General features: G+C 52.0%; 1 protein-coding gene across 1 annotated transcript; it reads left to right on the top strand.

Annotated features, from left to right (window-relative positions):
* The first annotated feature begins 11,676 nt into the window (after positions 1 to 11,676).
* LOC123752558 (mucin-22-like) lies at positions 11,677 to 63,033 on the top strand. Its single transcript, XM_069336805.1, has 2 exons — positions 11,677 to 11,842; positions 61,949 to 63,033. The coding sequence occupies exons 1-2, from the start codon at positions 11,677 to 11,679 to the stop codon at positions 63,031 to 63,033; spliced, it is 1,251 nt and encodes a 416-aa protein (XP_069192906.1).
* The last annotated feature ends 9,056 nt before the right edge of the window (positions 63,034 to 72,089 follow it).

Below are 72,089 nucleotides of genomic sequence, written 5' to 3'. Positions count from 1 at the left end.
CGCATGTCCATCAATATATCCCTCTTGCTCCAGTCTTCACTTAGGTGTGCTTAGGATAGTCTGTAGCTTATTATTTTTGTTAGTAATAGCTATTTAGCTATTATTAGTAGGTCTACGTTTATTTCTTTTATTACAGTATTTTTTTGAACATTTGTATAGGCAGTTATTATAGTATATTACAGTATTCCATATAGGGATGGGATATTTCCTTTTCATGCGGAATCAACATGATGAACGTAAACAATGGTCATTAGTGACTTTTATTGATGGAAATGCCTCTTTGAAGCTTTTGCACGGTGGTGGGTGTAGAGGGAGAGAGCATGCGGGCGCCGACTGCCCGCTCCAGCCACACTAAACAAATTTAATTATAACACGAGCAGTCAAGGTGGAGTGCCTGTTGACGTGAAGAGCTTGACCCAAGCCACGGTGAGACCTAACCAGCCTTGCAGGAACAAACCACTGTTTACCCCTAGCCATGCTACATAGATCTTAACCACACTGGCCCTTATCCACAGTGAAGCATTATCACCGTACATCCTATCTAAACTGACCAAAGTGAACCCAAGCTACCGTGGACCCTACCCAGGGGGCCTGACGGGTAAGCGGATAGCGCTCGGGATTCGTAACCCTGAAGTTCCGGATTCGATCTCGAGCGGAGGCGGAAACAAATGGGCAGTTTCTTTTACTCTGATGCCCCTGTTTACCTAGCAGTAAATAAGTACCTGGGAGTTAGACAGCTGCTACGGGCTGCTTCCTGGGGATGTGTAACAAAATGGAAGCCTGGTCGAGAACCGGGCCGTGGGGACGCTAAGCCCTGAAATCATCTCAAGATAACCGTGGACCCTAGCCATGGTGACTCTTAGCTACTGTAGAAGAAAATGTATATATGCTGGTTAGCATTGTAAATGTGTGGCCACTTCTGTGGTAGAAAATAATAATAATAATAATAATAATAATAATAATAATAATAATAATAATAATTATAATAATAATAATAATAATAATAAAAAAAAAAACCTAGCCACAGAGAACCATATAGATAGTTACATCGGTATTCCCCAGCATACCAACGGGGAATATACGAGGAAATGAGGGACATCATCGAGGATGCTATTGGAAATAGAATTCAGAGAGGACATGCATGAAATCATGGATTTCAACAACAAGAAATGCAGAAAAACTTATTGTCACAACAATAATGGGGGTTTAGCTCTTAAGTACTCTTTATTCCTTGGCCTATACATAGATAAGAGACTCCACTTCAGCACCCACATACAACACATAACCAAGAAAGTCTAAAAAATCGTTGGTATACTTTCCAAAATCAGATATTATGTTTCCTAACTCTGCTCTCCTCTCATTATATTATGCGCTAATCTATCCCTATCTTACATACAGTATCTATGCATGAGGTTCAACCACTGCAAACTACCTCAAGCTCATCATCATCCAGTAAAAATCTGCTATCAGAACAATAACAAACTCTGTTTTCAGAGAGCACTCAGCCCCCCTGTTTAAGTCCCTAAACATGCTAAACAAACTCACTCCACACTTTCTCTTCTGCCATATACAAAACCCTGTTCTTAAATGCAAATCCTGATCTGAAACTCTTCCTTGACAGATGTAATCGAACCCATAATCACCACATCAGAAATAAATCTCTCTTTAATATCCCCAGAGTTAAACTAAATCTGTTTAACACTATGCAAATAAAGGAACCTAGTCTATGGAACTCAACTCCCTAACGAATTGAAAAACTGTCCAACCTACGCCTTATTCAAAAATAAAAACAAAAAGTACCTAATTTCATCCTCATACTTCCTATGTTGTGTCATACTTAAGAACTCTTCAGCTTCCACTTTTACTCCTGGGATGTCTACTTCTCCTTGCAGTCAACATCCAACCACAATACAGTATTCTACTGGATCTTTTGGCTGCAAAATCAGTCTATCGAAAGAAGGCACCAAGCCCGTTACAACTATAGCATAGCACGTCTGAGTCAATATTCAAAAGTTCCTAGGTATCATTCAAGATACTAGTATTAGAGAAAAAGACAAGATCAATGATGTCAATGGAATCCCATTCACCGAGGAACATAGGACTTGAAGGAATAGTAAAGTAAATCTCCGATTAGCCTGATAATCAAGACATTCTACGAGGTGAGTAACTGTTAGTTGATCAATCAAAGTTCTACAGTAAGGTTCACTTCCTTTGCTGTGAAGTTATATTATATACTCTAGATTCATTACCGATTTACTGTTTTAAAACAATTGTGTCAGTGTTTGATGTGTCTTGAGCCAATTAAAAAAAAAAAGCTTTTAAATTTAATCTAAGTTCAATGATAAAGTTATCTTGCTTGCAACCCATGTTCAAAACACAGCAAAAACGCATTCTATGCAGTTGACATTCCCAATTTATGAATGGATTGTTTTTTATGCGTGTCACCTAATGACAAAGTATTCTTTTCTCAGAAAGAGCTTGCCTTGCCTTCCAATGTTCAAAGCTCTTCTCTATGATTCATCCTTCTGAAATCCAATTACACAGTGAAAGGGTTAGTGGTTGTTTGTAGACTAATAATAATAATAATTCATTTTATCGGGGACAGGCAGCTTGTGTACATATATACACTTTAGGCTTATATCGCAATCCCCCCCCCCCCCAAGGCTGAATTACTGACCTTTCCTAGGATGCAACCCCACAACAGTTGATTAACTCCTGAGTACCTATTTACTGCTAGGTAAGTAAGTACTCTGACAACCATTTGTCTTGCCTGGGATTTGAACCTAGGACCCCCAATTGAGTTGAGAGAGAACCCAACTGTACTACCATGCGTATCAAGAGAAGTTGTACATTTTTATTTAAATAACGGTGAAAAAATACTGAACCAGTATTTGAATTGACCCATAGATTGTAGAGCTCACTTGTGGCAGTGGAATAATAAGGAAATTACATTACTATTTATTGTATTTATTGATTTTTTTAAATACTAAGTTATGCATTTTGCTCTTCAGGTTGTACAATTGACCAAATTTACTATGCAAGCCTTTCTAGTTAAGGCATTCAAAACAGTTTTCTCTGTTACTACTGCCAGATATATCAGCTTGTGGGTATGATACCCAGTACATGGTAATGTACTGTGTATTAAAACCATAGTGATGAACTAGATAACATTTTGTTAACCACAATAGTATAACAAAATTAATTAAAAGCATATATTTAACATACAAAAATCTTTCTTGATTTGTAGGAAATACTGTACCGAGTGACTTTGAATTGTTTCATTGTTGAAAATGTTCTATCAGTTTATTTTATATCATTTCCATGTCAACTCATTACACTGCTTTGTTAGAGTAAAAATCTCACCCTTTTGCTATTTAAATACAGTAGTGCATACTCAAAACATATTTCTCAATATAATTTACAATTCGTACAAGTTTTGTAATTTACATAAAATATTAGTTTTCTGAAAAACGGATCAACACACACACACAGATCAGTACTTAAGTACAGTAAAGTATCTGGATTATCATTCACATAAAAGGGTGTAAACACATTGTCACCAAAATGCTCATTTTCACAATTGTGCAATATGACTCATCATATTAATACCAACAGAGATGTTGTATTAACAACCGAAGCAAGTTATCTTACTAAACAGTTACGATAATGCAATGACCATTTTCGTGTAATTCAAGAAATAAAAAAAATTATTTAAACAAAATAAAAGGCACTATGAATTTTGTGCACATTCCAAAGCTTTGGAACCTAATTCCTCAATGATCACAGTAAATTCCAATATTTGTTATATATGGTTATATAAAAAAAAATCATAAAAATAAAGGTAACCTTATTAAAGGACGAGTCAAAAATACAGTATTTAAATAATGAGTGATACAAGAATTATGTGCATGCTAATGTATATTTACTAACAGATAAAGGTTATGAACTGCATTCATTCATGAACTGGTGTAACAAAAAGTACACACTAATTAGGTAGGTAGAATTATTATTATTAGTATTACGTGTATCATACACACACATATACACACACACTTCAATGGTGCCTAATCACTGGTATGCTAGAGCTGTCTAAGGGTCAAGCATATGTTCTAGTCATTAGTAAAAATAAAAAATATATGTTCAGAAATACTGTACACTATATTTTACATTGTGTGTATGTTAAGTAATATCATAAGAGTACATGAGATTTATTCATGTTATAAGTACCTATGTAAAATATAGATTTTAGTATTAGGTGGTCTAGTGAACAAAAATATTTATGGGCTCTCAAAAAAGCAGGAAATCACTGAACACTGGAACATCTTATTTTTGTCTAGGGATCACAGACTCCCTACACTACCAGAATCTGATTTTAACCCCAAACTTCAAATGTTGAATACAGTGGTTCATGTAGAGAATAGTTAATGCAAAACTTGCAGATGCTCTTCTGACTAAAGTAATTATCACATTTAAGTACATTATATACCAAGATAGTATTACTGTACAACAATTCTGAAACCTTTTAACTATATGTTAACTTTGTTACCTCAATTCAATGTTTCTATTTATTCATAATGAAATTTCTGAATGAGTGGCAACAAGAGTGAAGTTCTCTCTTAGCAAAATGTTTAAACTCCCATTTAGTTCAACAAGAATGACCTTTTTTTTTTGTCTTTAGTGCAAAACATTCAATAAAAGAACCAAAAAATTAGGTAATAATCAAAAGCAATTGTGAATTGCTTTTCAAAATGATCATGGTCAATTTCTATACAAGCAATATATAAATAACATGTCTTAAGTTTATAATACTTCCAGAAATCTTATGTTTCTACAAGCAAGTTACCCTGGCATAATCACAAAATGTTCTGTACTCTATTGTGCAGAAAGGTACAATTCAGTGTTTCATCATAATTTTAAAATAAATTCAGTGAATGCAACACAAAAATCAATGTGGGAGAATTCAAAATTATTGGTTTTATATATATGAAAATGGGTGTTAAAATTAGTGTAGGCCAAATAATGAATGCACCAGCCTTAAACATAAAAACCACCACAATTTTTTTGTTTTAACTCTACTACACCACCAGCTAGTAGTGTGGTAGGTTTTGTATTTGTGGGTATGCCTGGTGGTGAGGTATGTTGGGTGTTTGTGGGTATACCTGAAGAATAAATAAGTGCAGAAAATAAAAGCTACATTACCGATACACCCAAAATCTAGCTTTTGAACAACACTAAGCTGCTGATTATACATACATACATTAACACGAGTTAATGTATGACCTGCTAATACAAGCAACAGATTTCAACCATATCAATTATTACATTACAATTACTTTAATATCAATTAAAAAATATTAAATTACAGAGCAGTTTATTAATCACTTCTTTATTTTATTTTTGTTGGCATCACTCGTACTTATTTCTCATTATTAAAGTTCCAGATATAAAAGGTTCTGAAAATTCTAAATTATTTGTATGTTGATTTTTTGTATTCCATATGCCTACATTACTTTCCATTTTTATGAGTGTCTAAAGAGCTAAGTATTAATTTAATGTGCGAGTCTTACCTGTTATCACATTATTGCTGGATTGAAATCATCATAATTACTAGTATAACCAACATCAATTAAACAATTACCAAAAGGGTAATTAGTATGGTTCCTACACCTTGTTTGTAGTCACACTACATGTACTGCAATCCCAATATGTATCCCCTAGTGGTGCACTGGTGGTGCACTGGTGGTGCACTGGTGGTGCACTAGTGGTGCACTGGTGGTGCACTAGTGGTGCACTGCAACACTACTGTGTGGTCCTCTACACTTCACTCGTAAATATTTACCTTCCAATGAAATTCACTTCCATATACAGCATCTGATCTTGCATCATTTTTCCTACTTGACCCTTTAATTTGCATTCCTTTTTCAGTTTTACTGCTCGTGTGTCGAGATTATCCTAACCCTCCACTCACACTATGGTCAAATGAAAACTGGGCAAGTGTTATTAGCATGTTAGTGTGTCAAATGCTTACTGTAGTGTTTTTTTTTTACTCTAGTCATTGTTATAGCTATAACAATTACCAGAGTAAATACATAAGAGGATACTACAGTACATGTAATCACCTCTGAACATCAAGTAACACAATGCTAAAACGTATGCAGTATTACTAACAGGTAGATAGATGTAAGGTCATCCAAAGTATTTATTTTGGCAATGCTGGACTGTAGCTTCAATTTTGTTAATAAAATCAACAATTCTTTACCATACCTAAGCTGACATTTACTCTCCCAAGGAATGTTGTATGATACTGTAATCTGAATTGGAGACTTATGCCTTGTGTGTTTTATCAAGTTCAAATATCATTGTTTAGGTATAGTAACTGTACACAATACAATATTTAAATTCTCTGATATTAATACATACTGTGTATTAATTTAATCCAAAAATTATTACTTTACAGAGCAGTTTATTGATCACTGCTTTATTTTATTTTTGTTGGAATCAATGATTATGCTTGAGCATTCATTCACTTATGTAGTTTAGTCCATGATACAGTACCAGCTTATACAAACCGATTTCTTGAAACATTTCTGCATTCTACAGGAAACTCATAAGAATTAGAACACACAATAATTTACATTTAACAAAAACATTATTAGTTCAGATGGTTTTATTTGAAACAGTTTAATACAAATAACACACAGCAAGCACACAAATGAAAACTGATGAATGTACTGTATACGTATTGGCTATGCATTATGTCGTGCATGGATAATAAATACAGAAAAATCCTAAAAGGAGTGACAAGGACATGACATTGAGTAATACAAAGAGAGAGAAAAGAAGCCAGTGAAAAAAGTTTGTGTACATGGGAGTGGGATATGGGTAAAGTGTTAACGTCACCTAGATTGAGAATTATGTGAACAAAATGATGTGGAGTGTAGGCACATGCGTACACACACCCACATACATACAAAATTATGACAGGACTCAAAAAAACTGACAAGGAGGAATTTTTTAAATGTGCGACATCTAGAGCAAGAGGTAACAGATCGAATGAAGAACACAAAGATGCCGGAGATAATCCCGAATATTTTCCTTTTGTGAGCAGACTTGTGGACAGTTAAAACAAGTTAGGTTCTGGTGGGTTTCAAAACCATCAGCAGTTTCAAAGTGTAATATTACAATGATTACAGGAAGATGGGACACCATGAGCGTAGCACTTATCCTGTAACTACACTTATGTAATTACTTCAACTCCCCCTCCACCATACATTCCTGCACAATGTATTTATATAGGGATATCACACCAAAAGCTCTGTACGAGATATGCAGAATAAGAAAAGCTTGATATAAATTGAACCAAACTAATGGCGAGCTCTTTGCCTTGGGTTATCCAGCATAATGGGATTGGCCATAGAAAAAGGAGGCACTTCATAATTTGTAACAAATGCATGTACTGTATGCAAGAAACCTATGAATTATATATAAAACCAAAAGCTTTGCAAATTATAAAATAGTATAAATGATGCGCAATGAAATTTTTTTTATGAAGATTAATACGTTTGAATGAAAATGGTGTATACTGAAATAACATTTCAAGATAAATATTAAAACTTAGAATATGAGAAGTGACAATTTTATAAATACATAAAGATTAGAAAGGAAAAAAAAAAGCAAAGGAATCAGCATGTTGAGAGGGGTCACTGGAAGTAGAGAGGTTTTAAATAACTTTAAAATGTGTGGTACTGTTCAAGTCAGAGAATAATTAGTGCACTTTTAACACGATCAACATAACTGTGTAATGTTTTGCCCATTTTCAAACAAATTTTATAACAGATTTTATTGATGGAATGTAAAATGTTAAGAAAAAGAAGGCCAAAGTATGTGCTGCTGCTGCTCCAGTTAATGAAGGAAAGGAATACAGTACAAGGATAACAATGTCCTGGGTTTATTATATTATTAGACAACTCGGTATAAACTGCTTGTTTATTCATCATGTTATACAGAATGAATGATATAATGGATAAGCTTTGTCTTATATTTTTAATATCATAGCCTTCTTTTACTATATTATTTCCCTTTTTTCTGCGACAGTGGGAAATGGATAATGATGAATGAATGAACAAACTTAATGGAGGAAGTTACAGAAGAAACTACTGTATACAGCAACTGAAAATTTATAAAGAAACAGCTCTGTGGAAAATATATTTATTATGCCCCAAGCAAAATTATATATATATATACTGTTTAATATAATATACTATATTATTTTTGCACAGTGAAAGTAAAACAGTAAAGGGTAAAAAATAATAAAGTTTTTAAATGAAAAACTTAAAAAAAAAGAAAAAAAGTCTGGATTACACAAGGTAATTTGATACAGTATCTGGGAAGATAATGAAAGTGAAAACATTACTACGGATGTCAATAAAAAGTGCCAGTGAGTATGCTCATTCCAACTTTCACCCAGGGAAGCTTGACAGACATGGAGCAAGACATATTAACTTAAGAAATGCTTGTGGCATGAGTAAATGAGGTAGAATAAGTGATATGGCAGAATATGGGTGACAATGCGAGTTAGAATGTTTCAACAGGTCTACCTAAAAGCATTTCTACAAAGGTCACCCATCAGAGACTAATTATCAGGAAGAGCCAAGTGCAAGATGTAGACAGATAAAGGCAGCGAATTGAAGGTGAGGAATATTTACCCGAGGATTATTATTTCTAGTGACCTTCATGGGAAAAGGGAGCTGGTAGTTTGTGAAAAGTTCTCTCGTTATTCCTGAGGATTTTTCTTGGTTGAATCTTGAACTGGAGTACTGGTCTTGGCATTTGACAGGAAGACAATTCTATGGTTTTTTTTTTCCCTTTGGTTGAAAAGCCATCTCCTTTTGGCTGTACATTACTACATTGTGGCTTGAGGCAACACAGGGAATGCTATAAACACACAGCATCTCTAACAGTTCACCAGTTACATACTGCACCAAGCCAAGTGGCCAAAGGAATATTGTGAAATTTTAAATATAGGGTAATATCTGAGAAGGGACATGCTGAAGGTAATTTAATAAGACATTAACTGAATTAGGAAAATTGTATAGTTTTGTTAAACTGGTGATTATCTCATTTTTTATATTTACAGTAATAACAAGAAAATATTGTTGGGACTGCTGAAGAAACATTTAAGATATTACAAGGAATTATTATGAAATTAGCAGATGAATATGATCTAAATTTATTGAGTAAGAATGAAGTTCAGCAAATTTTTTGTAGAAAATGTTTAATTCATCTCTAATAGAAGGCATTGCATGTATACTGTAGGCGTGATACTGTACAAAACAATGTGAGAAATTAATTTTTAACAACTGCATATGGAATGAATAGAGTAAATATGTGAACCAAGTGTAGACACAACATAAGGAAGATATATGTAGTGCAAAATGATTTCAAAATAGCATGGAAACAAATGAATGACAAATGTATACTTAATATAAATCAACACAAGCGGGAAATAAACTGACAAGATGGAAAGGCATCATAGGGAGGTAAATGGTAGAGGAGTGTGATGTAAATATACAGAATACTGTGCAAGGTTCAGAATGCTGTCTTACAAGTGATTGTCCATGCCACTCTGTAATGGATACAGAAAAAGTCTAAATTTACTGAAAAATTTGCACTCCAACAGTTTAAATCTTCTCTACAGTTAAAAAAAAAAATCTTGAATGATGGATGATTATTGAGAAAACTATCATGACGGTATGAAATAAAAGTCTGTCTTGCAAATTTTAGTCAATCGTCCAACAATTTCTTACTTTCAAGAATACTATAACTGTCTTCTGCTTCTGGTATTGCTTCTAATTCACTTTCTGAAATGAGCCTCTTTCTACTCGATGCCTCATCCTCAAATTTATCTTCCGATATAGTTTCTAATGGGCCTTCAATTATTGTTTCTAGTGCATCCTTAGCTACTGATTGTTCTGAAATATCAGCATCTCCAGATGCTTGTTCAGTTTTGCAGTGTACTAAATACTTTTTCTGGACTGCCACTTTCTGGACTTGCTTCTTCGACAAATATGTTCAGATCTCCACTGAATGGCTTATAAAATGTAGAATTATCTGTCTCAGCAGGTGGAGAAGTCACAGACTGAGAGCTTGTAGCTTGTTTGAAGCATTCAGAGTGGCAAGACTCTGAGCATTTCTCCAATGGGTTACCGGAGACTTGGGACTTGGGGACACTGGTTCACTAGCACTAGCTCCGTCCTGTTTTTGTGACCTGGTGCTACTTTGACGCTCATAATCTACACGTGAAAGGTGCTCCGGGTGAGACGTTCCCGTGGCTAAGGCTTCACTGCTGCTACAACAAAATAATGTAATTAGCATTTTTCTTTACTAATAGAGCACAAATAATAATATCTTCAATATAAAAGTAAATTTTATAATATAAAAAACAAAATGAATAATGAAGAATTAGGCTAAGGACATACTGGAACTGACATCCTTTTTAACCTTCAAAGCTTATTTAAGCATAGTTAGAATAGCTCTGGTATGTTAATATAATATTCATTTAATTAAGCATCTTTTTTAGTTCCTAATAAAATAATAAGCAATTTGCATCTCAGTTCACGAAGGTTGTTTTATATACGAGTTAGTAATAACAATATAAAATATTTTTATGCACAAATATATCTATAGATAAAAAACTATATACAGCTATTCAGTTTAAAAAAAAAATTAAGGATTAGAACAAGTGGAAAACTTAATATGCTTCAATAATAATTTGGGGGATTAAGCTTAAAGTATGAAAAAACAGCAATAGAAAAATGCAGAGTAATTTATCAACATGATATAGTATATTATTGGTACTATAATGAGTAACTTGCAAATGAAAATGGTTAAGTCACAACACAAGCCATGAGTAGTGTATAAATGTCTCCTGTTAAATGGTTAATCAAATTTTTTAGTTTGAAATGCCTCTTAAAATATCTGAAATCAGATTAAATAAGATACAAGTTAGGTACAAAAAAAGGTACTGTACACTAACCACACAATAATTAAGCACAAATGTTTCACCAATATTAAGCTCATTACAAAGCTTAAACAAAGAAATGATTCATTCAGTTGCCATGCTGTAGCAGTTTACAAAAAATAAAACAAAAGAAAAAAGCATGCAGTAAGATCATCAGTATTTCAAGTTAGCTGATCATGTGAAGAGACTTGGGGGGAATAAATTTTGACTACCTTCCAGATCATAGATTTAAACCCACCAATTAATCACATTTAGCAAATTTCATATTGCAAATACAGTACTTCTATACAAATACAGTGTGCAAAGATGAGGTTTACTTCGCATCTGAAAACTAATTCTTTGTTTTGCTCAAGTTGTACAAGTTGCTACGAATAAATTTTCCAGTTCTAACACACATACACAAAGTTCTACTTCCCTATACTATACTCGTACAATCCCACCATACTCTCACATCCATCCTCACCCATATCTGCTCCATTCCCCTCCCCAAACTAACAAACTGCTAAAGTTTGGAAGTTCATTACAGTATTCACACACACTTGAGATTTCACAAGTTAACAGCTCCAGCATTAAAGGTAGAATATTATTTTGTTTATGTTTTTACTTCATTCACCATTAATCCACTTATTATTTACTAATGCACAACCAATTAGAAGATGATCTTTGCTAGTGTTATACATGTTAGAGTAACCCATTACTCCCTGGCCAAGATGCAAACTGCTCGAAGTCAGCTTCATCTTGGCTGTAGGTGGAAAACCTACCTACAGACTTCAAAATGTGCCATTGACAGTTATCAAGAGAGCAGTGGCATTATTGCTCATGGTGGGCAGACAAGGGGCATGTGGTATGACAAGAACTAGTGAAATTTATCTGAGAATCTTACCATGTGCCCAAGGTCAATAATAATACTTAATAGCAATGCAATATGTTAGTCTGACATAATATTTCATTTCTTGTCTTAATTTATAGAGTTGGATTCAATTCCCTCGTCATGTATAATTTAAATTAATAAGAAAATCAATTGGAGCAATGAGGTGACTTGAACCAGTAATCAGGGTATTCCCAGCTATATACCTTACCCCTGTACCATGACATAGTATAAATTATCCCCCACAGGTAGTCAGGGACCACAGTTCCCACACAGGGAGCCAGGGACCACAGTTCCCTAACAGTAAGCCAGGGACCACAGTTTCCCCACAGGTAGTCAGGGACCACAGTTTCCCCACAGGTAGGCAGGGACCACAGTTCCCCCACAGGTAGGCAGGGACCACAGTTCCCCCACAGGTAGGCAGGGACCACAGTTCCCCCACAGGTAGGCAGGGACCACAGTTCCCCCACAGGGAGGCAGGGACCACACAGGGAGCCAGGGACCACAGTTCCCTCGCAGGGAGCCAGGGACCATAGTCCCTCACAGGTAGCCAGGGACCACAGTTCCCTCACAGGTAGCCAGGGACCACAGTTCCCTCACATGTAGCCAGGGACCACAGTTCCCTCACAGGTAGCCAGGGACCACAGTTCCCTCAAAGGTAGCCAGGGACCACAGTTCGCTCACAGGGAGCCAGGGACCATAGTTCCCTCACAGGTAGCCAGGGACCACAGTTCCCTCACAGGGAGCCAGGGACCACAGTTACCTCACAGGGAGCAAGAGACCACAGTTCCCACACAGAGAGCCAGGGAAAAAAATTCCCACACAGAGAGCCAGAGACCACAGTTCCCCCACAGGGAGCCAGAGACCACAGTTCCCCCACAGGGAGCCAGAGACCACAGTTCCCACACAGGGAGCCAGGGAAAACAATTCCCGCACAGAGAGCCAGAGACCACAGTTCCCACACAGGAAACCAGGGACCACACAGGGAGGCAGGGAACACAGTTCTCTCACATGGAGCCAAGGACCACAGTTCCCACACAGGGAGCCTAGGACCACAGTTCTCCCTCAGGGGGCCTGGGACTACACAGGGAGCCAGGGACCACAGTTCCCACTCCAGAATCTAGGGACCACAGTTCGCATAGAGGGAGCCAAGGGACTAAAGTTCCCACACAGGGAGGCAAGGACCACAGTTCCCACACAGGGAGACAGGAATCACAGTTACCACACAGGGAGCCAAAGACCACAGTTCCTACACAGGGAGTCAGGGACCACAGTTCCCACACAGGGAGACAGGAATCACAGTTACCACACAGGGAGCCAAAGACCACAGTTCCTACACAGGGAGTCAGGGACCACAGTTCCCTCACAGAGTACCAGAGACCACACAGGGAGCCAGAGACCACAGTTCTCCCACAGGGGGCCAGGGACCACACAGTGAGCCAGGGACCACAGTTTCAACACTGGTAGCCAGGGAACACAGTTCCCACACAGGGGGTCAGGGAAAAACAGTTCCCACACAGGGAGGCAAGGACCACAGTTCCCACACAGGGAGCCAGGGACCATAGTTCCCTCACAGGTAGCCAGGGACCACAGTTCCCTCACAGGGAGCCAGGGACAACAGTTCCCTCACAGGGAGCAAGGGACCACAGTTCCCACACAGAGAGCCAGGGAAAACAATTCCCACACAGAGAGCCAGAGACAACAGTTCCCCACAGGAAGCCAGAGACAACAGTTCCACAGGGAGCCAGAGACCACAGTTCCACCACAGGGAGGCAGGGACCACACAGGTAGCCAGGGACCACAGTTCTCCCACAGGGAGGCAGGGACCACACAGGGAGCCAGGGACCACAGTTCCCTCGCAGGGAGCCAGGGACCATAGTTCCCTCACAGGTAGCCACAACCACAGTTCCCTCACAGGTAGCCAGGGACCACAGTTCCCTCACATGTAGCCAGGGACCACAGTTCCCTCACAGGTAGCCAGGGACCACTGTTCCCTCACAGGTAGCCAGGGACCACAGTTCGCTCACAGGGAGCCAGGGACCATAGTTCCCTCACAGGTAGCCAGGGACCACAGTTCCCTCACAGGGAGCCAGGGACCACAGTTACCTCACAGGGAGCAAGAGACCACAGTTCCCACACAGAGAGCCAGGGAAAACAATTCCCACACAGAGAGCCAGAGACCACAGTTCCCCCACAGGGAGCCAGAGACCACAGTTCCCACACAGGGAGCCAGGGAAAACAATTCCCGCACAGAGAGCCAGAGACCACAGTTCCCACACAGGAAACCAGGGACCACACAGGGAGCCAGGGAACACAGTTCTCGCACATGAAGCCGGAGACCCCAGTTCCCACACAGGCAGCCAGGGACCAAACAGGGAGGCAGGGAACACAGTTCTCTCACATGGAGCCAAGGACCACAGTTCCCACACAGGGAGCCTAGGACCACAGTTCTACCTCAGGGGGCCTGGGACTACACAGGGAGCCAGGGACCACAGTTCCCACTCCAGAATCTAGGGACCACAGTTCGCATAGAGGGAGCCAAGGGACTAAAGTTCCCACACAGGGAGGCAAGGACCACAGTTCCCACACAGGGAGACAGGAATCACAGTTACCACACAGGGAGCCAAAGACCACAGTTCCTACACAGGGAGTCAGGGACCACAGTTCCCTCACAGAGTACCAGAGACCACACAGGGAGCCAGAGACCACAGTTCTCCCACAGGGGGCCAGGGACCACACAGTGAGCCAGGGACCACAGTTTCAACACTGGTAGCCAGGGAACACCGTTCCCACACAGGGGGTCAGGGAAAAACAGTTCCCACACAGGGAGGCAAGGACCACAGTTCCCACACAGGGAGCCAGGGACCATAGTTCCCTCACAGGTAGCCAGGGACCACAGTTCCCTCACAGGGAGCCAGGGACAACAGTTCCCTCACAGGGAGCAAGGGACCACAGTTCCCACACAGAGAGCCAGGGAAAACAATTCCCACACAGAGAGCCAGAGACAACAGTTCCCCACAGGAAGCCAGAGACAACAGTTCCACAGGGAGCCAGAGACCACAGTTCCCCCACAGGGAGGCAGGGACCACACAGGTAGCCAGGGACCACAGTTCCCCCACAGGGAGGCAGGGACCACACAGGGAGCCAGGGACCACAGTTCCCTCGCAGGGAGCCAGGGACCATAGTTCCCTCACAGGTAGCCACAACCACAGTTCCCTCACAGGTAGCCAGGGACCACAGTTCCCTCACATGTAGCCAGGGACCACAGTTCCCTCACAGGTAGCCAGGGACCACTGTTCCCTCACAGGTAGCCAGGGACCACAGTTCGCTCACAGGGAGCCAGGGACCATAGTTCCCTCACAGGTAGCCAGGGACCACAGTTCCCTCACAGGGAGCCAGGGACCACAGTTACCTCACAGGGAGCAAGAGACCACAGTTCCCACACAGAGAGCCAGGGAAAACAATTCCCACACAGAGAGCCAGAGACCACAGTTCTCCCACAGGGAGCCAGAGACCACAGTTCCCACACAGGGAGCCAGGGAAAACAATTCCCGCACAGAGAGCCAGAGACCACAGTTCCCACACAGGAAACCAGGGACCACACAGGGAGCCAGGGAACACAGTTCTCGCACATGAAGCCGGAGACCCCAGTTCCCACACAGGCAGCCAGGGACCAAACAGGGAGGCAGGGAACACAGTTCTCTCACATGGAGCCAAGGACCACAGTTCCCACACAGGGAGCCTAGGACCACAGTTCTCCCTCAGGGGGCCTGGGACTACACAGGGAGCCAGGGACCACAGTTCCCACTCCAGAATCTAGGGACCACAGTTCGCATAGAGGGAGCCAAGGGACTAAAGTTCCCACACAGGGAGACAGGAATCACAGTTACCACACAGGGAGCCAAAGACCACAGTTCCTACACAGGGAGTCAGGGACCACAGTTCCCTCACAGAGTACCAGAGACCACACAGGGAGCCAGAGACCACAGTTCTCCCACAGGGGGCCAGGGACCACACAGTGAGCCAGGGACCACAGTTTCAACACTGGTAGCCAGGGAACACCGTTCCCACACAGGGGGTCAGGGAAAAACAGTTCCCACACAGGGAGGCAAGGACCACAGTTCCCACACAGGGAGCCAGGGACCATAGTTCCCTCACAGGTAGCCAGGGACCACAGTTCCCTCACAGGGAGCCAGGGACAACAGTTCCCTCACAGGGAGCAAGGGACCACAGTTCCCACACAGAGAGCCAGGGAAAACAATTCCCACACAGAGAGCCAGAGACAACAGTTCCCCACAGGAAGCCAGAGACAACAGTTCCACAGGGAGCCAGAGACCACAGTTCCCCCACAGGGAGGCAGGGACCACACAGGTAGCCAGGGACCACAGTTCCCCCACAGGGAGGCAGGGACCACACAGGGAGCCAGGGACCACAGTTCCCTAGCAGGGAGCCAGGGACCATAGTTCCCTCACAGGTAGCCACAACCACAGTTCCCTCATAGGTAGCCAGGGACCACAGTTCCCTCACATGTAGCCAGGGACCACAGTTCCCTCACAGGTAGCCAGGGACCACTGTTCCCTCACAGGTAGCCAGGGATCACAGTTCGCTCACAGGGAGCCAGGGACCATAGTTCCCTCACAGGTAGCCAGGGACCACAGTTCCCTCACAGGGAGCCAGGGACCACAGTTACCTCACAGGGAGCAAGAGACCACAGTTCCCACACAGAGAGCCAGGGAAAACAATTCCCACACAGAGAGCCAGAGACCACAGTTCCCCCACAGGGAGCCAGAGACCACAGTTCCCGCACAGGAAACCAGGGACCACACAGGGAGCTAGGGAACACAGTTCTCGCACATGAAGCCGGAGACCCCAGTTCCCACACAGGCAGCCAGGGACCACACAGGGAGGCAGGGAACACAGTTCTCTCACATGGAGCCAAGGACCACAGTTCCCACACAGGGAGCCAAGGACCACAGTTCTCCCTCAGGGGGGCCTGGGACTACACAGGGAGCCAGGGACCACAGTTCCCACACAGGGGGTCAGGGAAAAACAGTTCCCACACAGGGAGGCAAGGACCACAGTTCCCACACAGGGAGCCAGGGACCATAGTTCCCTCACAGGTAGCCAGGGACCACAGTTCTCTCACAGGGAGCCAGGGACCACAGTTCCCTCACAGGGAGCAAGGGACCACAGTTCCCACACAGAGAGCCAGGGAAAACAATTCCCACACAGAGAGCCAGAGACAACAGTTCCCCACAGGAAGCCAGAGACCACAGTTCCCCCAAAGGGAGCCAGAGACCACAGTTCCCCCACAGGGAGCCAGAGACCACAGTTCCCACACAGGGAGCCAGAGGCCACAGTTCCCACACAGGAAGCCAGAGACCACAGTTCCCACACAGGGAGCCAGGGAAAACAATTCCCACACAGAGAGCCAGAGACCACAGTTCCCACATAAGGAGCCAGAGACCACAGTTCCCCATCAGGGAGCCGGGGACCACACTTCCCTCACAGGGAGCCAGAGACCACACAGGGAGCCAGGTACCACATAGGGAACCAGGGACCACAGTTCCCACACAGGGAACCAGGGACCACAGTTCCCACACAGGAAACCAGGGACCACACAGGGAACCAGAGACCACAGTTCCCACACAAGGAGCCATTGATCACAGTTCCCCCACAGGGAGCCAGGGACAACAGTTCCTACAGAGGGAGCCAGGGACCACACAGGGAGTCAGTGATCACACAGAGCCCAGGGACCACAGTTCCCTCACAGGTAGCCAGGGACCACACAGGGAGTCATGGACCACAGTTCACACACAGTGAGCCAGGGACCACACAGGGAGCAAGGGACCACAGTTCCCACACAGGGAGCCAGGGACCACACAGGGTGCCAGGGACGACAGTTTCCTCATAGGGAGCCAGGGACCACAGTTCCCTCACAGGTAGCAAGGGACCACACAGGGAGCCAGGGACCACACAGGGAACCAGGGACCACACAGGGAGCCAGGGACCACACAAGGAGCCAGGGACCACAGTTCCCACACAGGGAGCCAGGGATCACAGTTCCCACACATGGAGCGAGGGACCACACATGGAGCCAGGGACCACAGTTCCCACACAAGGAGACAAAGACCACAGTTCCCACACAGGGAGTCAGGGACCACAGTTCCCACACAGGCAGCCAGCGACCACAGTTCTCCCACAGAGTACCAGAGACCACACAGGGAGCCATGGACCACAGTTCTCCCACAGGGGGCCAGGGACCACACAGTGAGCCAGGGACCACAGTTTCCACACTGGTAGCCAGGGAACACAGTTCCCACACATGGGGTCAGCGAAAAACAGTTCCCACACAGGGAGCCAGGGATCACAGTTCCTACACAGGGAGCCAAGGACCACAGTTCCCACATAGGGAGTCAGGGACCACATTTCCCATACACTGGTAGCCAGTGACCACAGAGAGCCAGAGAGGGACCACACACACGGAGCCAGTGACCACAGTTCCCACACAGAGAACCAGGGACTACACAGAGAGCCAGGGACCACAGTTCCCACACGGAGAGCCAGGGACCACACAGGGATCCCGGGACCACACAGGGAGCCAGGAACCACAGTTTCCTCACAGGGAGCCAGGGACCATAGTTCCCACACAGAGATCCAGGGACCACACAGGTCGCCAGGGACCTCACAGGTAACCAGGGACCACAGTTCCCCCACAGGGAGCCAGGGACCACAGTTCCCTCACATAGAGCCAGGGATCACAGTTCCCCCAAAGGGAGCCAGAGACCTCAGTTCCCTCACATAGAGCCAGGGACCACACAAGCAGCCAGGGACCACACAGGGAACCAGGACCATAGTTCACTCACAGGGAGCCAGGGACCACAGTTCCCAAACAGGGAGCCAGGGACCACACAGAGAGTCAGGGGCTACAGTTCCCACGCAGAGAACCAGGGACCACACAGGTAGCCATAGACCACAGTTCTCACACAGGGAATCAGAGGCCAGTGATCCCCCTACAGAGAGGCAAGGACCACACAGGGAACCAGGGACCACAGTTCCGACATAGAGTGCAACGGACCACACTGGAAGCCAGGGACCACACAGGGAGCCAGGGACCACAGTTCCCCCCACTTGGAACCAAGGACCTCAGTTCCCTCACATAGAGCCAGGGACCACACAGGTAGTTAGGCACCACAGTTCCCCCAGAGGGAGCCAAGGACCTCAGTTCCCTCACATAGAGCCAGGGACCGCACAAGTAGCCAGGGACCTCACAGGTAGCCAGGGACCACAGTTCTCTCACAAGGAGCCAGAGACCAAAGTTCCCAAACAAGGAGCCAAGGACCACAATTTCTACAAAGGGAGCCAGGGACCACACAGGGAGCCAGGACCATAGTTCACTCACAGAGAGCCAGGACCATAGTTCACTCACAGAGAGCCAGGACCATAGTTCTCTCACAAGGAGCCAGAGACCAAAGTTCCCAAACAAGGAGCCAAGGACCACAATTTCTACAAAGGGAGCCAGGGACCACACAGGGAGCCAGGGACCACACAGGGAGCCAGGGACCACACAGGGAGCCAGGGACCACACAGGGATCCAGGGACCACAGTTCCCATACAGGGAGCCAGGGACCACATAGGGAACCAGGGACGACACAGGGAGCCAGGGACAACACTTTTCTCACAGAGAGCCAGAGACCACAGTTCCCACACAGAGAGCCAGGGACCACACAGGGAGCCAGGGACTACAGTTCCCACACTGAGAGCCAGGGACCACACACGGAGCCAGGAACCACAGTTCCCACACAGAGAACCAGGGACCACACAGAGAGCTAGGGACCACAGTTCCCACACGTAGAGCCAGGGACCACACAGGGAGCCCGGACCACACAGGGAGCCAGGAACCACAATTTCCTCACAGGGAGCCAGGGACCACAGTTCCCACACAGAGATCCAGGGACCACACAGGAAGCCAGGGACCTCACAGGTAGCCAGGGACCACAGTTCCCCCACAGGGAGCCAGGGTCCTCAGTTCCCTCACATAGAAAAAGGGACCACACAAGGAGCCAGGGACCACACAGGGAGGCAGGACCATAGTTCACACACTGGGAGCCAGGGACCACAGTTTCCACACAGGGAGCCAATGAAAACAAGTCACAAACAGAGAGCCAGGGCCCACAGTTCCCACAAAGGGACCCAGGGCCCACAGTTCCCCCACAGGGAGCCAGGGCCCACAGTTCCCACACAGGGAGCCAGGGCCCACAGTTCCCACACAGGGAGCCAGAGGCCAGAGTTCCCACACAGGGAGCCAGAGGCCACAGTTCCCACACAGGGAGCCAGGGCCCACAGTTCCCACAAAGGGAGCCAGGGCCCACAGTTCCCACACAGGGAGCCAGAGGCCACAGTTCCCACACAGGGAGCCAGAGGCCACAGTTCCCACACAGGGAGCCAGGGCCCACAGTTCCCACACAGGGAATCAGGGACCACACAGAGAGCCATGGACCACAGTTCACACACAAGAAGCCAGGGACCACACAGGGAGGCAGGGAACACAGTTCTCTCACATGGAGCTAGGGACCACAGTTCCCACACTGGAAGCTAGGGACCACAGTTCCCACAAAGGGAGCCAGGGACCACAGTTCCCCCACAGAGAGGCAGGGACCACACAGGGAGCCAGGGACCACAGTTCCCTCGCAGGGAGCCAGGGACCATAGTTCCCTCACAGGTAGCCAGGGACCACAGTTCCCTCGCAGGGAGCCAGGGACCATAGTTCCCTCACAGGTAGCCAGGGACCACAGGTCCCTCACAGGCAGCCAGGGACCACAGTTCCCTCACAGGTAGCCTGGGACCACAGTTCGCTCACAGGGAGCCAGGGACCATAGTTCCCTCACAGGTAGCCAGGGACCACAGTTCCCTCACAGGGAGCCAGGGACCACAGTTCCCTCATAGGGAGCAAGGGACCACAGTTCCCACACAGAGAGCCAGGGAAAACAATTCCCACACAGAGAGCCAGAGACAACAGTTCTACAGGGAGCCAGAGACCACAGTTCCCCCACAGGGAGCCAGAGACCACAGTTCCCACACAGGGAGCCAGGGAAAACAATTCCCACACAGAGAGCCAGAGACCACAGTTCCCACATAAGGAGCCAGAGACCACAGTTCCCCCACAGGGAGCCGGGGACCACACTTCCCTCACAGGGAGCCAAGGATCACAGTTCCCACACAGGGAGCCAGAGACCACACAGGGAGCCAGGTACCACACAGGGAGCCAGGGACCACAGTTCCCACACAGGAAGCCAGGGACCACAGTTCCCACACAGGAAACCAGGGACCACATAGGGAACCAGAGACCACTGTTCCCACACAAGGAGCCATTGATCACAGTTCCCCCACAGGGAGCCAGGGACAACAGTTCCTACAGAGGGAGCCAGGGAGCACACAGGGAGTCAGTGACCACACAGAGCCCAGGGACCACAGTTCCCTCACAGGTAGCCAGGGACCACACAGGGAGTCATGGACCACAGTTCCCACACAGTGAGCCAGGGACCACACAGGGAGCAAGGGACCACAGTTCCCACACAGGGAGCCAGGGACCACACAGGGTGCCAGGAACCACAGTTACCACAGAGGGAGCCAAAGACCACAGTTCCCACACAGGGAGTCAGGGACCACAGTTCCCTCACAGAGTACCAGAGACCACACAGGGAGCCAGGGACCACAGTTCTCCCACAGGGGGCCAGGGACCACACAGTGAGCCAGGGACCACAGTTTCAACACTGGTAGCCAGGGAACACAGTTCCCACACAGGGGGTCAGGGAAAAAACAGTTCCCACACAGGGAGGCAAGGACCACAGTTCCCACACAGGGAGCCAGGGACCATAGTTCCCTCACAGGTAGCCAGGGACCACAGTTCCCTCACAGGGAGCCAGGGACCACAGTTCCCTCACAGGGAGCAAGGGACCACAGTTCCCACACAGAGAGCCAGAGAAAACAATTCCCACACAGAGAGCCAGAGACAACAGTTCCCCCACAGGGAGCCAGAGACAACAGTTCCGCAGGGAGCCAGAGACCACAGTTCCCCCACAGGGAGCCATAGACCAAAGTTCCCCCACAGGGAGCCAGGGACCGCAGTTCCCACACAGGGAGCCAGGGACCACAGTTCCCACACTGGGAGCCAGGGACCACAGTTCCCACACAGGGAGCCAGGGAATACAATTCTCGCACAGAGAGCCAGAGGCCACAGTTCCCACATAAGGAGCCAGGGACCACAGTTCCCACACAGGGAGCCAGGGAAAACAATTCCCACAAGGAGAGCCAGAGACCACAGTTCCCACATAAGGAACCATAGACCACAGTTCCCCCACAGGGAGCCGGGGATCACACTTCCCTCACAGGGAGCCAGGGATCACAGTTCCCACACAGGGAGCCAGAGACCACACAGAGAGCCAGGTACCACACAGGGAGCCAGGGACCACAGTTCCCACACAGGGAACCAGGGACCACAGTTCCCACACAGGAAACCAGGGACCACACAGGGAACCAGAGACCACAGTTCCCACACAAGGAGCCATTGATCACAGTTCCCCCACAGGGAGCCAGGGACAACAGTTCCTACAGAGGGAGCCAGGGACCACACAGGGAGTCAGTGACCACACAGAGCTCAGGGACCACAGTTCCCTCACAGGTAGCCAGGGACCACACAGGGAGTCAGGGACCACAGTTCCCACACAGTGAGCCAGGGACCACACAGGGAGCCAGGGACCACACAGGGTGCCAGGGACGACAGTTTCCTCATAGGGAGCCAGGGACCACAGTTCCCTCACAGGTAGCAAGGGACCACACAAGGAGCCAGGGACCACACAGGGAACCAGGGACCACACAGGGAGCCAGGGACCACACAGGGAGCCAGGGACCTCAGTTCCCACACAGGGAGCCAGGGATCACAGTTCCCACACATGGAGCGAGGGACCACACATGGAGCCAGAGACCACAGTTCCCACACAAGGAGACAAAGACCACAGTTCCCACACAGGGAGTCAGGGACCACAGTTCCCACACAGGGAGCCAGCGACCACAGTTCTCCCACAGAGTACCAGAGACCACACAGGGAGCCAGAGACCACAGTTCTCCCACAAGGGGCCAGGGACCACACAGTGAGCCAGGGACCACAGTTTCCACACTGGTAGCCAGGGAACACAGTTCCCACACAGGGGGTCAGCGAAAAACAGTTCCCACACAGGGAGGCAAGGACCACAGTTCCCACACAGGGAGCCAGGGATCACAGTTCCCACACAGGGAGCAAAGGACCACAGTTCCCACACAGGGAGTCAGGGACCACATTTCCCACACACTGGTAGCCAGTGACCACAGTTCTTCCACAGGGAGCCAGGGACTACAAAGGGAGCCAGGGACCACACAGGGAGCCAGGGACCACACATAGAGCCAAGGACCTCAGTTCCTACACAGGGAGCCAGGGACCACACAGGGAGCCAGGGACCACACAGGGATCCAGGGCCACAGTTCCCACACAGGGAGCCAGGGACCACATACGGAGCCAGGGACCACACAGGGAGCCAGGGACCACACAGAGAGCAGGGACCACAGTTCCCATACAGGGAGCAAGGGACCACAGTTCCAACACAGGTTGCCAGGGACCAGACAGAGAGCCAGGGACCACACAGAGAGCCAGGGACCATAGTTTCCACTCAGGGAACCAGGGACCACAATTCCCACACAGTGAGCCAGGGACCTCAGTTCCCACACAGGGAGCCAAAAACCACAGTTCCCACACAGGGAGTCAGGGACCACAGTTCCCACACAGGGAGTCAGGGACCACAGTTCCCACACAGGGAGCCAGGGACCACACAGTGAGCCAGGGACCACAGTTCCCACACAGGAAACCAGGGACCACACAGGGAGCCAGGGAACACAGTTCTCGCACATGAAGCCGGAGACCCCAGTTCCCACACAGGCAGCCAGGGACCAAACAGGGAGGCAGGGAACACAGTTCTCTCACATGGAGCCAAGGACCACAGTTCCCACACAGGGAGCCTAGGACCACAGTTCTCCCTCAGGGGGCCTGGGACTACACAGGGAGCCAGGGACCACAGTTCCCACTCCAGAATCTAGGGACCACAGTTCGCATAGAGGGAGCCAAGGGACTAAAGTTCCCACACAGGGAGACAGGAATCACAGTTACCACACAGGGAGCCAAAGACCACAGTTCCTACACAGGGAGTCAGGGACCACAGTTCCCTCACAGAGTACCAGAGACCACACAGGGAGCCAGAGACCACAGTTCTCCCACAGGGGGCCAGGGACCACACAGTGAGCCAGGGACCACAGTTTCAACACTGGTAGCCAGGGAACACCGTTCCCACACAGGGGGTCAGGGAAAAACAGTTCCCACACAGGGAGGCAAGGACCACAGTTCCCACACAGGGAGCCAGGGACCATAGTTCCCTCACAGGTAGCCAGGGACCACAGTTCCCTCACAGGGAGCCAGGGACAACAGTTCCCTCACAGGGAGCAAGGGACCACAGTTCCCACACAGAGAGCCAGGGAAAACAATTCCCACACAGAGAGCCAGAGACAACAGTTCCCCACAGGAAGCCAGAGACAACAGTTCCACAGGGAGCCAGAGACCACAGTTCCCCCACAGGGAGGCAGGGACCACACAGGTAGCCAGGGACCACAGTTCCCCCACAGGGAGGCAGGGACCACACAGGGAGCCAGGGACCACAGTTCCCTCGCAGGGAGCCAGGGACCATAGTTCCCTCACAGGTAGCCACAACCACAGTTCCCTCATAGGTAGCCAGGGACCACAGTTCCCTCACATGTAGCCAGGGACCACAGTTCCCTCACAGGTAGCCAGGGACCACTGTTCCCTCACAGGTAGCCAGGGATCACAGTTCGCTCACAGGGAGCCAGGGACCATAGTTCCCTCACAGGTAGCCAGGGACCACAGTTCCCTCACAGGGAGCCAGGGACCACAGTTACCTCACAGGGAGCAAGAGACCACAGTTCCCACACAGAGAGCCAGGGAAAACAATTCCCACACAGAGAGCCAGAGACCACAGTTCCCCCACAGGGAGCCAGAGACCACAGTTCCCGCACAGGAAACCAGGGACCACACAGGGAGCTAGGGAACACAGTTCTCGCACATGAAGCCGGAGACCCCAGTTCCCACACAGGCAGCCAGGGACCACACAGGGAGGCAGGGAACACAGTTCTCTCACATGGAGCCAAGGACCACAGTTCCCACACAGGGAGCCAAGGACCACAGTTCTCCCTCAGGGGGGCCTGGGACTACACAGGGAGCCAGGGACCACAGTTCCCACACAGGGGGTCAGGGAAAAACAGTTCCCACACAGGGAGGCAAGGACCACAGTTCCCACACAGGGAGCCAGGGACCATAGTTCCCTCACAGGTAGCCAGGGACCACAGTTCTCTCACAGGGAGCCAGGGACCACAGTTCCCTCACAGGGAGCAAGGGACCACAGTTCCCACACAGAGAGCCAGGGAAAACAATTCCCACACAGAGAGCCAGAGACAACAGTTCCCCACAGGAAGCCAGAGACCACAGTTCCCCCAAAGGGAGCCAGAGACCACAGTTCCCCCACAGGGAGCCAGAGACCACAGTTCCCACACAGGGAGCCAGAGGCCACAGTTCCCACACAGGGAGCCAGAGACCACAGTTCCCACACAGGGAGCCAGGGAAAACAATTCCCACACAGAGAGCCAGAGACCACAGTTCCCACATAAGGAGCCAGAGACCACAGTTCCCCATCAGGGAGCCGGGGACCACACTTCCCTCACAGGGAGCCAGAGACCACACAGGGAGCCAGGTACCACATAGGGAACCAGGGACCACAGTTCCCACACAGGGAACCAGGGACCACAGTTCCCACACAGGAAACCAGGGACCACACAGGGAACCAGAGACCACAGTTCCCACACAAGGAGCCATTGATCACAGTTCCCCCACAGGGAGCCAGGGACAACAGTTCCTACAGAGGGAGCCAGGGACCACACAGGGAGTCAGTGATCACACAGAGCCCAGGGACCACAGTTCCCTCACAGGTAGCCAGGGACCACACAGGGAGTCATGGACCACAGTTCACACACAGTGAGCCAGGGACCACACAGGGAGCAAGGGACCACAGTTCCCACACAGGGAGCCAGGGACCACACAGGGTGCCAGGGACGACAGTTTCCTCATAGGGAGCCAGGGACCACAGTTCCCTCACAGGTAGCAAGGGACCACACAGGGAGCCAGGGACCACACAGGGAACCAGGGACCACACAGGGAGCCAGGGACCACACAAGGAGCCAGGGACCACAGTTCCCACACAGGGAGCCAGGGATCACAGTTCCCACACATGGAGCGAGGGACCACACATGGAGCCAGGGACCACAGTTCCCACACAAGGAGACAAAGACCACAGTTCCCACACAGGGAGTCAGGGACCACAGTTCCCACACAGGCAGCCAGCGACCACAGTTCTCCCACAGAGTACCAGAGACCACACAGGGAGCCATGGACCACAGTTCTCCCACAGGGGGCCAGGGACCACACAGTGAGCCAGGGACCACAGTTTCCACACTGGTAGCCAGGGAACACAGTTCCCACACATGGGGTCAGCGAAAAACAGTTCCCACACAGGGAGCCAGGGATCACAGTTCCTACACAGGGAGCCAAGGACCACAGTTCCCACACAGGGAGTCAGGGACCACATTTCCCATACACTGGTAGCCAGTGACCACAGAGAGCCAGAGAGGGACCACACACACGGAGCCAGTGACCACAGTTCCCACACAGAGAACCAGGGACTACACAGAGAGCCAGGGACCACAGTTCCCACACGGAGAGCCAGGGACCACACAGGGATCCCGGGACCACACAGGGAGCCAGGAACCACAGTTTCCTCACAGGGAGCCAGGGACCATAGTTCCCACACAGAGATCCAGGGACCACACAGGTCGCCAGGGACCTCACAGGTAACCAGGGACCACAGTTCCCCCACAGGGAGCCAGGGACCACAGTTCCCTCACATAGAGCCAGGGATCACAGTTCCCCCAAAGGGAGCCAGAGACCTCAGTTCCCTCACATAGAGCCAGGGACCACACAAGCAGCCAGGGACCACACAGGGAACCAGGACCATAGTTCACTCACAGGGAGCCAGGGACCACAGTTCCCAAACAGGGAGCCAGGGACCACACAGAGAGTCAGGGGCTACAGTTCCCACGCAGAGAACCAGGGACCACACAGGTAGCCATAGACCACAGTTCTCACACAGGGAATCAGAGGCCAGTGATCCCCCTACAGAGAGGCAAGGACCACACAGGGAACCAGGGACCACAGTTCCGACATAGAGTGCAACGGACCACACTGGAAGCCAGGGACCACACAGGGAGCCAGGGACCACAGTTCCCCCCACTTGGAACCAAGGACCTCAGTTCCCTCACATAGAGCCAGGGACCACACAGGTAGTTAGGCACCACAGTTCCCCCAGAGGGAGCCAAGGACCTCAGTTCCCTCACATAGAGCCAGGGACCGCACAAGTAGCCAGGGACCTCACAGGTAGCCAGGGACCACAGTTCTCTCACAAGGAGCCAGAGACCAAAGTTCCCAAACAAGGAGCCAAGGACCACAATTTCTACAAAGGGAGCCAGGGACCACACAGGGAGCCAGGACCATAGTTCACTCACAGAGAGCCAGGACCATAGTTCACTCACAGAGAGCCAGGACCATAGTTCTCTCACAAGGAGCCAGAGACCAAAGTTCCCAAACAAGGAGCCAAGGACCACAATTTCTACAAAGGGAGCCAGGGACCACACAGGGAGCCAGGGACCACACAGGGAGCCAGGGACCACACAGGGAGCCAGGGACCACACAGGGATCCAGGGACCACAGTTCCCATACAGGGAGCCAGGGACCACATAGGGAACCAGGGACGACACAGGGAGCCAGGGACAACACTTTTCTCACAGAGAGCCAGAGACCACAGTTCCCACACAGAGAGCCAGGGACCACACAGGGAGCCAGGGACTACAGTTCCCACACTGAGAGCCAGGGACCACACACGGAGCCAGGAACCACAGTTCCCACACAGAGAACCAGGGACCACACAGAGAGCTAGGGACCACAGTTCCCACACGTAGAGCCAGGGACCACACAGGGAGCCCGGACCACACAGGGAGCCAGGAACCACAATTTCCTCACAGGGAGCCAGGGACCACAGTTCCCACACAGAGATCCAGGGACCACACAGGAAGCCAGGGACCTCACAGGTAGCCAGGGACCACAGTTCCCCCACAGGGAGCCAGGGTCCTCAGTTCCCTCACATAGAAAAAGGGACCACACAAGGAGCCAGGGACCACACAGGGAGGCAGGACCATAGTTCACACACTGGGAGCCAGGGACCACAGTTTCCACACAGGGAGCCAATGAAAACAAGTCACAAACAGAGAGCCAGGGCCCACAGTTCCCACAAAGGGACCCAGGGCCCACAGTTCCCCCACAGGGAGCCAGGGCCCACAGTTCCCACACAGGGAGCCAGGGCCCACAGTTCCCACACAGGGAGCCAGAGGCCAGAGTTCCCACACAGGGAGCCAGAGGCCACAGTTCCCACACAGGGAGCCAGGGCCCACAGTTCCCACAAAGGGAGCCAGGGCCCACAGTTCCCACACAGGGAGCCAGAGGCCACAGTTCCCACACAGGGAGCCAGAGGCCACAGTTCCCACACAGGGAGCCAGGGCCCACAGTTCCCACACAGGGAATCAGGGACCACACAGAGAGCCATGGACCACAGTTCACACACAAGAAGCCAGGGACCACACAGGGAGGCAGGGAACACAGTTCTCTCACATGGAGCTAGGGACCACAGTTCCCACACTGGAAGCTAGGGACCACAGTTCCCACAAAGGGAGCCAGGGACCACAGTTCCCCCACAGAGAGGCAGGGACCACACAGGGAGCCAGGGACCACAGTTCCCTCGCAGGGAGCCAGGGACCATAGTTCCCTCACAGGTAGCCAGGGACCACAGTTCCCTCGCAGGGAGCCAGGGACCATAGTTCCCTCACAGGTAGCCAGGGACCACAGGTCCCTCACAGGCAGCCAGGGACCACAGTTCCCTCACAGGTAGCCTGGGACCACAGTTCGCTCACAGGGAGCCAGGGACCATAGTTCCCTCACAGGTAGCCAGGGACCACAGTTCCCTCACAGGGAGCCAGGGACCACAGTTCCCTCATAGGGAGCAAGGGACCACAGTTCCCACACAGAGAGCCAGGGAAAACAATTCCCACACAGAGAGCCAGAGACAACAGTTCTACAGGGAGCCAGAGACCACAGTTCCCCCACAGGGAGCCAGAGACCACAGTTCCCACACAGGGAGCCAGGGAAAACAATTCCCACACAGAGAGCCAGAGACCACAGTTCCCACATAAGGAGCCAGAGACCACAGTTCCCCCACAGGGAGCCGGGGACCACACTTCCCTCACAGGGAGCCAAGGATCACAGTTCCCACACAGGGAGCCAGAGACCACACAGGGAGCCAGGTACCACACAGGGAGCCAGGGACCACAGTTCCCACACAGGAAGCCAGGGACCACAGTTCCCACACAGGAAACCAGGGACCACATAGGGAACCAGAGACCACTGTTCCCACACAAGGAGCCATTGATCACAGTTCCCCCACAGGGAGCCAGGGACAACAGTTCCTACAGAGGGAGCCAGGGAGCACACAGGGAGTCAGTGACCACACAGAGCCCAGGGACCACAGTTCCCTCACAGGTAGCCAGGGACCACACAGGGAGTCATGGACCACAGTTCCCACACAGTGAGCCAGGGACCACACAGGGAGCAAGGGACCACAGTTCCCACACAGGGAGCCAGGGACCACACAGGGTGCCAGGAACCACAGTTACCACAGAGGGAGCCAAAGACCACAGTTCCCACACAGGGAGTCAGGGACCACAGTTCCCTCACAGAGTACCAGAGACCACACAGGGAGCCAGGGACCACAGTTCTCCCACAGGGGGCCAGGGACCACACAGTGAGCCAGGGACCACAGTTTCAACACTGGTAGCCAGGGAACACAGTTCCCACACAGGGGGTCAGGGAAAAACAGTTCCCACACAGGGAGGCAAGGACCACAGTTCCCACACAGGGAGCCAGGGACCATAGTTCCCTCACAGGTAGCCAGGGACCACAGTTCCCTCACAGGGAGCCAGGGACCACAGTTCCCTCACAGGGAGCAAGGGACCACAGTTCCCACACAGAGAGCCAGAGAAAACAATTCCCACACAGAGAGCCAGAGACAACAGTTCCCCCACAGGGAGCCAGATACAACAGTTCCGCAGGGAGCCAGAGACCACAGTTCCCCCACAGGGAGCCATAGACCAAAGTTCCCCCACAGGGAGCCAGGGACCGCAGTTCCCACACAGGGAGCCAGGGACCACAGTTCCCACACTGGGAGCCAGGGACCACAGTTCCCACACAGGGAGCCAGGGAATACAATTCTCGCACAGAGAGCCAGAGGCCACAGTTCCCACATAAGGAGCCAGGGACCACAGTTCCCACACAGGGAGCCAGGGAAAACAATTCCCACAAGGAGAGCCAGAGACCACAGTTCCCACATAAGGAACCATAGACCACAGTTCCCCCACAGGGAGCCGGGGATCACACTTCCCTCACAGGGAGCCAGGGATCACAGTTCCCACACAGGGAGCCAGAGACCACACAGAGAGCCAGGTACCACACAGGGAGCCAGGGACCACAGTTCCCACACAGGGAACCAGGGACCACAGTTCCCACACAGGAAACCAGGGACCACACAGGGAACCAGAGACCACAGTTCCCACACAAGGAGCCATTGATCACAGTTCCCCCACAGGGAGCCAGGGACAACAGTTCCTACAGAGGGAGCCAGGGACCACACAGGGAGTCAGTGACCACACAGAGCTCAGGGACCACAGTTCCCTCACAGGTAGCCAGGGACCACACAGGGAGTCAGGGACCACAGTTCCCACACAGTGAGCCAGGGACCACACAGGGAGCCAGGGACCACACAGGGTGCCAGGGACGACAGTTTCCTCATAGGGAGCCAGGGACCACAGTTCCCTCACAGGTAGCAAGGGACCACACAAGGAGCCAGGGACCACACAGGGAACCAGGGACCACACAGGGAGCCAGGGACCACACAGGGAGCCAGGGACCTCAGTTCCCACACAGGGAGCCAGGGATCACAGTTCCCACACATGGAGCGAGGGACCACACATGGAGCCAGAGACCACAGTTCCCACACAAGGAGACAAAGACCACAGTTCCCACACAGGGAGTCAGGGACCACAGTTCCCACACAGGGAGCCAGCGACCACAGTTCTCCCACAGAGTACCAGAGACCACACAGGGAGCCAGAGACCACAGTTCTCCCACAAGGGGCCAGGGACCACACAGTGAGCCAGGGACCACAGTTTCCACACTGGTAGCCAGGGAACACAGTTCCCACACAGGGGGTCAGCGAAAAACAGTTCCCACACAGGGAGGCAAGGACCACAGTTCCCACACAGGGAGCCAGGGATCACAGTTCCCACACAGGGAGCAAAGGACCACAGTTCCCACACAGGGAGTCAGGGACCACATTTCCCACACACTGGTAGCCAGTGACCACAGTTCTTCCACAGGGAGCCAGGGACTACAAAGGGAGCCAGGGACCACACAGGGAGCCAGGGACCACACATGGAGCCAAGGACCTCAGTTCCTACACAGGGAGCCAGGGACCACACAGGGAGCCAGGGACCACACAGGGATCCAGGGCCACAGTTCCCACACAGGGAGCCAGGGACCACATACGGAGCCAGGGACCACACAGGGAGCCAGGGACCACACAGAGAGCAGGGACCACAGTTCCCATACAGGGAGCAAGGGACCACAGTTCCAACACAGGTTGCCAGGGACCAGACAGAGAGCCAGGGACCACACAGAGAGCCAGGGACCATAGTTTCCACTCAGGGAACCAGGGACCACAATTCCCACACAGTGAGCCAGGGACCTCAGTTCCCACACAGGGAGCCAAAAACCACAGTTCCCACACAGGGAGTCAGGGACCACAGTTCCCACACAGGGAGTCAGGGACCACAGTTCCCACACAGGGAGCCAGGGACCACACAGTGAGCCAGGGACCACAGTTCCCACACTGGTAGCAAGGGACCACAGTTCCCACACAGGGAGCCAGGGACAACAGTTCCCACACATGGAACCAGGGATCACAGTTCCCCCACAGGGAGATAAAGACCACAGTTCCCACACAGGGAGTCAGGGACCACAGTTCCCACACATGGAGCCAGGGACTACAGTTCCCACACAGGGAGGTAGGGACCACAGTTCCCACACAGAGAGCCAGGGACCACACAGGGAGCCAGGGACCACACTTTCCTCACAGGGAGCCAGGGACCATAGTTCCCACACAGAGAGCCAGGGACCACACACACGGAGCCAGTGACCACAGTTCCCACACAGAGAACCAGGGACTACACAGAGAGCCAGGGACCACAGTTCCCACACGGAGAGCCAGGGACCACACAGGGAGCCCGGGACCAAACAGGGAGCCAGGAACCACAGTTTCCTCACAGGGAGCCAGGGACCATAATTCCCACACAGAGATCCAGGGACCACACAGGACGCCAGGGACCTCACAGGTAGCCAGGGACTACAGTTCCCCCACAAGGAGCCAGGGACCACAGTTCCCTCAAGGAGAGCCAGGGACCACACAGGGAGCCTGGGACCACACAGGGAGCCAGGAACCACAGTTTCCTCACAGGGAGCCAGGGACCATAGTTCCCACACAGAGATCCAGGGACCACACAGGAAGCCAGGGACCTCACAGGTAGCCAGGGACTACAGTTCCCCCACAGGGAGCCAGGGACCACAGTTCCCTCACGGAGAGCCAGGGACCACACAGGGAGCCCGGGAGCACACAGGTAGCCAGGGACTACAGTTCCCTCACAGGGAGCCAGGGACCACAGTTCCCTCACATAGAGCCAGGGATCACAGTTCCCCCACAGGGAGCCAGGGACCTCAGTTCCTTCACATAGAGCCAGGGACCACACAAGCAGCCAGGGACCAAACAGGGAGCCAGGACCATAGTTCACTCACAGGGAGCCAGGGACCACAGTTCCCAAACAGGGAGCCAGGGACCACACAGAGAGTCAGGGGCTACAGTTCCCACGCAGAGAACCAGAGACCACACAGGTAGCCATAGACCACAGTTCTCACACAGGGAATCAGAGGCCAGTGATCCCCCTACAGATAGCCAAGGACCACACAGGGAACCAGGGACCACAGTTCCGACATAGAGTGCCACGGACCACACAGGAAGCCAGGAACCACACAGGGAGCCAGGGACCACAGTTCCCCCCACATGGAACCAAGGACCTCAGTTCCCTCACATAGAGCCAGGGACCACACAGGTAGCTAGGTACCACAGTTCCCCCAGAGGGAGCCAAGGACCTTAGTTCCCTCACATAGAGCCAGGGACCGCACAAGTAGCCAGGGACCACACAGGGATCCAGGACCATAGTTCACTCACAGAGAGCCAGGACCATAGTTCACTCACAGGGAGCCAGAGACCAAAGTTCCCAAACAAGGAGCCAAGGACCACAATTTCTACAAAGGGAGCCAGGGACCACACAGGGAGCCAGGGACCACACAGGAATCCAGGGACCACAGTTCCCACACAGGGAGCCAGGGACCACACAGGGAGCCAGGGACCACACTTTTCTCACAGAGAGCCAGAGACCACAGTTCCCACACAGAGAGCCAGGTACCACACAGGGAGCCAGGGACCACACAGAGAGCCAGGGACCACAGTTCCAACACAGAGAGCCAGGGACCACACAGGGAGCCAGGGACTACAGTTCCCACACAGAGAACCAGGGACCACACACAGAGCTAGGGACCACAGTTCCCACACGTAGAGCCAGGGACCACACAGGGAGCCCGGACCACACAGGGAGCCAGGAACCACAATTTCCTCAAAAGGAGCCAGGGACCATAGTTCCCACACAGTTCCAGGGACCACACAGGAAGCCAGGGACCTCATAGGTAGCTAGGGACCACAGTTCCCCCACAGGGAGCCAGGGTCCTCAGTTCCCTCACATAGAGAAAGGGACCACACAAGGAGCCAGGGACCACACAGGGAGGCAGGACCAAAGTTCCCACACAGGGAATCAGGGACCACACAGAGAGCCATGGACCACAGTTCACACACAAGAAGCCAGGGACCACACAGGGAGGCAGGGAACACAGTTCTCTCACATGGAGCCAGGGACCACAGTTCCCACACAGTGAGCCAACGACCACAGTTCTCCCTCAGGGGACCTGGGACTACACAGACAGCCAGGGACCACAGTACCCACACTGGAAGCTAGGGACCACAGTTTCCACAGATGGAGCCAGGGACCATAGTTCCCACACAGGGAGGCAAGTACTACAGTTCCCACACAGAGAGCCAGGGATCACAGCTCCCACACATGGAGCCAGGGACCACACAGGGAGCCAAGGACCACAGTTCCCACACAGGGAGCCAAATACCTCAGTTCCTACACAGGGAGTCAGGGACCACAGTTCCCACATAGGGAGCCAGGGACCACACAGGGAGCCAAGGACCACAGTTCCCACACAGGGAGCCAGGGACCACAGTTCTCACACAGGGAGCAAAGGACCACACTTCCCACACAGGGAGCCATGGACCACTGTTCTCCCACAGGAGGCCAAGGACCCCACAGTGAGGCATGGACCACAGTTCCCACACAGGTAGCCGGGAACCACAGTTCCTACACAGGGAGTCAGGGACCACAGTTCCCACACAGGGAGCCAGGGATCACAGTTCCCACACAGGGAGACAAAGACCACAGTTCCCACACAGGGAGTCAGGGACCAGAGTTCCCACACTGGGAGCCAATGACCACAGTTCTCCCACAGGGAACCAGGGACTACAAAGGGAGCCAGGGACCACACAGGGAGCCAGGGACCACACAGGGAGCCAGGGACCACAGTTCCCACACAGTGAGCCAGGGACCACACAGGGAGCCAGAGAACACGGTTCTCTCACAAGAAGCCAGGGACCACAATTTCCACAAAGGGAGCCAGGGACCACACAGGGATCCAGGGACCACAGTTCCCACACAGGGAGCCAGGGACCACATAGGGAACCAGGGACGGCACAGGGAGCCAGGGACCACACAGAGTGCCAGGGACCACAGTTAACATACAGGAAGTCAGGGACCACAGTTCACACACAGGTTGCCAGGGACCAAACACGGAGCCAGGGACCACACATTGACCCAGGGAGCAAACAGGGAGCCAAGGACCACACAGGGAATCAGGGACCATAGTTTCCACTCAGATAACCAGGGACCACAGTTCCCACACAGGGAGCCAGGGACCACAGTTCCCACACAGTGAGCCAGGGACCACACAAGGAGACAAGGACAACACTTTCCTCACAGGGAGCCAGGGATCACAGTTCCCACACAGGGAGCCAGGGACCTTACAGGCAGCCAGGGACTACAGTTCCCACACAGAGAGCCAGGAACCACTCACGAAGCCTGGGACCACAGTTCCCACACAGAGAACCAGGGACCACACAGAGCCAGGGACCACAATTCCCACACGGAGAGCCAGGGACCACACAGGGAGCCAGGGACCGCAAAGGGAGCTAGGAACCACAGTTTCCTCACAGGAAGCCAGGGACCACAGTTCCCACACAGAGATCCAGGGACCACAAAGGAAGCCAGGGACCTCACAGGTAGCCAGGGAGCAAGGGACCTCAGTTCCCTCACATAGAGTCAGGGATCACAGTTCCCCCACAGGGAACCAGGGACCTCAGTTCCCTCACATAGAGCCAGGGACCACACAAGCAGCCAGGGACCACACAGGGAGCCAGGACCATAGTTCACTCATAGGGAGCCAGGGACCACAGTTCCCAAACAGGGAGCCAGGGACCACACAGAGAGCCAGGGGCTACAGTTCCCAAACAGAGAGCCAAGGACCACACCGGGAACCAGGGACCACAGTTCCGACACAGAGAGCCAGGGACCACACAGGAAGCCAGGTACCACGCAGGGAGCCAGGGACTACAGTTCCCCCCACATGGAACCAAGGACCTCAGTTCCCTCACATAGAGCCAGGGACCACAAACGTAGCTAGGTACCACAGTTCCCCCACAGGGAGCAAGGGACCTTAGTTCCCGCACATAGAGCCAGGGACCACACAAGGAGCCATAGACCACACAGGGAGCCAGGACCATAGTTCACTCACAGGGAGCCAGGACCATAGTTCACTCACAGGGAGCCTGGACCATAGTTCACTCACAGGGAGCCAGGGACCAAAGTTCCCAAACAAGGAGCCAAGGACCACAATTCCCACAAAGGGAGCCAGGGACCACACAGGGAGCCAGGGACTACACAGAGAGCAAGGGACCACACAGGGATCCAGGAACCACAGTTCCCACACAGGGAGCCAGGGATCACATAGAAAGCCAGGGACGACACAGGGTGCCAGTGACCACACAGAGAGCCAGGGACCACAGTTCCCCCACATGGAGCCAAGGACCTCAGTTCCCTCACATAGAGCCAGGGACCACACAGGTAGCCAGGTACCCCAGTTCCCCCACACGGAGTTAGGGACCTCAATTCCCTCACATAGAGCCAGGGACCACACAAAGAGCCAGGGACCACACAAGGAGCCAGGACCATAGTTCACTCACAGGGAGCCAGGAACCAAAGTTCCCAAACAAGAAGCCAAGGACCACACAGGGAGCCAGGGGCCACAGTTCCCACACAGGGAACCAGGGACCACACAGGGAGCCATAGACCACAGTTCCCACACAGAGAGCCAGAGGCCACATTTTCCACTACAGAGAGCCAGGGGCCACAGTTCCCACACAGGGAACCAGGGGCCACACAGGGAGCCATAGACCACAGTTCCCACACAGAGAGCCAGAGGCCACATTTTCCACTACAGAGAGCCAAGGACCACAGTTCCACACAGGAAGCCAGGGACCACACAAGGAGCTAGGGAAACAGAGTTCTCTCACAGGGAGCCAGGCACCACAGTTACAATACTGGGGACCAGGGACCACACAGGGAGCCAGGGACCACACTTTCCTCACAGGGAGCCAGGGACCACAGTTCCCACACAGAGAGCCAGGGACCACACAGGGAGCCAGGGACTACAGTTCACACACAGAGAGCCAGGGACCACACACACGGAGCCAGGGACCACAGTTCCCACACAGAGAACCAGGGACCACACAGAGAGCCAGGGACCACAGTTCCCGCACGTAGAGCCAGGGACCACACAGGGAGCCCGGGACCACACAGGGAGCCAGGAACCACAATTTCCTCACAGGGAGCCAGGGACCACAGGTCCCACACAGAGATCCAGGGACCACACAGGAAGCCAGGGACCTCACAGGTAGCCAGGGACCACAGTTCCCCCCACATGGAGCCAAGGACCTCAGTTCCCTCACATAGAGCCAGGGACTACACGGGTAGCTATGTACCACAGTTCCCCCCACATGGAGCCAGGGACCTCAGTTCCCTCACATAGAGCCAGGGACCACACAAGGAGCCAGGAACATAGTTCACTCACAGGGAGCCAGGACCATAGTTCACTCACAGGGAGCCAGGGACCAAAGTTCCCAAACAAGGAGCCAAAAACCACAATTCCCACTAAGGGAGCCAGGGACCACACAGGAATCCAGGGACTACAGTTCCCACACAGAGAGCCAGGGACCACATAGGGAGCCAGGGACGACACAGGGAGCCAGGGACCACACAGAGAGCCAGGGACCACAGTTCCACCACATGGAGCCAAGGACCTCAGTTCCCTCACATAGAGCCAAGGACCACACAGGTAGCCAGGTACCCCAGTTCCCCACAGGGAGCCAGGTTCCACAGTTACAATACAGGGAGCCATGGGACCACACACGGAGCCAGGGACCACAGTTGCCACACAGGGAGCCCCTGACAACACAGGGAGCCAGGAACTACAATTTCCTCACAGGGAGCCAGGGACCACAGTTCCCACACCGAGATGCAGGGACCACACAGGAAGCCAGGGACCTCACACGTAGCCAGGGACCACAGTTCCCCCACAGGGAGCCTGGGACCTCAGTTCCCTCACATAGAGCCAGGGATCACAGTTCCCGCACAGGGAGCCAGGGATCTCAATTCCCTCACATGAAGCCAGGGACCACACAAGGAGCCAGGGACCACACAGGGAGCCAGGACCATAGTTCACTCACAGGGAGCCAGGGACCACAGTTCCAAAACAAGGATCGAAGGACCACACAGGGAGCCAAGGGCCACAGTTCCCACACAGGGAACCAGGGATCTCACAGGTAGCCAGGGACCACAGTTCCCCCCACATGGAGCCAAAGACCTCAGTTCCCTCACATAGAGCCAGGGACTACACGGGTAGCTATGTACCACAGTTCCCCCACATGGAGCCAGGGACCTCAGTTCCCTCACATAGAGCCAGGGACCACACAAGGAGCCAGGGACCCCACAAGGAGCCAGGAACATAGTTCACTCACAGGGAGCCAGGACCATAGTTCACTCACAGGGAGCCAGGGACCAAAGTTCCCAAACAAGGAGCCAAGGACCACAATTCCCACTAAGGGAGCCAGGGACCACACAGGAATCCAGGGACCACACAGGGATCCAGGGACTACAGTTCCCACACAGAAAGCCAGGGACCACATAGGGAGCCAGGGACGACACAGGGAGCCAGGGACCACACAGAGAGCCAGGGACCACAGTTCCACCACATGGAGCCAAGGACCTCAGTTCCCTCACATAGAGCCAAGGACCACACAGGTAGCCAGGTACCCCAGTTCCCCACAGGGAGCCAGGTTCCACAGTTACAATACAGGGAGCCATGGGACCACACACGGAGCCAGGTACCACAGTTCCCACACAGGGAGCCCCTGACAACACAGGGAGCCAGGGACCACACAGGGATCCAGGGACCACACAGGGATCCAGGGACCACAGTTCCCACACAGGGAGCCAGGGACCACAAAGGAAGCCAGGGACCTCACAGGTAGCCAGGGAGCAAGGGACCTCAGTTCCCTCACATAGAGTCAGGGATCACAGTTCCCCCACAGGGAACCAGGGACCTCAGTTCCCTCACATAGAGCCAGGGACCACACAAGCAGCCAGGGACCACACAGGGAGCCAGGACCATAGTTCACTCATAGGGAGCCAGGGACCACAGTTCCCAAACAGGGAGCCAGGGACCACACAGAGAGCCAGGGGCTACAGTTCCCAAACAGAGAGCCAAGGACCACACCGGGAACCAGGGACCACAGTTCCGACACAGAGAGCCAGGGACCACACAGGAAGCCAGGTACCACGCAGGGAGCCAGGGACTACAGTTCCCCCCACATGGAACCAAGGACCTCAGTTCCCTCACATAGAGCCAGGGACCACAAACGTAGCTAGGTACCACAGTTCCCCCACAGGGAGCAAGGGACCTTAGTTCCCGCACATAGAGCCAGGGACCACACAAGGAGCCATAGACCACACAGGGAGCCAGGACCATAGTTCACTCACAGGGAGCCAGGACCATAGTTCACTCACAGGGAGCCTGGACCATAGTTCACTCACAGGGAGAAAGGGACCAAAGTTCCCAAACAAGGAGCCAAGGACCACAATTCCCACAAAGGGAGCCAGGGACCACACAGGGAGCCAGGGACTACACAGGGAGCAAGGGACCACACAGGGATCCAGGAACCACAGTTCCCACACAGGGAGCCAGGGATCACATAGAAAGCCAGGGACGACACAGGGTGCCAGTGACCACACAGAGAGCCAGGGACCACAGTTCCCCCACATGGAGCCAAGGACCTCAGTTCCCTCACATAGAGCCAGGGACCACACAGGTAGCCAGGTACCCCAGTTCCCCCACACGGAGTTAGGGACCTCAATTCCCTCACATAGAGCCAGGGACCACACAAAGAGCCAGGGACCACACAAGGAGCCAGGACCATAGTTCACTCACAGGGAGCCAGGAACCAAAGTTCCCAAACAAGAAGCCAAGGACCACACAGGGAGCCAGGGGCCACAGTTCCCACACAGGGAACCAGGGACCACACAGGGAGCCATAGACCACAGTTCCCACACAGAGAGCCAGAGGCCACATTTTCCACTACAGAGAGCCAGGGGCCACAGTTCCCACACAGGGAACCAGGGGCCACACAGGGAGCCATAGACCACAGTTCCCACACAGAGAGCCAGAGGCCACATTTTCCACTACAGAGAGCCAAGGACCACAGTTCCACACAGGATGCCAGGGACCACACAAGGAGCTAGGGAAACAGAGTTCTCTCACAGGGAGCCAGGCACCACAGTTACAATACTGGGGGCCAGGGACCACACAGGGAGCCAGGGACCACACTTTCCTCACAGGGAGCCAGGGACCACAGTTCCCACACAGAGAGCCAGGGACCACACAGGGAGCCAGGGACTACAGTTCCCACACAGAGAGCCAGGGACCACACACACGGAGCCAGGGACCACAGTTCCCACACAGAGAACCAGGACCACACAGAGAGCCAGGGACCACAGTTCCCGCACGTAGAGCCAGGGACCACACAGGGAGCCCGGGACCACACAGGGAGCCAGGAACCACAATTTCCTCACAGGGAGCCAGGGACCACAGTTCCCACACAGAGATCCAGGGACCACACAGGAAGCCAGGGACCTCACAGGTAGCCAGGGACCACAGTTCCCCCCACATGGAGCCAAGGACCTCAGTTCCCTCACATAGAGCCAGGGACTACACGGGTAGCTATGTACCACAGTTCCCCCCACATGGAGCCAGGGACCTCAGTTCCCTCACATAGAGCCAGGGACCACACAAGGAGCCAGGAACATAGTTCACTCACAGGGAGCCAGGACCATAGTTCACTCACAGGGAGCCAGGGACCAAAGTTCCCAAACAAGGAGCCAAAAACCACAATTCCCACTAAGGGAGCCAGGGACCACACAGGAATCCAGGGACTACAGTTCCCACACAGAGAGCCAGGGACCACATAGGGAGCCAGGGACGACACAGGGAGCCAGGGACCACACAGAGAGCCAGGGACCACAGTTCCACCACATGGAGCCAAGGACCTCAGTTCCCTCACATGGAGCCAAGGACCACACAGGTAGCCAGGTACCCCAGTTCCCCACAGGGAGCCAGGTTCCACAGTTACAATACAGGGAGCCATGGGACCACACACGGAGCCAGGGACCACAGGTGCCCCACAGGGAGCCCCTGACAACACAGGGAGCCAGGAACTACAATTTCCTCACAGGGAGCCAGGGACCACAGTTCCCACACCGAGATGCAGGGACCACACAGGAAGGCAGGGACCTCACACGTAGCCAGGGACCACAGTTCCCCCACAGGGAGCCTGGGACCTCAGTTCCCTCACATAGAGCCAGGGACCACAGTTCCCCCCACATGGAGCCAAAGACCTCAGTTCCCTCACAAAGAGCCAGGGACCAGACAAGGAGCCAGGGACCACACAAGGAGCCAGGAACATAGTTCACTCACAGGGAGCCAGGACCATAGTTCACTCACAGGGAGCCAGGGACCAAAGTTCCCAAACAAGGAGCCAAGGACCACAATTCCCACTAAGGGAGCCAGGGACCACACAGGAATCCAGGGACCACACAGGGATCCAGGGACTACAGTTCCCACACAGAAAGCCAGGGACCACATAGGGAGCCAGGGACGACACAGGGAGCCAGGGACCACACAGAGAGCCAGGGACCACAGTTCCACCACATGGAGCCAAGGACCTCAGTTCCCTCACATAGAGCCAAGGACCACACAGGTAGCCAGGTACCCCAGTTCCCCACAGGGAGCCAGGTTCCACAGTTACAATACAGGGAGCCATGGGACCACACACGGAGCCAGGGACCACAGTTCCCACACAGGGAGCCCCTGACAACACAGGGAGCCAGGGACCACACAGGGATCCAGGGACCACACAGGGATCCAGGGACCACTGTTCCCACACAGGGAGCCAGGGATCACATAGAAAGCCAGGGATGACACAGGGAGCCAGTGACCACACAGAGAGCCAGGGACCACAGTTCCCTCACATAGAGCCTGGGACCACACAGGTAGCCAGGTACCCCAGTTCCCCCACAGGGAGTTAGGGACCTCAATTCCCTCACATTGAGCCAGGGACCACACAAAGAGCCAGGGACCACACAAGGAGCCAGGACCATAGTTCACTCACAGGGAGCCAGGAACCAAAGTTCCCAAACAAGAAGCCAAGGACCACACAGGGAGCCAGGGGACACAGTTCCCACACAGTGAACCAGGGACCACACAGGGAGCCATAGAACACAGTTTCCACACAGAGAGCCAGAGGCCACATTTTCCACTACAGAGAGCCAGGGGCCACAGTTCCCACACAGGGAACCAGGGACCACACAGGGAGCCATAGACCACAGTTCCCACACAGAGAGCCAGAGGCCACATTTTCCACTACAGAGAGCCAAGGACCACACAGGGAGCCAAGGACCACAGTTCCACACAGGAAGCCAGGGACCACACAAGGAGCTAGGGGAACAGAGTTCTCTCACAGGGAGCCAGGCACCAGTTACAATACAGGGGGCCAGGGACCACACAGGGAGCCAGGGACTACAGTTCCCACACAGAGAGCCAGGGACTACACACACGGAGCCAGGGACCACAGTTCCCACACAGAGAACCAGGGACCACACAGAGAGCCAGGGACCACAGTTCCCGCACGTAGAGCCAGGGACCACACAGGGAGCCCGGGACCACACAGGGAGCCAGGATTCACAATTTCCTCACAGGGAGCCAGGGACCACAGTTCCCACACAGAGATCCAGGGACCACACAGGAAGCCAGGGACCTCACAGGTAGCCAGGGACCACAGTTTCCCCCACATGGAGCCAGGGACTACACGGATAGCTAGGTACCACAGTTCCCCCACATGGAGCCAGGGACCTCAGTTCCCTCACATAGAGCCAGGGACCACACAAGGAGCCAGGGACCACACAAGGAGCCAGGACCATAGTTCACTCACAGGGAGCCAGGACCATAGTTCACTCACAGGGAGCCAGGACCATAGTTCACTCACAGGGAGCCAGGGACCAAAGTTCCCAAACAAGGAGCCAAGGACCACAATTCCCACTAAGGGAGCCAGGGACCACACAGGAATCCATGGACCACACAGGGATCCAGGGACTACAGTTCCCACGCAGAGAGCCAGGGACCACATAGGGAGCCAGGGACGACACAGGGAGCCAGGGACCACACAGAGAGCCAGGGACCACAGTTCCACCACATGGAGCCAAGGACCTCAGTTCCCTCACATAGAGCCAAGGACCACACAGGTAGCCAGGTACCCCAGTTCCCCACAGGGAGCCAGGTTCCACAGTTACAATACAGGGAGCCATGGGACCACACACGGAGCCAGGGACCACAGTTCCCACACAGGGAGCCCCTGACAACACAGGGAGCCAGGGACCACACAGGGATCCAGGGACCACACAGGGATCCAGGGACCACTGTTCCCACACAGGGAGCCAGGGATCACATAGAAAGCCAGGGACGACACAGGGAGCCAGTGACCACACAGAGAGCCAGGGACCACAGTTCCCTCACATAGAGCCTGGGACCACACAGGTAGCCAGGTACCCCAGTTCCCCCACAGGGAGTTAGGGACCTCAATTCCCTCACATTGAGCCAGGGACCACACAAAGAGCCAGGGACCACACAAGGAGCCAGGACCATAGTTCACTCACAGGGAGCCAGGAACCAAAGTTCCCAAACAAGAAGCCAAGGACCACACAGGGAGCCAGGGGACACAGTTCCCACACAGTGAACCAGGGACCACACAGGGAGCCATAGAACACAGTTTCCACACAGAGAGCCAGAGGCCACATTTTCCACTACAGAGAGCCAGGGGCCACAGTTCCCACACAGGGAACCAGGGACCACACAGGGAGCCATAGACCACAGTTCCCACACAGAGAGCCAGAGGCCACATTTTCCACTACAGAGAGCCAAGGACCACACAGGGAGCCAAGGACCACAGTTCCACACAGGAAGCCAGGGACCACACAAGGAGCTAGGGGAACAGAGTTCTCTCACAGGGAGCCAGGCACCAGTTACAATACAGGGGGCCAGGGACCACACAGGGAGCCAGGGACTACAGTTCCCACACAGAGAGCCAGGGACTACACACACGGAGCCAGGGACCACAGTTCCCACACAGAGAACCAGGGACCACACAGAGAGCCAGGGACCACAGTTCCCGCACGTAGAGCCAGGGACCACACAGGGAGCCCGGGACCACACAGGGAGCCAGGATTCACAATTTCCTCACAGGGAGCCAGGGACCACAGTTCCCACACAGAGATCCAGGGACCACACAGGAAGCCAGGGACCTCACAGGTAGCCAGGGACCACAGTTTCCCCCACATGGAGCCAGGGACTACACGGATAGCTAGGTACCACAGTTCCCCCACATGGAGCCAGGGACCTCAGTTCCCTCACATAGAGCCAGGGACCACACAAGGAGCCAGGGACCACACAAGGAGCCAGGACCATAGTTCACTCACAGGGAGCCAGGACCATAGTTCACTCACAGGGAGCCAGGGACCAAAGTTCCCAAACAAGGAGCCAAGGACCACAATTCCCACTAAGGGAGCCAGGGACCACACAGGAATCCATGGACCACACAGGGATCCAGGGACTACAGTTCCCACGCAGAGAGCCAGGGACCACATAGGGAGCCAGGGACGACACAGGGAGCCAGGGACCACACAGAGAGCCAGGGACCACAGTTCCACCACATGGAGCCAAGGACCTCAGTTCCCTCACATAGAGCCAAGGACCACACAGGTAGCCAGGTACCCCAGTTCCCCACAGGGAGCCAGGTTCCACAGTTACAATACAGGGAGCCATGGGACCACACACGGAGCCAGGGACCACAGTTCCCACACAGGGAGCCCCTGACAACACAGGGAGCCAGGGACCACACAGGGATCCAGGGACCACACAGGGATCCAGGGACCACTGTTCCCACACAGGGAGCCAGGGATCACATAGAAAGCCAGGGACGACACAGGGAGCCAGTGACCACACAGAGAGCCAGGGACCACAGTTCCCTCACATAGAGCCTGGGACCACACAGGTAGCCAGGTACCCCAGTTCCCCCACAGGGAGTTAGGGACCTCAATTCCCTCACATTGAGCCAGGGACCACACAAAGAGCCAGGGACCACACAAGGAGCCAGGACCATAGTTCACTCACAGGGAGCCAGGAACCAAAGTTCCCAAACAAGAAGCCAAGGACCACACAGGGAGCCAGGGGACACAGTTCCCACACAGTGAACCAGGGACCACACAGGGAGCCATAGAACACAGTTTCCACACAGAGAGCCAGAGGCCACATTTTCCACTACAGAGAGCCAGGGGCCACAGTTCCCACACAGGGAACCAGGGACCACACAGGGAGCCATAGACCACAGTTCCCACACAGAGAGCCAGAGGCCACATTTTCCACTACAGAGAGCCAAGGACCACACAGGGAGCCAAGGACCACAGTTCCACACAGGAAGCCAGGGACCACACAAGGAGCTAGGGGAACAGAGTTCTCTCACAGGGAGCCAGGCACCAGTTACAATACAGGGGGCCAGGGACCACACAGGGAGCCAGGGACTACAGTTCCCACACAGAGAGCCAGGGACTACACACACGGAGCCAGGGACCACAGTTCCCACACAGAGAACCAGGGACCACACAGAGAGCCAGGGACCACAGTTCCCGCACGTAGAGCCAGGGACCACACAGGGAGCCCGGGACCACACAGGGAGCCAGGATTCACAATTTCCTCACAGGGAGCCAGGGACCACAGTTCCCACACAGAGATCCAGGGACCACACAGGAAGCCAGGGACCTCACAGGTAGCCAGGGACCACAGTTTCCCCCACATGGAGCCAGGGACTACACGGATAGCTAGGTACCACAGTTCCCCCACATGGAGCCAGGGACCTCAGTTCCCTCACATAGAGCCAGGGACCACACAAGGAGCCAGGGACCACACAAGGAGCCAGGACCATAGTTCACTCACAGGGAGCCAGGACCATAGTTCACTCACAGGGAGCCAGGGACCAAAGTTCCCAAACAAGGAGCCAAGGACCACAATTCCCACTAAGGGAGCCAGGGACCACACAGGAATCCATGGACCACACAGGGATCCAGGGACTACAGTTCCCACGCAGAGAGCCAGGGACCACATAGGGAGCCAGGGACGACACAGGGAGCCAGGGACCACACAGAGAGCCAGGGACCACAGTTCCACCACATGGAGCCAAGGACCTCAGTTCCCTCACATAGAGCCAAGGACCACACAGGTAGCCAGGTACCCCAGTTCCCCACAGGGAGCCAGGTTCCACAGTTACAATACAGGGAGCCATGGGACCACACACGGAGCCAGGGACCACAGTTGCCACACAGGGAGCCCCTGACAACACAGGGAGCCAGGAACCACAATTTCCTCACAGGGAGCCAGGGACCACAGTTCCCACACCGAGATGCAGGGACCACACAGGAAGCCAGGGACCTCACACGTAGCCAGGGACCACAGTTCCCCCACAGGGAGCCTGGGACCTCAGTTCCCTCACATAGAGCCAGGGATCACAGTTCCCGCACAGGGAGCCAGGGATCTGAATTCCCTCACATGAAGCCAGGGACCACACAAGGAGCCAGGGACCACACAGGGAGCCAGGACCATAGTTTACTCACAGGGAGCCAGGGACCACAGTTCCCAAACAAGGATCGAAGGACCACGCAGGGAGCCAAGGGCCACAGTTCCCACACAGGGAACCAGGGATCACACACGGAGCCAGGGACCACACAGGGAGCCAGGACCATAGTTCCCCCCTACAGAGAGCGAAGGACCACACAGGGAGCCAGGGACCACAGTTCCACACAGAGAGCCAGGGACCACAGTTCCACACAGAAAGCCAAGGACCACACAGGGAGCCAGGGACTTCAGTTCCCACACAGAGAGCCAGGGATCACACACGGAGCCAGGGACCACACAGGGAGCCAGGACCATAGTTCGCTCACAAGTAGCCAGGGACCACAGTTCCCACACAGGGAGCCAGGGAGCACAGTTCCCACACATGGAGACAGGGATCAGAGTTCCATCACAGGGAGCCAGAGGCCACAGTTCCCCCCTACAGAGAGCCAAGGACCACACAGGGAGCCAGGGACCACAGTTCCACACAGAGAGCCAGGGACCACAGTTCCACACAGAAAGCCAAGGACCACACAGGGAGCCAGGGACTACAGTTCCCACACAGAGAGCCAGGGATCACACACGGAGCCAGGGACCACACACGGAGCCAGGACCATAGTTCGCTCACAAGGAGCCAGGGACCACAGTTCCCACACAGGGAGCCAGGGACCACAGTTCCCACACAGGGAGCCAGGGACCACAGTTCCCACACATGGAGTCAGGGATCAGAGTTCCCACACAGGGAGTCAGGGACCACAGTTCCCACACTGGGAGCCAGTGACCACAGTTCTCCCACAGGGAGCCAGGGACTAGAAAGGGAGCCAGGGACCACACAGGGAGCCAAGGACTACAAAGGGAGCCAGGGACCACACAGGGAGCCAGGGAACACAGTTCTCTCACAAGGAGCCAGGGACCACAGTTTCCACAAAGGGAGCCAGGGACCACACAGGGAGCCAGGGACCACACAGGGATCCAGGGACCATAGTTCCCACACAGAGGGCCAGTGACCACATAGGGAGACAGGGACCACACAGGGAGCCAAGGACCACAGTTCCCACACAGGGAGCCAGGGACCACAGTTCTTACACAGGGGGCCAAGGACCCCACAGTGAGCCAAGGACCACAGTTACCACACTGGTAGCTGGGGACCACAGTTCCCACACAGGGAGTCAGGGACCACAGTTCCCACACAGAGAGGCAAGGACCACAGTTCCCACACAGGGAGCCAGGAACCACAGTTCCTACACATGTAGCTAGGGATCACAGTTCCCACACAGGGAGCCAAGGACCACAGTTCCCACACAGGAAGTCAGGGACCAGAAATCCCACACAGGAAGCCAGTGACCACAGTTCTCCCACAGGGAGCCATTGACTACAAAGGGAGCCAAGGACCACACAGGGAGCCAGGGACCACACAGGGAGCCAGGGACCACACTTTCCTCACAGGGAGCCAGGGACCACAGTTCCCACAGAGAGCAAGGGACCACACAGGGAGCCAGGGACTACAGTTCCCACACAGAGAGCCAGGGACCACACACACGGTGCCAGGGACCACAGTTCCCACACAGAGAGTCAGGGACCACAGTTCCCACACGTAGAGCCAGGGACCACACAGGGAGCCCGGGACCACACAGGGAGCCAGGAACCACAATTTCCTCACAGGGAGCCAGGGACCACAGTTCCCACACAGAGATCCAGGGACCACACAGGAAGCCAGGGACCTCACCCGTAGCCAGGGACCACAGTTCCCCCCACATGGAGCCAGGGATCTCTGTTCCCTCACATAGAGCCAGGGACTACACAGGTAGCTAGGTACCACAGTTCCCCCACATGGAGCCAGGGACCTCAGTTCCCTCACATAGAGCCAGGGACCACACAAGGAGCCAGGGACCACACAAGGAGCCAGGACCATAGTTCACTCACAGGGAGCCAGGACCATAGTTCACTCACAGGGAGCCAGGGACCAAAGTTCCCAAACAAGGAGCTAAGGACCACAATTCCCACTAAGGGAGCCAGGGAAGACACATGGAGCCAGGGACCACACAGGGATCCAGGGACCACAGTTCCCACACAGGGAGCCAGGGACGAAATAGGGAGCAAGGAGCCACATAGAGAGCCAGGGACCACAGTTTCTATACAGGAAGTCAGGGACCACAGTTCCCACACAGGTTGCCAGGGACCACAAAGGGAGCCAGAGACCACACATTGACCCAGGGACCAAACAGGGAGCCAGTGACCACACAAGGAGCCAGGAACCATAGTTTACACTCAGGGAACCAGGGACCACAGTTCCCGCACAAGGAGCCAGGGACCACAGTTCCCACACAGGGAGCCAGGGACCACAGTTCCCACACAGGGAGCCAGGGACCAAACAGGGAGCCAGGGACAACACTTTCCTCACAGGGAGCCAGGGACCACAGTTCCCACACAGAAAGCCAGGGACAACAAAGGGAGCCAGGGACAACAGTTCCCACACAGAGAGCCAGGGACCACACACGGAGCTAGGGACCACAGTTCCCACACGGAGAGCCAGTGACCACACAGGGAGCCAGGGACCACAATTCCCACACAGAGATCCAGGGACCACACAGGACGCCAGCGACCTCACAGGTAGCCAGGGACCACAGTTTCCCCACAGGGAGCCAGGGACCTCAGTTCCCTCACATAGAACCAGGGATCACAGTTCCCCCACAGGGAGCTAAGGACCTCAGTTCCCTCACATAGAGCCAGTGACCACACAAACAGCCAGGGACCACACAGGGAGCCAGGACCATAGTTCACTCACAGGGAGCCAGGACCATAGTTCACTCACAGGGAGCCTGGACCATAGTTCACTCACAGGGAGAAAGGGACCAAAGTTTCCAAACAAGGAGCCAAGGACCACAATTCCCACAAAGGGAGCCAGGGACCACACAGGGAGCCAGGGACTACACAGGGAGCAAGGGACCACACAGGGATCCAGGAACCACAGTTCCCACACAGGGAGCCAGGGATCACATAGAAAGCCAGGGACGACACAGGGTGCCAGTGACCACACAGAGAGCCAGGGACCACAGTTCCCCCACATGGAGCCAAGGACCTCAGTTCCCTCACATAGAGCCAGGGACCACACAGGTAGCCAGGTACCCCAGTTCCCCCACACGGAGTTAGGGACCTCAATTCCCTCACATAGAGCCAGGGACCACACAAAGAGCCAGGGACCACACAAGGAGCCAGGACCATAGTTCACTCACAGGGAGCCAGGAACCAAAGTTCCCAAACAAGAAGCCAAGGACCACACAGGGAGCCAGGGGCCACAGTTCGCACACAGGGAACCAGGGACCACACAGGGAGCCATAGACCACAGTTCCCACACAGAGAGCCAGAGGCCACATTTTCCACTACAGGGAGCCAGGGGCCACAGTTCCCACACAGGGAACCAGGGGCCACACAGGGAGCCACAGACCACAGTTCCCACACAGAGAGCCAGAGGCCACATTTTCCACTACAGAGAGCCAAGGACCACACTTCCACACAGGATGCCAGGGACCACACAAGGAGCTAGGGAAACAGAGTTCTCTCACAGGGAGCCAGGCACCACAGTTACAATACTGGGGGCCAGGGACCACACAGGGAGCCAGAGACCACACTTTCCTCACAGGGAGCCAGGGACCACAGTTCCCACACAGAGAGCCAGGGACCACACAGGGAGCCAGGGACTACAGTTCCCACACAGAGAGCCAGGGACCACACACACGGAGCCAGGGACCACAGTTCCCACACAGAGAACCAGGGACCACACAGAGAGCCAGGGACCACAGTTCCCGCACGTAGAGCCAGGGACCACACAGGGAGCACGGGACCACACAGGGAGCCAGGAACCACAATTTCCTCACAGGGAGCCAGGGACCACAGTTCCCACACAGAGATCCAGGGACCACACAGGAAGCCAGGGACCTCACAGGTAGCCAGGGACCACAGTTCCCCCCACATGGAGCCAAGGACCTCAGTTCCCTCACATAGAGCCAGGGACTACACGGGTAGCTATGTACCACAGTTCCCCCCACATGGAGCCAGGGACCTCAGTTCCCTCACATAGAGCCAGGGACCACACAAGGAGCCAGGAACATAGTTCACTCACAGGGAGCCAGGACCATAGTTCACTCACAGGGAGCCAGGGACCAAAGTTCCCAAACAAGGAGCCAAAAACCACAATTCCCACTAAGGGAGCCAGGGACCACACAGGAATCCAGGGACTACAGTTCCCACACAGAGAGCCAGGGACCACATAGGGAGCCAGGGACGACACAGGGAGCCTGGGACCACACAGAGAGCCAGGGACCACAGTTCCACCACATGGAGCCAAGGACCTCAGTTCCCTCACATAGAGCCAAGGACCACACAGGTAGCCAGGTGCCCCAGTTCCCCACAGTGAGCCAGGTTCCACAGTTACAATACAGGGAGCCATGGGACCACACACGGAGCCAGGGACCACAGTTGCCCCACAGGGAGCCCCTGACAACACAGGGAGCCAGGAACTACAATTTCCTCACAGGGAGCCAGGGACCACAGTTCCCACACCGAGATGCAGGGACCACACAGGAAGGCAGGGACCTCACACGTAGCCAGGGACCACAGTTCCCCCACAGGGAGCCTGGGACCTCAGTTCCCTCACATAGAGCCAGGGATCACAGTTCCCGCACAGGGAGCCAGGGATCTCAATTCCCTCACATGAAGCCAGGGACCACACAAGGAGCCAGGGACCACACAGGGAGCCAGGACCATAGTTCACTCACAGGGAGCCAGGGACCACAGTTCCCAAACAAGGATCGAAGGACCACACAGGGAGCCAAGGGCCACAGTTCCCACACAGGGAACCAGGGACCTCACAGGTAGCCAGGGACCACAGTTCCCCCCACATGGAGCCAAAGACCTCAGTTCCCTCACATAGAGCCAGGGACCACACAAGGAACCAGGGACCACACAAGGAGCCAGGAACATAGTTCACTCACAGGGAACCAGGACCATAGTTCACTCACAGGGAGCCAGGGACCAAAGTTCCCAAACAAGGAGCCAAGGACCACAATTCCCACTAAGGGAGCCAGGGACCACACAGGAATCCAGGGACCACACAGGGATCCAGGGACTACAGTTCCCACACAGAAAGCCAGGGACCACATAGGGAGCCAGGGACGACACAGGGAGCCAGGGACCACACAGAGAGCCAGGGACCACAGTTCCACCACATGGAGCCAAGGACCTCAGTTCCCTCACATAGAGCCAAGGACCACACAGGTAGCCAGGTACTCCAGTTCCCCACAGGGAGCCAGGTTCCACAGTTACAATACAGGGAGCCATGGGACCACACACGGAGCCAGGGACCACAGTTCCCACCCAGGGAGCCTCTGACAACACAGGGAGCCAGGGACCACACAGGGATCCAGGGACCACACAGGGATCCAGGGACCACTGTTCCCACACAGGGAGCCAGGGATCACATAGAAAGCCAGGGACGACACAGGGATCCAGTGACCACACAGAGAGCCAGGGACCACAGTTCCCTCACATAGAGCCAGGGACCACACAGGTAGCCAGGTACCCCAGTTCCCCCACAGGGAGTTAGGGACCTCAATTCCCTCACATTGAGCCAGGGACCACACAAAGAGCCAGGGACCACACAAGGAGCCAGGACCATAGTTCACTCACAGGGAGCCAGGAACCAAAGTTCCCAAACAAGAAGCCAAGGACCACACAGGGAGCCAGGGAACACAGTTCCCACACAGTGAACCAGGGACCACACAGGGAGCCATAGAACACAGTTCCCACACAGAGAGCCAGAGGCCACATTTTCCACTACAGAGAGCCAAGGACCACACAGGGAGCCAAGGACCACAGTTCCACACAGGAAGCCAGGGACCACACAAGGAGCTAGGGGAACAGAGTTCTCTCACAGGGAGCCAGGCACCAGTTACAATACAGGGGGCCAGGGACCACACAGGGAGCCAGGGACTACAGTTCCCACACAGAGAGCCAGGGACTACACACACGGAGCCAGGGACCACAGTTCCCACACAGAGAACCAGGGACCACACAGAGAGCCAGGGACCACAGTTCCCGCACTTAGAGCCAGGGACCACACAGGGAGCCCGGGACCACACAGGGAGCCAGGATCCACAATTTCCTCACAGGGAGCCAGGGACCACAGTTCCCACACAGAGATCCAGGGACCACACAGGAAGCCAGGGACCTCACAGGTAGCCAGGGACCACAGTTTCCCCCACATGGAGCCAGGGACTACACGGATAGCTAGGTACCACAGTTCCCCCACATGGAACCTGCAGGGACCTCAGTTCCCTCACATAGAGCCAGGGACCACACAAGGAGCCAGGGACCACACAAGGAGCCAGGACCATAGTTCACTCACAGGGAGCCAGGACCATAGTTCACTCACAGGGAGCCAGGGACCAAAGTTCCCAAACAAGGAGCCAAGGACCACAATTCCCACTAAGGGAGCCAGGGACCACACAGGAATCCATGGACCACACAGGGATCCAGGGACTACAGTTCCCACGCAGAGAGCCAGGGACCACATAGGGAGCCAGGGACGACACAGGGAGCCAGGGACCACACAGAGAGCCAGGGACCACAGTTCCACCACATGGAGCCAAGGACCTCAGTTCCCTCACATAGAGCCAAGGACCACACAGGTAGCCAGGTACCCCAGTTCCCCACAGGGAGCCAGGTTCCACAGTTACAATACAGGGAGCCATGGGACCACACACGGAGCCAGGGACCACAGTTGCCACACAGGGAGCCCCTGACAACACAGGGAGCCAGGAACCACAATTTCCTCACAGGGAGCCAGGGACCACAGTTCCCACACCGAGATGCAGGGACCACACAGGAAGCCAGGGACCTCACACGTAGCCAGGGACCACAGTTCCCCCACAGGGAGCCTGGGACCTCAGTTCCCTCACATAGAGCCAGGGATCACAGTTCCCGCACAGGGAGCCAGGGATCTCAATTCCCTCACATGAAGCCAGGGACCACACAAGGAGCCAGGGACCACACAGGGAGCCAGGACCATAGTTTACTCACAGGGAGCCAGGGACCACAGTTCCCAAACAAGGATCGAAGGACCACGCAGGGAGCCAAGGGCCACAGTTCCCACACAGGGAACCAGGGATCACACACGGAGCCAGGGACCACACAGGGAGCCAGGACCATAGTTCCCCCCTACAGAGAGCGAAGGACCACACAGGGAGCCAGGGACCACAGTTCCACACAGAGAGCCAGGGACCACAGTTCCACACAGAAAGCCAAGGACCACACAGGGAGCCAGGGACTACAGTTCCCACACAGAGAGCCAGGGATCACACACGGAGCCAGGGACCACACAGGGAGCCAGGACCATAGTTCGCTCACAAGTAGCCAGGGACCACAGTTCCCACACAGGGAGCCAGGGAGCACAGTTCCCACACATGGAGACAGGGATCAGAGTTCCATCACAGGGAGCCAGAGGCCATAGTTCCCCCCTACAGAGAGCCAAGGACCACACAGGGAGCCAGGGACCACAGTTCCACACAGAGAGCCAGGGACCACAGTTCCACACAGAAAGCCAAGGACTACACAGGGAGCCAGGGACTACAGTTCCCACACAGAGAGCCAGGGATCACACACGGAGCCAGGGACCACACACGGAGCCAGGACCATAGTTCGCTCACAAGGAGCCAGGGACCACAGTCCCCACACAGGGAGCCAGGGACCACAGTTCCCACACATGGAGTCAGGGATCAGAGTTCCCACACAGGGAGTCAGGGACCACAGTTCCCACACTGGGAGCCAGTGACCACAGTTCTCCCACAGGGAGCCAGGGACTAGAAAGGGAGCCAGGGACCACACAGGGAGCCAGGGACTACAAAGGGAGCCAGGGACCACACAGGGAGCCAGGGAACACAGTTCTCTCACAAGGAGCCAGGGACCACAGTTTCCACAAAGGGAGCCAGGGACCACACAGGGAGCAAGGGACCACACAGGGATCCAGGGACCATAGTTCCCACACAGAGGGCCAGTGACCACATAGGGAGACAGGGACCACACAGGGAGCCAAGGACCACAGTTCCCACACAGGGAGCCAGGGACCACAGTTCTTACACAGGGGGCCAAGGACCCCACAGTGAGCCAAGGACCACAGTTACCACACTGGTAGCTGGGGACCACAGTTCCCACACAGGGAGTCAGGGACCACAGTTCCCACACAGAGAGGCAAGGACCACAGTTCCCACACAGGGAGCCAGGAACCACAGTTCCTACACATGTAGCTAGGGATCACAGTTCCCACACAGGGAGCCAAGGACCACAGTTCCCACACAGGAAGTCAGGGACCAGAAATCCCACACAGGAAGCCAGTGACCACAGTTCTCCCACAGGGAGCCATTGACTACAAAGGGAGCCAAGGACCACACATGGAGCCAGGGACCACACAGGGAGCCAGGGACCACACTTTCCTCACAGGGAGCCAGGGACCACAGTTCCCACAGAGAGCAAGGGACCACACAGGGAGCCAGGGACTACAGTTCCCACACAGAGAGCCAGGGACCACACACACGGTGCCAGGGACCACAGTTCCCACACAGAGAGTCAGGGACCACAGTTCCCACACGTAGAGCCAGGGACCACACAGGGAGCCCGGGACCACACAGGGAGCCAGGAACCACAATTTCCTCACAGGGAGCCAGGGACTACAGTTCCCACACAGAGATCCAAGGACCACACAGGAAGCCAGGGACCTCACAGGTAGCCAGGGACCACAGTTCCCCCCACATGGAGCCAGGGATCTCTGTTCCCTCACATAGAGCCAGGGACTACACAGGTAGCTCGGTACCACAGTTCCCCCACATGGAGCCAGGGACCTCAGTTCCCTCACATAGAGCCAGGGACCACACAAGGAGCCAGGGACCACACAAGGAGCCAGGACCATAGTTCACTCACAGGGAGCCAGGACCATAGTTCACTCACAGGGAGCCAGGACCATAGTTCACTCACAGGGAGCCAGGGACCAAAGTTCCCAAACAAGGAGCTAAGGACCACAATTCCCACTAAGGGAGTCAGGGACCACACAGGAAGCCAGGGACCACACAGGGATCCAGGCACTACAGTTCCCACACAGAGAGCCAGGGACCACATAGGGAGCCAGGGAAGACACATGGAGCCAGGGACCACACAGGGATCCAGGGACCACAGTTCCCACACAGGGAGCCAGGGACGAAATAGGGAGCAAGGAACCACATAGAGAGCCAGGGACCACAGTTACTGTACAGGAAGTCAGGGACCACAGTTCCCACGCAGGTTGCCAGGGACCACAAAGGGAGCCAGAGACCGCACATTGACCCAGGGACCAAACAGGGAGCCAGTGACCACACAAGGAGCCAGGAACCATAGTTTACACTCAGGGAACCAGGGACCACAGTTCCCGCACAAGGAGCCAGGGACCACAGTTCCCACACAGGGAGCCAGGGACCACAGTTCCCACACAGGGAGCCAGGGACCAAACAGGGAGCCAGGGACAACACTTTCCTCACAGGGAGCCAGGGACCACAGTTCCCACACAGAAAGCCAGGGACAACAAAGGGAGCCAGGGACAACAGTTCCCACACAGAGAGCCAGGGACCACACACGGAGCCAGGGACCACAGTTCCCACACGGAGAGCCAGTGACCACACAGGGAGCCAGGGACCACAATTCCCACACAGAGATCCAGGGACCACACAGGACGCCAGGGACCTCACAGGTAGCCAGGGACCACAGTTTCCCCACAGGGAGCCAGGGACCTCAGTTCCCTCACATAGAACCAGGGATCACAGTTCCCCCACAGGGAGCTAAGGACCTCAGTTCCCTCACATAGAGCCAGTGACCACACAAGCAGCCAGGGACCACACAGGGAGCCAGGACCATAGTTCACTCACAGGGAGCCAGAGACCACAGTTCCTAAACAGGGAGCCAGGGACCACACAGAGAGCCAGGGGCTAAAGTTCCCACACAGAGAACAAGGGACCACACTGGTAGCCATAGACCACAGTTCCCACACAGGGAACCAGAGGCCACTGTTCCCCCTACAGAGAGCAAAGGACCACACAGGAAACCAGGGACCACAGTTCCGACACAGAGAGCCAGGGACCACACAGGGAGCCAGAGGCAACACAGGGAGCCAGGGACCATAGTTCCACACAGGAAACCAGGGACCACTGTTCCCACACAGGGAGCCAGAGACCACAGTTCCCACACAGGGAGCAAGGGACAACAGTTCCCACACAGGGAACCAGGGATCACACAGGGAGCCATAGACCACAGTTCCCCCTGCAGAGAGCCAAGGACCACACAGGGAGCCATAGACCACAGTTCCCCCTGCAGAGAGCCATAGACCACAGTTCCCCCTACAGAGAGCCAAGGACCACACAGGGAGCCAAAGGCCACACAGGGAGCCAGGGACCATAGTTCCACACAGGAAGCCAGGGACCACTGTTCCCACACAGGGAGCCAGGGACCACAGTTCCCACACAGGGAGCCAGGGACCACAGTTCCCACACAGAGAGCAAGGGACCACAGTTCCCACACAGGTAGCCAGGGACCACAGTTCCCACACAGGGAGCAAGGGACCACAGTTCCCACACAGGGAGCCAGGGACCACATTTCCCACACTGGGAGCCAAGGACCACACAGGGAGCCAGGGACCACAGTTCCACACAGGAAGCCAGGGACCACACAAGGAGCCAGGGGAACACAATTCTCTCACAGGGAGCCAGGGTCCACAGTTCCCACACACAGAGCCAGGGACCACACAGGGAGCCAGGGACTACAGTTCCCAAACAGAGAGCCAGGGACCACACACGGAGTCAGTGACCACAGATTCCTCACAGGGAGCCAGAGACCACAGTTCCTACACAGAGAACCAGGAAAAACACTGGGAGCCAGGGACCACACTTGGAGCCAAGGACCACAGTTCCCATACAGGGAGCCAGGGACCACAGTTTCCCCACAGGCAGCCAGGGACCACAGTTCCTTCACAGGAAGCTGGGGACCACACAGGGAGCCAGGGACCACACAGGTAGCCAGGGACCACACAGGGAGCCAGGGACCACACAGGGAGCCAAAGAGCACAATTCCCACACAGGGAGCCAGGAACCACAGTTCCCACACAGGGAACCAGGGACCACACAGGGAGCCAGGGACCACAGTTCCCACTCAGGGAGCCAGGGACCACACAGGGAGCCAGGGACCACACAGGTAGCCAGGGACCACACAGGGAGCCAAGGACCACAGTTCTCACTCAGGGAGCCAGGGACCACAGTTCCCACACAGGGAACCAGGGACCACACAGGGAGCCAGGGATCACAGGTCCCACACAGGGAGCCAGGGACCACAGTTCCCACACGGGGAGCCAGGGACCACAGTTCCCACACAGGGAGCCAGGGACCACAGTTCCCACACAGGGAGCCAGCGACCACAGTTCCCACACGGGGAGCCAGGGACCACAGTTCCCACACAGGGAGCCAGCGATCACAGTTCCTACACAGGGAGCCAGCGACCACAGTTCCTACACAGGGAGCCAGGGACCACAGTTCCCACACAGGGAGCCAGGGACCACAGTTCCCACATAGGGAGCCAGGGACCACAGTTCCTACACACCCTTCCAACAATCTCTCACACACTCTTCCCACAATCTCCCACACTCCTCTTAAGTTAACTTTATTAGGTTATGCACCAAAAACTTGCTCTCTCCTGGAGACCTGACTTACGAGGTGAAGATGATCGTAAGTTGTCCGCCCTAAATGCATCTTATTTACCATGGGAGAGGAATAGCGGCTTTATCTATCTCATTGCTACCTTGCTGTTGGGGCCCCTGTGGTCCCCTAGAGAATGTAGCCTCCCCCCACCCAGTGGTCCCTTAGGGGGTAACACACACAGGGTAAGATTGTGGTTCAAACCCAGGTCTCATTATTGCCGTGGGATCCGGGTGCTCCTGTATAAAAGATATTCAAAGATATCTTCCAGGAGGATAGGAGGAAATTGAAGACAGCGATTGGATCACTGGATGTAATGACAGATACCGATTGGAACACCTGGATGGAATCACAGATAGCGATTGGAACACCTGGATGGAATCACAGATAGTGATTAGAACACTGGATGTAATCACAAATAGCGATTGGAACACCTGGATGTAATCACAGATAGCGATTGGATCACTGGATGGAATCATAGATAACGACTGGAACATAGTAGGTAATTACAGACATCTAATGAAGTTATCGCAGATAGTGATTGGAGCACATAAGGTAATCCCATATAGTTAGTGGAGCAAATGAGGTAATTACAGGTACCAGTTAGAGCAGAGGATGTAATCACAGTTGCAGTGACCGGAGCCCAGGAGCTAAGTACAGACTACGACAGAAGCTAATTAGGGTAATCACATATAATGACAGCCGCTGAAGAGGTAGTTCCAGAGAGGAAATAGAGCAGTATGGTTATTAGTATGAGTAGTTAGTGCCTTGACAGTTACTAGGAGTGTAGTTGACGCCTATGTTAACTGTGCTCTCACAGCCCGGTTAAGGTAAGTCCCAGTCAGTAACAGATAATCTAACGGAACACAGATTAGTGAGTTCCGTTAGATTATCTGTTGAAAATAAACGGGCTATGATAAAAGGGGCAACACTTGAGAATCTGTTCCACCAATTAAATTTCGGAGCGCACAGGCGCTAGAGCTGCATGTGTATTGATACACAACATTGGTACATCTCTATTTCTCAGAGGCGGCAGAGATGTTATTTCTCATAACTTGGGGAGATGTACGAGGGATGTTATAATTAATGACAGGACGAATCGTTGCGTTTTCACTGCAAGGTTTGCAATTCCTGTCAATTATGTCTCGTATCTCCTGTTGTTTTAGGTTAAGCTACTTGGAAGAAAAGTCTTAAGTAGCAGGGGCTATAGCGAGCCCGTAGTGGACTTACCTGGTACAGGAGCGGGGCAAGTAGCACGGGCTATGATGAGCCCGTAGTGGACTTACCTGGTCCAGGAGCGGGGCATGTAGCACGGGCTATGGTGAGCCCGTAGTGGACTTACCTGGTACAGGAGCGGGGCAAGTTGCACGGGCTATGATGAGCCCGTAGTGGACTTACCTGGTCCAGGAGCGGGGCATGTAGCACGGGCTATGGTGAGCCCGTAGTGGACTTACCTGGTCCAGGAGCGGGGCAAGTAGCACGGGCTATAGCGAGCCCGTAGTGGACTTACCTGGTACAGGAGCGGGGCAAGTAGCACGGGCTATGGTGAGCCCGTAGTGGACTTACCTGGCACAGGAGCGGGGCAAGTAGCACGGGCTATGGTGAGCCCATAATGAACTTGCCTGACACAGGAGCGCTGCAAGTAACACGGGCTATGGTGAGGCCGTAGTGGACTTACCTGGTACAGGAGAGGGGCAAGTAGCACGGGCTATGGTGAGCCCTTAGTGGACTTACCTGGTACAGGAGCGCGGCAAGTAGCACTGGCTATGGTGAACCCATAATGAACTTGCCTGACACAGGAGCGCTGCAAGTAACACGGGCTATGGTGAGGCCGTAGTGGACTTACCTGGTACAGGAGCGGGGCAAATAGCACGGGCTATGGTGAGCCCGTAGTGGACTTACCTGGTACAGGAGCGGGGCAAGTAGCACGGACTATGGAGAGCCCGTAGTGCAATAGAACTGCCAAGAAGAGCATGCACGTATTGCAGGACCTACATATGCACTGATGACGCTTCTCTTATACCCGTGAGTGTATTCACTCTGACCGTTCATACATGTTCCTGCATCAGTTGGTTTACGGTACACATCTGTGATGAGTCTTCCAGAGTTACTCTCAAGAAGAACCTCCAGGAATGGAGTCCTCCCTCCCTCCCTGTTCTCAACAGTGAACCTCAGACCTGAGGCTTCCAGTAGCTTGCCCCACCAAGCCTCTCCAATGTGTTATCTTCTTCTTGAGGTTATCTTGAGGTTATCATGAGGTTATCTTAAGGTTATCTTGAGGTTATCTGGGGGTTATCTTGAAGTTATCTTGTGGTTTTCTTGAGGTTATCTTGAGGTTTTCTTGAGGTAACCTTGAGGTTATCTTAAGGTTATCTTGAGACTATCTTGAGGTTATCTTAAGGTTATCTTGAAGTTATCTTGTGGTTTTCTTGAAGTTTTCTTGAGGTTATCTTGAGATGATTTCGGGGCTTAGCGTCCCCACGGCCCGGTCCTCGACCAGGCCTCCTTTTTGTTACACATCCCCAGGAAGCAGCCCGTAGCAGCTGTCTAGCTCCCAGGTTCCTATTTACTGCTAGGTGAACAGAGGCATCAGGCTGAGTGACACTGCCCATTTGTTTCCGTCTCCGCAGGGGATCGAACCCGGAACCTCAGGTCTAGGAATCCTGTGCGCTGTCCACTCAGCCGTCAACACAAACCAATATACCGTTGAAATATATCTGCAGAATATACCAGGGTTCAGCACATCCATCTACAGTGATGACAACTCAACATAAATGGAACCAATATCCCCCCAATGGCGACCCCATGCACCCCCCCCCATCAACCTATCAATATAGAGCTATACCCTGCGGTCAAGAGGACAGGTCTGTCTCGCCACCAACGTTGACAGCACAGCTGGTCAAGGGGGAAAATAATCACCGCTTCCACTCACAAAACGATATCTGCACATTGTCACCGTGAACCACCGTGAACCACAGTGAACCACCGTGAACCACAGTGAACCACAGTGAACCACCGTGAACCACAGTGAACCACCGTGAACCACAGTGAACCACCGTGAACCACAGTGAACCACAGTGAACCACAGTGAACCACCGTGAACCACCGTGAACCACAGTGAACCACCGTGAACCACTGTGAACCACCGTGAACCGCTGTGAACCACTGAGAACCACTGTGAACCACCGTGAACCGCTGTGAACCGCTGCGAACCACCATGAACCACCGTGAACCACTGAAAACCACCGTGAATCACCGTGAACCACTGTGAACCACCGTGAATCACAGTGAACCACACTGAACCGCTGTGAACAACGGTGAATCACCGTGAACCACGGTGAACCACCGTGAACCGCTGTTAACCACGGAGAACCACTGTTAACCACCGTGAACAACGGTGAACCACCGTAAACCGCTTTAAACCACTGTGAACCACCGTGAACCATTGCAAGAGAAGTATCTATTACAAAGTGGCAAAAGTAACTGTGCATCCTTGGACAATACACCCTTGGACAATACATCCTTGGATAATACATCCTTGGATAATACATCCTTGGACAATACATCCTTGGATAATACATCCTTGGATAATACATCCTTGGACAATACATCCTTGGATAATACATCCTTGGATAATACATCCTTGGACAATACATCCTTGGATAATACATCCTTGGATAATACATCCTTGGACAATACATCCTTGGATAATACATCCTTGGATAATACATCCTTGGACAATACATCCTTGGATAATACATCCTTGGACAATACGTCCTTGGACAATACATCCTTGGACAATACGTCCTTGGACAATACACCCTTGGACAATACATCCTTGGATAATACATCCTTGGACAATACGTCCTTGGACAATACATCCTTGGACAATACGTCCTTGGACAATACACCCTTGGACAATACATCCTTGGACAATACACCCTTGGACAATACATCCTTGGACAATACACCCTTGGACAATACATCCTTGGACAATACATCCTTGGACAATACGTCCTTGGATAAAACATCCTTGGACAATACACCCTTGGACAATACATCCTTGGACAATACATCCTTGGACAATACACCCTTGGACAATACATCCTTGGACAATACACCCTTGGACAATACACCCTTGGACAATACATCCTTGGACAATACATCCTTGGACAATACATCCTTGGACAATACATCCTTGGACAATACATCCTTGGACAATACACCCTTGGACAATACATCCTTGGACAATACATCCTTGGACAATACACCCTTGGACAATACATCCTTGGACAATACATCCTTGGACAATACATCCTTGGACAATACATCCTTGGACAATACATCCTTGGACAATACATCCTTGGACAATACACCCTTGGACAATACACCCTTGGACAATACATCCTTGGACAATACATCCTTGGACAATACATCCTTGGACAATACACCCTTGGACAATACACCCTATGGAAAATACACCCTTGGACAATTCATCCTTGGACAATACATCCTTGGACAATACATCCTTGGATAATACATCCTTGGACAATACATCCTTGGACAATACATCCTTGGACAATACACCCTTGGACAATACACCCTATGGAAAATACACCCTTGGACAATACATCCTTGGACAATACATCCTTGGACAATACATCCTTGGACAATACATCCTTGGACAATACATCCTTGGACAATACACCCTAGGACAATACACCCTATGGAAAATACACCCTTGGACAATACATCCTTGGACAATACACCGTTGGAAAATACTCCCCTTGGACAATGCACCATTGGACAATACATCATTGGCCAATAAATCCTTGGACAATACCCCGTTGGACAATACATTCTTGGACAATACATTCTTGGACAATACACCTTTAGACATTACATTCTTTTACAATACATCCTTGGACAATACATCCTTGGACAATACATCCTGGGTAATACATTCTTGGCCAATACATCCTTGGACAATACACCCCTTGGATAATACATCCTTGGACAATACATCCTTGGACAATACATCCTTGGACAATACATCCTTGGACAATACGTCCTCGGGCAATACATCCTTGGACTATACATCCTCGGGCAATACATCATTGGGCAATACATCCTTGGACAATACATCCTTGGACAATACATCCTTGGACAATACATCCTTGGGCAATACATCATTGGGCAATACATCCTTGGACAATACATCCTTGGACAATACGTCCTTGGACAATACATCCTTGGACAATAGTAAGTAAAAAAAATATTTATCAGTACAAATTATTTGTTTATATTTAATACGGAAAACTCACTTTTGAAAAATCGAGAATGCTAAACGCGTTTTCGGCTTAATTCGCCTTCATCAGAGCATGGTAGAATGTGATTCTACTTTGTTCTGATGAAGGCGAATTAAGCGGAAAACGCGTTTAGCATTCTCGAATTTTCACATGTGGTTTTTCTGCATACTTGGATCAGTGTTTTTGTGATCGTTGTTTCACTTATTGTTAATATTTACTTGTGAGTAAATATCTCTGAAGATATTTCGTAAAGACGAAATATCTGTGACGAATCGATGAGTTGTAGTGAAGAATACTCGGGCCCTATATTCATCAAAATGCGTCCCTCGAACCTGGAGCACGATTTCTGCTTTGGAAAAGTTGAACATTATGATGAATAATCGCAGTAATTACCGCTGGTATAATTGTACCTATTACAAACATTCGTCCATGGTAATTACCATCGACGTGGTGTTGGTTAAGGCCAAACTACAAGACAGGTTCACTATCAGAAATACCGCAGAGTGAACACAGGATATGGGAGTGCTGCCGCTGCTCATTGCGCGGACAGCGAACAGGCATATTGGAGACTGGATGACCAGTTTCATCAACCCAAACTGAGCTGTTTGCCATACAACAGGCATTTGCATATGTGATTGCACAAAACACTCAAAATACAATCATACACACAGACTCAAAAGCTGCACTTCAAATAGTAGGGGAAAAAAGCAGTGGAAAAACAACGTGGAAATATTTACCACCATTATGTATTTTGGAGCAGTAGCTAAAGGCAAAAGACTCAACATAACCCTAAACTGAATCCCATCCCATGTTGGAATCCCATTAAATGAGAACCTCTCACACCACAACAAAGCCCATCTACACCAGAGATTAGCAGAAGGTTCGCCCTCTGCAATATGGTATCTTCAGGCAACGAAGTTAAACAGGTTAAATATCCTAAAAGGAATCCACAAGGAAACAGCAGTTCGGTTATATAGACTATGTCTAGGTTGTAGATGCAACTGGAAGATTGGTGAACTCCTGCAGAGAGAATGAATCTTCTGCCAAACTGTGAAAGAAAAGCCACTACTTCACTATCTCCTGGAATGTGAAGAAACCAACAACCTGGGAAGAGCTTTATGAGTCCCCGAATCTTGCAGTAACCACCCTGAAGCCAACAACACTGTTACTTTTCTGGTCAAAAGAAGTGTCCAGCAGCTGGAAACCCTCATAAATACTGTCCAGCAGCTGGAAACCCTCATAAATACTGTCCAGCAGCTGGAAACCCTCATAAATACTGTCCAGCAGCTGGAAACCCTCATAAATACTGTCCAGCAGCTGGAGACCCTCATAAATACTCTCAAGCGGTATCCTCCCCTACGATAGCAGCCTGAAGATTAAATGCGACCTCGTAAGTAGTAAAAAAATCTACCACTTACTCAAAAAAACAACAACACACTTTCTCAACAAAAATCTACTACTTATTTATTTCCATGCCACCTCTTGGGTGGCTCAATCTTTATCAATCAACCAGCACGGGTGGAACACGAACAAGGGGACACAGGTGGAAACTGAGTACCCAAATGAGCCACAGGAACGTTAGAAAGAACCTTTTCAGTATCAGAGTAGTTAATAGCTGCAATGGTTGCAGGCAGTGATTGACAGTTGAGAGGCGGGACCAAAGAGACAGAGCTCAACCCCCTGCAAACACAACTAGGCGAGTAAACCAAGGTCTCCGGTTACAAAATATTCTCTGTAATTCTACACTAATGAACCGCTCCTGTAATTAGGTTTACTGTATCCCATTAACCTTAATTCTCAACGTCAGCCAAGTGAGAGATTGTCTCACATGTTGTTAGTGAGAGACCGGGTTGTTATTGTGGGTTGTGGTTGTGGGTTGTGGTTGTTGTTGGATGTTGGTTATTGTTGGTTGTGGCTATTGTTGGTTGTTGTTATTGTTGGTTGTTGTTATTGTTGGCTGTGGTTAGTGTTGGTTGTGGATATTGTTGGTTGTTGTTATTGTGGGTTGTGGGTATTGTTGGTTGTGGTTATTATTGGTTGTTGTTACTGTTGGTTGTGGCTATTGTTAGTTGTGGTTATTGTTGGTTGTTGTTACTGTTGGTTGTGGTTATTGTTGGTTGTGGCTATTGTTGGTTGTGGTTATTGTTGGTTGTTGTTACTGTTGGTTGTGGTTATTGTTGGTTGTGGTTATTGTTGGTTGTGGTTATTGTGAGTTGTGATTATTGTGGGTTGTGGTTATTATTAGTTGTGGTTATTGTTGGTTGTGGTTGTTATTAGTTGTGGTTATTGTTGGTTGTGGTTATTGTGGGTTATGGTTATTGTTAGCTGTTGTTATTGTTGGTTGTTGTTATTGTTGGCTGTGGTTAGTGTTGGTTGTGGTAATTGTGGGTTATGGTTATTGTTAGCTGTGGTTATTGTGGGTTGTGGTTAGTGTTAGCTGTTGTTAGTGTTAGCTGTTGTTACTATTGGTTGTGGTTATTGTTATTGTGGGTTGTTGTTATTGTGGGTTGTTGATTATTGTTGGTTGTAGTTATTGTTGGTTGTGATAATTGTTGGTTTTGGATATTGTTGGTTGTGGTTTTTGTGGGTTGTTGTTATTGATTGTTGTGGGTTGTGGTTATTGATAGTTGTAGGTATTGATAGTTGTGGATATTGTTGGTTGTGGTTTTTGATGGTTGTGGTTAATGTGGGTTGTGGATACTGTTGGCTGTGGTTATTATTGGTTGGTGTTATTGTTGGTTGTTGGTTATTGTTAGCTGTGGTTATTGCTAGTTGTGGTAATTGTGGGTTGTACTCATTAACTGTGAAGCACTAACTGTGAATCATTAACTGTGACTCTCCTCATTACCTGTGATTCATAAACTGTGACTCTCCTCATTAACTGTGACTCACTAACAGTTACTTTCCACATTAACTGTGACTCTCTTCATTAACTGTCACTATCTGTGACTCTCCTCATTAACTGTGACTCTCCTCATTAACATTGACTCACTAACGTTGACTCTCCTCATTAACTGTGACTCTTCTCATTAACCGTGGAAACTCGTGCCTCATATTCAGTATCAGACTCCTGTCTGTTAAGTAATCTCTTAACCATTTGAGTGATCTTCCATTAACTCCTTCTTGCCTCTAAGTTTATATTTGTCTCTGGTGTGGAACTGTGTCGAGGGCCTTTTGGTAGTCCAGAAATATACAGTCTACCCTGACTTGAGCGATGAGTAGGCACAGCACAGCAAGCAATCTCAGCCAGCGGTCAAGGTCCCAGCTGACACGTTGAATGTTGCAATCTTCGAGGTCAAAAAAACTGTTACTTGTTGCAATCTTCGAGGCCAAGAAAGTCATATGTTGCAATCTTCGAGGTCAAGAAACAGTCACATGTTGCAATCTTCGAGGCCAAGAAACAGTCACATGTTGCAATCTTCGAGGCTAAGACGGAACAACGAGCCATCTGCCCAGACAACAATGAACACTGGACGTGGGTAGGAAACTGTGTGTCTATTGGTCCATACGAGACAATACTTCACTTTTATCTCCGCTATATTTGGTGGCTCCACTATATTCTATTCACTTATATTCTTCTGTTGACAATGTTGCCAGGGGTCAACGAAACGCAGCTCTGAGAGTCAGACCGTAATAGCATTCTAACATTAATTTGGGGAGTTATTTTTGTCTACAACCTTCTTAAGTGATGAAGAACATGAGAAATATAGAGAACATTCCTGCTTGAACCATTGGTCTCACTCTGTCTGTTATATTCAATAACTATCTCACAGTTCGACGTGAAACAAGGAATATTTTTTTTATGATTTCAACAAATATTAGTGAACATTTTTAATATTGAGAACAAAACTGGTATTGTTGGAAATATTAAATCTGTATTACTTGCTATACAACCTCATCAATGCATATATATATATATATATATATATATATATATATATATATATATATATATATATATATATATATATATATATATATATATATATATATATATATATATATATATATATATATATATATATATATATATATATATATTATTAAATATGACCGAAAAAGTAAGATTAATAATTCTAACACGAATTTTCTCAATCTTTCGTAAATTTCTTTTCACTGTTGGAGGTAATTCAAAAATCAATTCTACAAAATTCATTTTTATTTCTAGTCTGACGCGACACTTGAGCGCGTTTCGTAAAACTTATTACATTTTCAAAGACTTTACACATACACAACTGAATAGAACTTACATATCTCCGATTTGTTTATATCTACATTTGAGTGAGGTGGATGGGGTGAGGTGGTATTTAATAGGGTATTAATTTCATCAACACAAGACAGAACACGAAACAATGGGTATTGAAATGGAAGTGATTGTAGAAAGCCTATTGGTCCATATTTCTTGATGCTTCTATATTGGAGCGGAGTCTTGAGATGGGTAGAATATAGTTGTGCATTAATTGGCTGTTGATTGCTGGTGTTGACTTCTTAATGTGCAATGCCTCGCAAACGTCAAGCCGTCTGCTATCGCTGTATCTATCGATGATTTCTGAGTTGTTTACTAGGATTTCTCTGGCGATGGTTTGGTTGTGGGAAGAGATTATATGTTCCTTAATGGAGCCCTGTTGCTTATGCATCGTTAAACGCCTAGAAAGAGATGTTGTTGTCTTGCCTATATACTGGGTTTTTTGGAGCTTACAGTCCCCAAGTGGGCATTTGAAGGCATAGACGACGTTGGTCTCTTTTAAAGCGTTCTGCTTTGTGTCTGGAGAGTTTCTCATGAGTAGGCTGGCCGTTTTTCTGGTTTTATAGTAAATCGTCAGTTGTATCCTCTGATTTTTGTCTGTAGGGATAACGTTTCTATTAACAATATTTTTCAGGACCCTTTCCTCCGTTTTATGAGCTGTGGAAAAGAAGTTCCTGTAAAATAGTCTAATAGGGGGTATAGGTGTTGTGTTAGTTGTCTCTTCAGAGGTTGCATGGCGTTTCACTTTCCTTCTTATGATGTCTTCGACGAAACCATTGGAGAAGCCGTTGTTGACTAGGACCTGCCTTACCCTACAGAGTTCTTCGTCGACTTGCTTCCATTCTGAGCTGTGGCTGAGAGCACGGTCGACATATGCGTTAACAACACTCCTCTTGTACCTGTCTGGGCAGTCGCTGTTGGCATTTAGGCACATTCCTATGTTCGTTTCCTTAGTGTAGACTGCAGTGTGGAAACCTCCGCTCTTTTCCATGACTTTCCATGACATGCCTCACGTGGGACAGGAAAAAACATTTTTTTTTTTTAAACAGAGCCATCTGTTGGACGTAAGAGCAACACACACTATAATCTCCGAAAATTCTTCACCAATTGCTTTGAAATTTTGACACACCTTTGCATTCGAATAGGCACGTTGTTTTATGCACGTTGCTTGTTCTACAAGCTGTACCCGGCCACGCGTTGCTGTGGCTCGGCAACACATGTGCTTTGCTGAGCCACAACAACCTTCCCCTGTCTCCCAGTCCTCCCCACCATTCCCCCGGTCCCGTCTCCTCATCCTCCCAACCATTCCTCACTCACCCGTTTCCTCTTCCTCCCAAGCATTTCTCACTCTCCCATCCCTTCGTCCTCCCCAATTTTCCTCCCTTCCCCCGTCCCTTTGTCCTCCCCACCATCCCCCACTCCAGCGTCTGCTCCTCCTTCTAACCATTCCCCACTCCACCGTCCCCTCCTAATCCCCACCATCTCCCACTCCCCCATCCCGTCATCCTCCCCACTATTGCCCTCCGCCCCCCTCGTCCATTCCACCAACCCACACTCCTCTGTCCCTCTTGTCCTCCCCACCATTCTCCATTTCCCTGTCCCCTTGTCCCCACCATACCCAACTGCCCCGTCCCTCGTCCTCCCCACTATTACTCCCTTGTCCCCTCGTCCCCACCATCCCACACTCCCGTCCCCTCTTTCTCCCCAACATTCCCCACTCACTCGTTCGATGTATTCCCAAACGATCTGATACTCCCTTCAGGAAATTGGGAACATCAAATGATCTGATGTTCCCGTCACTGATATATAACAAAAACAGTTAAAAAAAAACGAAATGAAAACATCGAAAAAATAAAAAAATAAACTATACTCAGGAAATGAACGGTATGGTAAAAACACAGCTCAATTTCAGCTCAATGTCACACAAAATAATTAAATACAAATTAAAATTAATCGAAATTGATGAAAATTCAATTCATCAATGCAAACGGAAACATTGAAATTGAATCATAACATATGTAGTATAGCGTGAGTTGCTATTATGTGCAGCAGATGGCGCTGTTTTTCAAAAAAGCATGATTTTACCTGTCACAGGGGTGGCATCTATATAGTCGGTATATAAAAAACACGCTCCTATTCGAATGCAACATTGTGTCAAAATTTCAAAGCAATCGGTAGAGGTTCCGAAGATTTCCCTCCCATGAAAAACACATGAAAAACACAGTTTAAAAAAACATGTTTTTTTTTCTTCACAGACGTGACATCTATATAATAAGTATATATAAACCTGGCCGGATGCGTGTGAAAATTTCAAAGCAATCGGTGGATAACTTTCGGAGATCAACGATTTTTAACAAACGAACATTTCCATTTTTATTTATATAGACTAACAGTAACAGCATTATATATATATATATATATATATATATATATATATATATATATATATATATATATATATATATATATATATATATATATATATATATATATATATATATATATATATATATATTATATTATTATATAATATTATTATATAATAATAAAATATTATATATATAAAAATGATAATATATATTATAATATATATATATATACTAGCAGTACCTGGCCACGCGTTGCTGTGGCTCAGCAACAGCAACCTTCCCTGTCTCCCAGTCCTCCCAACTATTCCCCCCTCACCCGTCTTTTCGGCTTCAAACCATTCCCCACTCCACCGTCCCCTCGTCCTCCCCACCATGCCCCACTCCACCGTCCCCTCGTCCTCCCCACCATGCCCCACTCCACCATTCCCCACTCCACCATTCCCCACTCCACCATTCCCCACTCCACCATTCCCCACTCCACCATTCCCCACTCCACCATTCCCCACTCCACCATTCCCCACTCCACCGTCCCCTCGTCCTGCCCACCATTCCCCACTCCACCATTCCCCACTCCACCATTCCCCACTCCACCATTCCCCACTCAACCATTCCCCACTCAACCATCCCCTCTACCTTCCCACCAAAATAAATAAACATTAATAACAGCCGAAGGTGATAACCATTGCTGTGCAACCCAACACATTACTGCGAGATATAATTGCAACGGGAACCAAGAGTAATATTGATATATAAATATATAACAATACATAGGGAGGGAGGCGATATTTACACTTTGTAATTAAATCAGCAACCAGGCGTTATTTAGAGCCAGCAGGGAGCGCTAATGAGACGACAACAACTACACCACAACCAACTACACCACAACCAACTACACTACAACCAACTACACCATAACCAACTACACCACAACCAACTACACCACAACCAACTACACCATAACCAACTACACAACAACCAACTACACCATAACCAACTACACCACAACCAGCTACACAACAACCAACTACACCACAACCAACTACACCACAACCAACTACACCACAACCAGCTACACAACAACCAACTACACCACAACCAACTACACCACAACCAACTACACCACAACCAGCTACACCACAACCAACTACACCACAACCAACTACACCACAACCAACTACACCACAACCAACTACACCACAACCAACTACCCCACAACCAACTACACCACAACCAGCTACAGCACAACCAACTACACCACAACCAACTACACCACAACCAACTACACCACAACCAACTACACCACAACCAACTACACCACAACCAACTACACCACAACCAGCTACACAACAACCAACTACACCACAACCAGCTACAAAACAACCAACTACACCACAACCAACTACACCACAACCAACTACACCACAACCAGCTACACAACAACCAACTACAGCACAACCAACTACACCACAACCAACTACACAACAACCAACTACACCACAACCAGCTACACCACAACCAACTACACCATAACCAACTACACCACAACCAACTACACCATAACCAACTACACAACAACCAACTACACCACAACCAACTACACCACAACCAACTACACCATAACCAACTACACCACAACCAGCTACACTACAACCAACTACACCATAACCAA

The sequence above is a fragment of the Procambarus clarkii genome, chromosome 36 (assembly GCF_040958095.1).
Source record: "Procambarus clarkii isolate CNS0578487 chromosome 36, FALCON_Pclarkii_2.0, whole genome shotgun sequence".
In the NCBI taxonomy this organism is placed as follows: domain Eukaryota; kingdom Metazoa; phylum Arthropoda; class Malacostraca; order Decapoda; family Cambaridae; genus Procambarus; species Procambarus clarkii.
Note: the sequence above shows the minus strand (reverse complement) of the source record. Positions and strands in the feature narration are given on the sequence as shown.

Excerpts from the sequence above, each read along its gene's own strand:
- LOC123752558 (XM_069336805.1), top strand. The coding sequence starts at position 11,677 with ATGATCTTTGCTAGTGTTATACATGTTAGAGTAACCCATTACTCCCTG. Across the intron at positions 11,843-61,948 it reads CAGTGGCATTATTGCTCATG|AGAAGTATCTATTACAAAGT; the intron begins GTGGGCAGACAA and ends AACCATTGCAAG.